Source organism: Coregonus lavaretus (assembly GCF_964263955.1).
Source record: "Coregonus lavaretus genome assembly, chromosome: 21".
Lineage (NCBI taxonomy): Eukaryota > Metazoa > Chordata > Actinopteri > Salmoniformes > Salmonidae > Coregonus > Coregonus lavaretus.
In genome coordinates, this window is record NC_140008.1 from 5,652,357 (window position 1) to 5,724,212 (window position 71,856).

At 44.7% G+C, this 71,856-nt stretch overlaps 3 protein-coding genes across 3 annotated transcripts; all 3 read left to right on the top strand.

Annotated features, from left to right (window-relative positions):
- The first annotated feature begins 3,486 nt into the window (after positions 1 to 3,486).
- Positions 3,487 to 14,893, top strand: LOC311149192 (tripartite motif-containing protein 16-like). The gene is made up of 6 exons (XM_084186276.1): positions 3,487 to 4,200; positions 4,624 to 4,719; positions 13,239 to 13,472; positions 13,643 to 13,802; positions 13,928 to 13,987; positions 14,224 to 14,893. Exons 1-6 carry the CDS (start codon positions 3,619 to 3,621, stop codon positions 14,730 to 14,732), a joined length of 1,641 nt encoding a protein of 546 aa, XP_084042402.1. The 5' UTR covers positions 3,487 to 3,618; the 3' UTR covers positions 14,733 to 14,893.
- Positions 14,894 to 24,001: 9,108 nt separating this feature from the next.
- Positions 24,002 to 33,559, top strand: LOC311149190 (tripartite motif-containing protein 16-like). Its single transcript, XM_084186274.1, has 6 exons — positions 24,002 to 24,593; positions 25,017 to 25,112; positions 31,678 to 31,911; positions 32,032 to 32,191; positions 32,316 to 32,375; positions 32,612 to 33,559. Exons 1-6 carry the CDS (start codon positions 24,012 to 24,014, stop codon positions 33,124 to 33,126), a joined length of 1,647 nt encoding a protein of 548 aa, XP_084042400.1. The 5' UTR covers positions 24,002 to 24,011; the 3' UTR covers positions 33,127 to 33,559.
- A 7,282-nt stretch (positions 33,560 to 40,841) lies between these two features.
- Positions 40,842 to 53,576, top strand: LOC311149204 (tripartite motif-containing protein 16-like). Its single transcript, XM_084186289.1, has 6 exons — positions 40,842 to 41,460; positions 41,884 to 41,979; positions 51,637 to 51,870; positions 51,967 to 52,126; positions 52,252 to 52,311; positions 52,548 to 53,576. The coding sequence occupies exons 1-6, from the start codon at positions 40,879 to 40,881 to the stop codon at positions 53,072 to 53,074; spliced, it is 1,659 nt and encodes a 552-aa protein (XP_084042415.1). The 5' UTR covers positions 40,842 to 40,878; the 3' UTR covers positions 53,075 to 53,576.
- The last annotated feature ends 18,280 nt before the right edge of the window (positions 53,577 to 71,856 follow it).

A 71,856-nucleotide genomic window follows, 5' to 3' on the forward strand; every position in this document is an offset into this window, starting at 1 on the left:
GACGAGCAGCCGCACACAAGCCTAAGATCACCATGCGCAATGCCAAGCTTCGGCTGGTAGTGTAAAGCTCGCCGCTATTGGTCTCTGGAGCAGTGGAAACGTGTGATGAATCACACTTCACCATCTGGCAGGCCGACTGACGAATCTGGATTTGGCGGATGCAAGGAAAACCTACTTGCCCCAATGCAAAGTGCTAACTATTACGTTTTGTGGAGGAGGAATAATGGTCTGGGGCTATTTTTCATGGTTTGGGCTAGACTCCTTAGTTCCAGTGAAGGGAAATCTTAACGCTACAGCATACAATGACATTCTAGATGATTCTGTGCTTCCTACTTTGTGGCAACAGTTTGGGGAAGGCCTTATTTGTTTCAACATGACAATGCCCCCATGCACAAAGCGAGGTCCATAGAGAAATGGTTTGCCGAGATCGGTGTGGAAGAACTTGACTGGCCTGCACAGAGCCCTGACCTCAACCCCATCGAACACCTTTGTGATGAATAAGAACGCCAACTGTGAGCCAGGCCTAATCGCCCTACATCAGTGCCCGACCTCACTAATGCTCTTGTGGCTGAATGGAAGCAAGTCCCCGTAGCAATGTTCCAACATCTAGTGGAAAGCCTTCCTAGAAGAGTGGAGGGTGTTATAGCAGCAAAGGGGGGACAAACTCCATATTAATGCCCATGATTTTGGAATGAGATGTTCGATGATTAGGTGTCCACATGTATTTGTCCAGCGCTACAGGGGACTAAGGTAGTGTAGAGGTCACAACACTGTTTCTATGGAGACTGTTGTGGAGGAGCGTTCCATGGTGTCGTAGAATCACAGGCAGGTCTTGTACTGCAGGAGTTTCTCTGCCAGAAGGCTGCTTCCTACTCCTCTACTCTGCACCACACTCAGGTCTAGGTTCCTGGGACACAGGGGAGGAGAGACTGCTAGGGTGGATCTGTCTCAATACTGTCACCTGCATCAATACTGTCACCTGTCTCAATACTGTCACCTGTCTCAAAACTGTCACCTGTCTCAATACTGTCAGCTGTCTCAAATACTGTCACCTGTCTCAATACTGTCACCTGCCTCAATACTGTCACCTCTCTCAATACTGTCACCTGTCTCAAAACTGTCACCTGTCTCAATACTGTCAGCTGTCTCAAATACTGTCACCTGTCTCAATACTGTCACCTGTCTCAATACTGTCACCTGTCTCAATACTGTCACCTGTCTCAAAACTGTCACCTGTCTCAGTACTGTCACCTGTCTCAGTACTGTCAACTGTCTCAATACTGTCACCTGTCTCAATACTGTCACCTGTCTCAATACTGTCACCTGTCTCAGTACTGTCACCTGTCTCCACACTGTCACCTGTCTCAATACTGTCACCTGTCTCAATACTGTCACCTGTCTCATCTGCACAGACTATATTAATACTTTGTTCAGGTCACCTCAAGGGGTCAAGGAAATTCTAAAATTTGTATCACTGAAAATCCTCATGTCCTTTGCCTCATCTACAGTGACTATATTGATACATGAGAGGTTCTCATACTGTACCTGGAAGATATCCACCAGAACACCAGAGTGTTTATGGTCATCAACATGGCTAAGAAGAAGAAGAAATGCTCCAGATTCCCTTCATGCAGTGTGTTTGGGTAGAAGTTACCTGTAGTTGGACAGGAGAACAGTACTATCAGTGGCCATAGGACTGAATCACCATAATGCAGACAGAACCCCATCAACCATTCCAACATGAATGTATGTTCCTCTTCAGTTTCTATGGTTACGATGATGCATCTGTTAGTGAAGCCTTTACCTCCAGAGAGTAGGTAGACCAGCTGGATGATGAGGGCTCCCAGGAAACAGCCCCCTCCGTAGGACAGGGGGAGGAAGTGCAGGGAGATGCCTCTGATATGACTGGGTGTCAGGTGGAAGGAGATCACAGAGCCTGGAACAGAGAAGAGAGGAAGGCTGGGAAGAGAAAGAAGCATTCATTTGGTTCAAACGTCTCTTGTCTGTCTCTAATACACCAGTAGGGGGCATCCTAACCCTAGCTTCCAGAGTTCAGAATACTATCCTACATGTTGGCAGTTGATTCCAACACTCCACATTCTAACTTCATCTCAACTACATATGGTGTCCATTGACATTGTAAATCTCCAACCCAGTTTGTCTCTGTGTACGAACAGTGTAGCAGCAATAGGTGTGTCAGAAATACACGTTGGCTCTCTGTCACTCACAGTCTGTCTCTCTGTGTGTGTGTGTGTGTGTGTGTGTGTGTCTTTCTCTGTGTGTGTTTGTGTGTGTATCTGTGCCGTGTGTGTGTGTGTGTGCTTATTGATGACTCTGGCGTGGGAGAAGGGTGTTTTCTCCATGGACAGGTAGCAGGAGGTGACACACTCCATGAGAGGGGCCAGCAGCAGCAGAGGTAGGATGCTGATGACGTTCATGGCACCGATGGGCAGGAGGAAGCTGTTCAGGTGCAGGTTAGAGTTCATGGTCTGAATGTAGTAACCTGATGGAATCTGTGGGAGAGGTCAGGGTGACAACAGATTCTAGGACAACTTTATTGAGCATAAATAAACATTATAGATTTGCCAGTTTTACCCCCAACATCTGAAAAATAATGTATTTGGACTTTCCACTGAAAACTAACAATGACCTGAAAATGTTCTAAAAATCAATGAATGAATGGAACCATTTATTTGTCTCTACAGTTTGAAGGAAGTTTCTAACTAGCATTAGCGCTATGAAGTCTATAGTAACTGCTAGCATGCCATAGACTTCCAGTCATTGCACTAACGCTAGTTGGCATTGGCTCCCAAAACGACCTCTAACTTCCTTCATACAGGATGCAGAGACATTAAATTGGTATCCATGAGCTCATCTGACTCTGGGGAAGTAAATAAAGGACTTAATTGCCTAAATCCCGAAGAATCCCTTTAAATTGACTTTTCAGTGATTGCAATTATTAATTTTTGAAATTAGATTTACATTGTAATCATTTAGCAGACACTCTTATCCAGAGCGACTTTCAATTAATGCAAAATGTGAATCACAATAAAAAAAAAATTGTATAGAAAAGTATTTCGGGGCTCAGGGCTCGGGGCTCGGGGCTCGGGGCTCGGGGCTCGGGGCGGCAGGTAGCTTAGTGCTTAAGAGCGTAGTGCCAGTAACCGAAAGGTCGCTGGTTCTAATCCCTGAGCCGACTAGGTGAAAAATCTGTCGATGTGCCCTTGAGCAAGGCACTTAACCCTAATTGCCTCTGTAAGTCGCTCTGGATAAGAGCGTCTGCTAAATGACTAAAATGTAATGTAAATGTATTTAGTATTTTGAAAAGTTTAGTTCAGCCCAGTGTGATTAAAATGACAAAATACTCAGAAGTCATTAAAATACGTATTTCAAATAGATGTAAGAGAAATACTGAACATCTCTGGCTACTACCCAACACTGTCACACTTCCTTATCAAAGAAAACACACACCCTCTACATACAGAGTACACAGTCAAGTAGGAAGCCCCTCCCTGTCCTCTGGTGTAGAGTTCCATGAAACACAAAGTCATCTTTGACACTGAACAGAAAGTAATCTTTGACACTGCCATTGCTTAACCTACGGGAGAGAGCACCAAAATGGCAGAGAATCAGGAACTGTTCTGTTGCTCCATCTGTCTGGATCTATTAAAGAATCCGGTGACTACTGCCTGTGGACACAGCTACTGTATGGGCTGTATTAAAGAAAGCTGGGATCAGGATGTTCTGAAAGGTGTCTATAGCTGTCCTCAGTGCAGAGAGACCTTCACTCCAAGGCCTAATCTGAGGAAAAATAACATGTTGGCTGAAGTGGTGGAGAAACTGAAGAAGACAGGACTCCAGGCTGCTCCCCCTCCTGCTCAGTGCTATGCTGGACCTGGAGATGTGGCGTGTGATTTCTGCACTGGGACCAGAAAGCAGAAAGCCCTCATGTCCTGTCTGGTGTGTCTGGCCTCTTACTGTGAGACTCACCTCCAACCTCACTATGAATCTCCTGCTTTCAAGAAGCACACGCTGGTCAAAGCCACCACACAACTACAGGAGAAGATCTGTTCTCATCATGACAAACTGCTGGAGGTTTACTGTCGTATCGATCAGCAGTGTATCTGTATGCTGTGTACAATGGATGAACATAAAGGCCATGATACAGTGTCAGCTGCAGCAGAGAGGACTGAGAAACAGGTAAGACCAGAACAACTTGTTGATGACTGTCTGATAAACAAATAATTAAACATACAGTAGGAACTAAGTCTGTTTGAATATGAGATCATTCAAATGAGTTCGATCCTCAGCAGAACAAATATGAACACAAACCTTGAGTATATTGAGTTTGTTCCAAATGTTTCAGCATTTTCTAAAGTAAAACACTATTATCATTCCGAATGCCCTTTTATGAGTTCAAAGTTCAGCCTCAACCCCTTGATACTTGTATGCCTACCATAAAAACTATAATCATTCACATAACAACATAATAAAATAATTTCACACAGACAGTTCCTCAACATTTTAATCCCTAACTTCTATGGGCCCTATGTCACATTACTATACTATTGATCTACTGGACAAATAAAGCTTGATAGCTCATTGAAGAGTGATTCTCCACAGAGGCAGCTGGGGATGAGTCAGCAGAAGGTCCAGCAGAGATTCCAGGAGAGAGAGAAGGAGCTGAAGGACCTCCAACAAGCTGTGGAGTCTCTCAAGGTGAGTATTGTTGACCAGAGGAGACACACCATTTCACTTCTCTCCTCCAGTCAGAGAGAGGGAGAGAGACAGGCCTCTATCTAATCCCACTGACCCCACTGTTGGAAACAGGACCCCTTTCAGAGAACACACGGCTTAATGTAAATGACAGGATATGAATCCGGGTCTACTGCGGGAGAAACCAACATCTTGGGGGTTCGATCCCCATGACCACCCCTACGTAAAAATGTGTGCACACATGACTGTAAGTCGCTTTGGATAAAAGCGTCTGCTAAATGGCATATTATATATTATTATGTTACACCAAGAGGAGATTCCCTACTGGGCCGACACTGATTTTAAAGTCACAAGTGGGGCTACCTCATCACATAACCATGAGTAACCATGAGTGACTCATGTCCGCTATACATTAACAGGGAGCTCTCTCTCTCTCACTCTCTCTCAATTCAATTAAATGGGCTTTATTGACATAGGAAACATGATACATTACCAAAGCAGGTTAAATAGATAATAAACGAAAGTGAAATCAATGATCAGAAATGAACAGTAAACGTTACACTCACAAACGTTTCAAAGTAATAGAGACATTTCAAATGTTATAATTCAAGTGAAAACAGAGAGAGCCGTGCGCCAGACCGAGTTCTGGAGGTGAAATGGAAATGAATGAGGGAGAGTTAAGTGAGGTAGAAGGTGTGGTGATGAGCTCAGAACCAGAGCCTGGCATCAATGCACATGATAAAGAAGAATTTGGTGCAGTAGGAGTTACATTGTTGTAGAAAGTGGATCCATACCTTTTGGCAGATCCATTTGTGGTTTCAGGGTGGGTGGGAAAAGAGTTGGGTGCAGTTGAATCAGTGAAGGTAACCTGTAGTGGACTTGTGATATTTGTTTGTGTTTCTTCTGACCAGAGGGAGTGGGCGCTCCGTGTCACGCAACTTGGGTCAAGATCTGTTTCTTGCTTTGCTCTTAGGAACAGGGCACCATTGAAAGGAGTGATTTCTGGGGTAGCATTAAGTGTGGAGGTGGAGCAATTAAGGTTGAAGACTGCTGGTGTTTGTGATTCCCGCCGTTTGGTGCAACACAGACCCGGTGGTGAGCGTGGTGAAACAGAGGAGTCACTGTCAGTCCTTTTGAGTTTTGAGTCTTTACCCAACAGTCATGGTAGGATATATCAGTTATCCTGTTAGAGCTTTTGTGGCGAATCCACTGCACTGATTCAGGTGCAACGTTTATGGTCATGTTGCAGCAGTTTGTAGGAGGGAAATTCCAAGATGTGGGAAGTGTGCAGGAGGGCATGGGATAGAGGATTGTTAAGTTTCGGTGGATAAAGTTGTGTGTGTCAACTGTTGGGATGCCCATGTTGCTGGGGATCTGAAGTGTCCGGTGCGAGAGAGGCAGGTTGAGGTGGCTAGAGTCAGAGTAGTGCAGAAGGTGTCGTATGCTGAGACAGTGAAGAAAGTAGAGGAGGATGGGTCAAGGGTGACAGATCCTGAGAGGATCCCTGTGAGTAGTATATCTGTGCCAGCACAGAGGGATAGGCCAACGAGTGATATATGCTTTAGTAAATATAGCTTCTTAGCATTCATAGCAATGTTTATTAACTGCACCGCAGAAATGGAACGTAAATCACAGAAAATAGATGTTGTGGTGGCAGCTGCAGAGAAATATTTGGGCATACAAGATTTGACTTCAGAAGAGTTACAGGGTGTGTTGAGTGGTGGTGTCCCGTCCTCCCAGGCCGTTGGCATGGTGCAGGAGCAGATAGGGTCAAAGTAGTGGAATGGGGTAGTGGGTGTTTAATGAGTGTAGGGTTAGTTGGAAGGGTGTTTTTCTGTATTATTATAATTTCCCCTTTTCCCATTTTGTGTCACAAAGTATAATGGATTGATATTATAGTCCAGTTGGGGGCGGTAATGCAAAATATTGGATGCCAACCGCCGTTAAACTCCAAAGAAGAAGAACCGTTATATTATGGCTATGTACAGTGTTGTAACGATGTCTCTGTCTCTCTCATTCCATCACTTTTTCGGTAGTTGGTTGTGTGGGTCTCTGGTTATGAATGGGTTGCTGACAGACAATCATTGATGGATATTTATAGAGCTCTGATCAGGACGACAATTGATTATGAGTGTATATTTTATGGAACAGCGGCAAAGACATAATCCAGTATATAGCTTTAAGGATATGTATTGGTGCATTTAAATCAACATCTGTATGTGCCTTACTGGTGGAGGCAGATGAGATGCCTTTGTATGTACGGCGTAAAAAATTGTCATTATCTTATTGGGTTGAAAGGCTGTGAGGTTGAGCATCCCACTGCTACTGTTCTAGATGACTGTTGGGAATATACTAGTAGACAAGGCAGTGGTTTTGGTTGGACAGTTGGAAAGCTTGCTGATGAGAGTGGTTTGAGGGAGTTGGAGGTTGGCCCTTCTGTGGTGATAGGGGATGTTCCTCCATGGTTACTCCCAGACCCTGTTGTTGATCTAACCTTGGTAGAGAAAAGGAAAGATTGGTCAGAAGACAGTGATATAGTGAAACTGGTTGACAATTACATTGGTAGAAGTTTTTATGCTTTTTTATTTCACAGATGGATCCAAGGACCCAGATAGTGGGCTCACTGGAGCAGGCGTTTACGTTCCTGAATTTGATGTGCAGATATGTAGAAGACTAACAGATGAACTGTCAGTATACTCAGTTGAACTGAAGGTATTGATGTTATTATGGAGAATTGAGAGAATGGGTTTAGTAGTGAGATTCTGCTGGGTCCCAGCACATTCGGGTGTGGAAAGGAATGAAATTGTAGACCAGTTAGCTAAAAGAGCTTTGAAACTAGATATAATTTATATTAATGTTCCACTGGGTAGAGGTGAGGCCAAATGTAAGATCAGAGCCATTTTGATAGATGTGTGGCAGAAGAGATGGTACTCTGAGCACAAGGGCCGGCATTTATATGAATAGTTGACAGTTTTACAGAAAGGTCGATGGACCAAGATTCAAAAGTCAGATTAGGAAGGAAGAGGTGGTGTTTACTCGATTGTGCTTAGGACATTGTACATTGATCTCGTCATTACATCTGGTTGGCAAGCATGGGAATGATTTGTGTCCGGAGGGTACGTCGATGAAACGGTGGAGCATGTGTTGTTATATTGTTGTAAGTATGTTGAAGAGAGGGAAAGATGTGTAGGGTCATTGAGGTTGGATGGGGTTGGGGGGGGGTTGGAAGGGATTTTGGGGATGGGGGAGGGTCTATTAGAAGTTAGTAGGGCTCTTCTTTATTTTCTCAGAAGTACTGAGTTAGGTAGGAGGATTTAGAAACTTTGGAAACCGTGATTGACCACACACTCCAGCACAGTAGGTGGCGGCATGCACCTTTAACGTTGGTTTGTGGACCGCCATTATATCATAGAAGAAGAAGTTGGTTGTGTGAGAGATTTGTGGTTCGTGAGGAGGGCTACTATTCTTTTTTCTTTTGGTTCTTGCGTATTTTCTGAATTTATTTTCTGATGGTGGAGGGTTTGTTTATTAGTTTCCACTGTTTATCGTTTAGAGTTGAGGGGGGAGTAGGGGTAGTTTGTTAGGGCGGCGTGATGGCCTCAAGGTTACACAGGGGAGTGGTGGAACACAGGGTTTGCTAGCACAGATAGTTTTCGGTGTTTCTAGTGTGGGGATCATCAGTTACAGGCTACAAGCAGCAATATGATTGATAGGTAGGGACAGGTATTGAACCCCGGCCAAATAATCCCTACTCTGATGCGCTAACCTCAACCCTAGTAAACATGCATTATAAAAACCTTATATATAAAATTATCTCATATTGGGAGTAAATAGTCTCTGAATAGAAAAGAAAAAACACTGCATCTTCCAGCCCACCAATAAATTACATAATGCAACCGTCGCGGTTAGCATATTTACCTCAACATGCCCCTCGCTTGCATGAGAAGGCATAGTGCTCGATGCTGGTTGATGAATTTTACAATTAATGTACTAGGAAAATACGTTTTTGTCGACCAGAGGTGACTGAATTAATGTTTAGGCTTATTGATAATCATTATAGTAATGAAGTATAATTTCAAAACATGACCATAAAAACAGGTAATAATAAACATGAATCATCATTATATTAATTCACAGTAATGTGTTAAATGCTTTTTCAAATCAAATCAAATCAAATCAAATCAAATCAAATTTTATTGGTCACATGCGCCGAATACAACAGGTGCAGACATTACAGTGAAATGTTTACTTACAGCCCTTAACCAACAGTGCATTTATTTTAAACAAAAAAGTAAGAATAAAACAACAACAAAAAAGTGTTGAGAAAAAAAGAGCAGAAGTAAAAAATAAAGTGACAGTAGGGAGGCTATATATACAATAGAATAAAGTGACAGTAGGGAGGCTATATATACAGGGGGGTACCGTTGCATAGTCAATGTGCGGGGGCACCGGCTAGTTGAGGTAGTTGAGGTAATATGTACATGTGGGTAGAGTTAAAGTGACAATGCATAAATACTTAACAGAGTAGCAGCAGCGTAAAAAGGATGGGGTGGGGGGGCAGTGCAAATAGTCCGGGTAGCCATGATTAGCTGTTCAGGAGTCTTATGGCTTGGGGGTAGAAGCTGTTGAGAAGTCTTTTGGACCTAGACTTGGCACTCCGGTACCGCTTGCCGTGCGGTAGCAGAGAGAACAGTCTATGACTAGGGTGACTGGAGTCTTTGACAATTTTGAGGGCCTTCCTCTGACACCGCCTGGTATAGAGGTCCTGGATGGCAGGGAGCTTTGCCCCAGTGATGTACTGGGCCGTACGCACTACCCTCTGTAGTGCCTTGCGGTCAGAGGCCAAGCAGTTGCCATACCAGGCGGTGATGCAACCAGTCAGGATGCTCTCGATGGTGCAGCTGTAGAATTTTTTGAGGATCTGAGGACCCATGCCAAATATTTTTAGTCTCCTGAGGGGGAATAGGCTTTGTCGTGCCCTCTTCACGACTGTCTTGGTGTGTTTGGACCATGATAGTTCGTTGGTGATGTGGACACCAAGGAACTTGAAGCTCTCAGTGTTTTTCAGTCCTTCCTCTTGCGTTAGCAGTGTGGAAAGGGACAGTAAAAAGCTCAGGCAGGAGTTTTCCTGTGAAACGAACCCACAACCCTGGCGTTGCAAGCGCCATGCTCTACCAACTGAGCTACACGGTAGTAGTGCATGGCCAAGTGGTGGTGCGCAGGCCGTGGAGAAAGCAGTGGTGGGGAGGGTTGCAGCTGGGCTACATGAGCTGAGGCAGGTTTCTGTAGTAACTGAGACTCCGGTGGGCGAAGGCTTGGTGGGCTCATCCCAGGAAATATTGCCTGTCATTGGGGAAGAGGCACTGATCAGGGGGGAAGTGCAGGGGGGCAGAGACTGGGGAGGAGGAGGACGGTACCGTGCCAATGGACGAGGAGGAAGAGGGGGGAGGTGAGTCTGCGGGAGCGGAGGACAAGGCGTCTCGTTTTCAGACGGCTCATTGGATCCAGAGCTGACAGCCAGTCAGGCTGAGGGCCCAGTATATACGGTGAGAGAACTTTCTAGGTTCCTGATGGAGACTAAAGGGGAAAAAGAAGGTTCTGCTGGAGTCTTATTTGATTGATCCTGGAAGGTTTGTAAGGTCAGTACAACACGTGATGAAGAATGAGGGGTTTAGTGTCCTCTCACCCAGGAAGCGGTATAGGCTGAGAAAATGGGTCATGGGTTCTTAAGGGCATGTCTTCAGAATCTGCTTAAATTGATGTTTTTTTCTGGCATGGCGGCTTTATGGGCTTCTCTACTGGTTTCTGATTCTGGTGATTTCCCTCCCACCTCTTATGGAGATTTCACGATTAGACTTCCTTAACATGAACGGCGGCAAAGACTGGGGGAATATGTCAACCAAAAACATTTAAATGCCATGGCAGAAATCTTTGTGCAGGGGTGGCAAAAGAGGTGTGTAAGGGTAGGTTGTTAGTATTTAGAGCCCAAATAATGACCTTGTCTTCGCTTTCATAAATGTATCTGCACCTGGTCCTCTGTAGCTCAGCTGGTAGAGCACGGCGCTTGTAACGCCACGGTAGTGGGTTCGATCCCCGGGACCACCCATACACAACAAAAAAAAAATATATATATATATGCACGCATGACTGTAAGTCGCTTTGGATAAAAGTGTCTGCAAAATGGCACATTATATTATATTATGGTACAGGGCTCAGTTATCTGTTTCACCAGAGGGGTTGGAAAAACAGAGTGGGGAAACCAAGAAAATCCCTTGTTTTACGTTTGTCTGATGGGCGGGTAACTTCTGTTGTTGGGAGATGAGGGAGCCTGATGGGTGGGTAACTTCTGTTGTGGGGAGATGAGGGAGCCTGATGGGTGGGTAACTTCTGTTGTGGGGAGATGAGGGAGCCTGATGGGTGGGTAACTTCTGTTGTGAGGAGATGAGGCTGTGGAGTTGTACTCTGATTTATAGAGGGCAGAACTCTGTGGTCCTCTGTAGCTCAATTGGTAGAGCATGGCGCTTGTAATGCCAGGGTAGTGGGTTCGGTCCCCGGGACCACCCATATGTAAAAATTTATGTACATGACTGTAAGTCGCTTTGGATAAAAGCGTCTGCTAAATGGCATATTATTATTATTATTATTATCCTGGGTTTTCTCAGGTTCTGCTCACAGACCTTTCCAAACTCTCTGTCACAGATAAATCATATAGACATTTCCCTGGCCTTTCACAAACTCTCAGCTGCTGTCTCTCAGACGGTCTGCCTGTGGATTTTTATAAAAAGTTCTGGGGAATTATTGGACAGAACGTGTGTTGCGTGAGTGCGTTGGGGTGGGGGAGCTGCTGCTAAGCTGTAGACGGGAGGCTTTGACTCTCCTGCCCAAAATAGGGATTTGAGCGACATAAAGAACTGGAGGCCTGTGGCATTGCTCTGTGTGGAATATAAGGTCTTTACCAAAGTCCTCGTTAACAGACTGAAGTCCCACCTGGACTCTATTGTACACAAAGACCAAACGTACTGTGGACCAGGACGCTCAAACACAGACAATCTGTTCATAATCAGGAGAAAGCCTTTGATAGGGTGGACCATGAATATCTGTTCAATGTGTAGTTTTGGTTGTGGGGAGAATATTGTGGCCTGTGTTCAAATGTTGTACGCTTGGGGCTTCATGTATGGTCAAGGTGTGGGGAGGGCTCAGTAGGCCAGTCTGGGTAGGGAGGGGCATTCACCAGGGACAGTTCCATCGTTCTGACTCAAAGCGGTGCAGAGGCAACTGTACCGTACGGAGGTGGGCTGGAGGGAACCAGCATGTGCTCTGTTGAGGAGGGCTGGTGGTTTGGGGCTGGATCAGCAGCTCTTCATTAACATTTAACATTTAAGTCATTTAGCAGACGCTCTTATCCAGAGCGACTTACAAATTGGTGCATTCAACTTAGGATAGCCAGTGGGACCAGAGAATGACAGGGTGTTGTCCAGGGTCACGCCAAGGTTCTTTGCACTCTGGGAGGAGGACACAATGGAGTTGTCAACCATGATGGCGAGATCATGGAGCGGGCAGTCCTTCCCTGGGAGGAAGAGCAGCTCCGTCTTGCCGAGGTTCAGCTTGAGGTGGTGATCCGACATCCACACTGATATGTCTGCCAGACATGCAGAGATGCGATTCGCCACCTGGTTATCAGAAAAGGGGAAAAGAGAAAATTAATTGTGTGTCGTCTGCGTAGCAATGATAGGAGAGACCATGCGGCCGGAGAGACTCAATACAGCAGGGGTCTCTGATTTCTATGCTGCAGTACTGAGGGCTGGAGCAGCCTGAGGAGGGGCCACCCCCGTTTCCACCACTGCAAGTGACAGCAGAGACTGGGGACTGGCAGGAGAGTCTGGATGACTTACTGACTTTTAACACTCTGAGCTTAGTGGGAGTGAAGGGGCATCAGTGGCAGGGGGTTGTGGGGGCTGAGAGCATGGCAGGGTATAGGTGGAGGGTGCTCTATAAGCTCCCAGTGCTGGAAAGGTCAGGGGTCGTCCAGTGGATGGTATTACATGGAGCCCTGGACACCAATAGCTGGTTGGCTCGTGTTGACCTGGGAGTTGGGGAGGGGTGTCCGTTTTCTGCAATGACAGACTGTTCATCATGTTTTTTCTGTGTTGCCAGGGTAATGCCATTACTGTTGACGCCTTAGGGTTGAGTTTGAGTTGTACAAAATGATCAACAGTGTGGAGATGTTTCAGGAGATATGGGGGCTCAGGGGGGCTGTCTGTACGGCTGGAGAGGAGGGGTTGGATGGACGGTTGGAATGTGGTGCTGGTTGGTGTATTGTATTGTGGTGTTGGGTACTGGATAATGTGATTGTGTGGAGGTTGTGGTGGCACGCAATGTGTTTTTAGGAGGGGGGGGGTGTTAGTGTAATGAGGATGGCTCATTAAAGTAAGACAAGTCAGTCTCTCTCTCTCTCTCTCTCTCTCTCTCTCTCTCTCTCTCTCTCTCTCTCTCTCTCTCTCTCTCTCTCTCTCTCTCAACAGCGCTCTGCACAGGCAGCAGTGGAGGACAGTGATAAGATCTTTACTGAGCTGATCCGCTCCATTGAGAGAAGGCGCTCTGAGGTGAAGGAGCTGATCAGAGCCCAAGAGAAGGCTCAAGTGAGTCAAGCTGAAGGACTCCTGGAGCAACTGGAGCAGGAGATAGCTGAGCTGAGGAAGAGAAGCACTGAGCTGGAGCAGCTCTCACACACAGAGGATCACATCCATTTCCTCCAGGTAAATAAACTGCCTTGATACATGTGATATGAAACTAAAACTCTCAATAATTTGGTTCTGCTCCCTCTCTCTCTCTCTCTCTCTCTCTATCTCTCTCTCTCTCTCTCTCTCTCTCTCTCTCTCTCTCTCTCTCTCTCTATCTCTCTCTCTCTCTCTCTCTCTCCCTCCAGAGTTATCAGTCTCTCTCCAGTACCAGTGTATCTTCAGACTTACCCAGCATCGTTGTCCGTCCTCTTCAGTACTTTGGAGATGTGAGTAAGACTGTGTCTGAACTGAGAGAGAAACTAGAAGACGTCCTTAAAGGAGAATGGACCAAGATCTCCACTACAGGTGTGTTGAAAATAATAAGAACATCAACTTTAGACCATTGAAAGTTCCCTACTAGTCATATACATGTGGAATATGGTATGATGATAACATTACCTCTCTCTGTGAATGTGTTTGTGTGTCTGTAGTGAATATAGTGGATGTTGTACTGCCTCCAGAGCCCAAGACCAGAGAACAGTTCTTACAATGTGAGTCTCTTTATTCTGAAGTAACTAACAGTCTCTTTTTACTGACACTCATAACAATCCCTCTAGAAATATATAGCAATAGTAGATCTAATCAAAGACTGGGTATCTATCTGACTCCTCATATTTCTCTGATTTGATCTCTGCTGTGCTCTAATCAAAGACAGGGTAGATACAGTATCTGACTTCACGTATTGTTCTAACTCCCCTCATTGGTCTCTGCTCTGCTCTTCTCCCAGATTCCTGTCAGCTCACACTGGACCCAAACACAGCAGGCACACTCCTCTCTCTGTCTGAAGGGAACAGAAAGGTGACCTATACAGACCACGTCCAACCATATCCTGATCATCCAGACAGATTCACCAAATACAGTATGGTTCTGTGTAGAGAGGGTCTGTCTGGACGCTGTTACTGGGAGGTGGAGTGGAGTGGGTGGTGTGTTACAGCAGTCTCATATAAAGACATCAGCAGAACAGGGACAGATGGTAGATTTGGACACAATGACAAGTCCTGGAGTTTACAGTACTATAGAGGTGGTTATTGGTTCAGACACAATCGTGTTGTGACTAAAGTATCAGGCCCTCTGTCCTCCAGAGTAGGAGTGGACCTGGATCACAAGGCAGGTACTCTGTCCTTCTACAGTGTCTCTGACACAATGACCCTCGTCCACAGAGTCCAGACCACATTCACTCAGCCCCTCTATCCTGGGTTTAATCTCTATCGTACTGCTGAGCTGGTTAAACTGTAGTAGGGTCCACATAGATATTTGTCATGCTGGTGTAGTCTATAGCTGAGCTGGTTAAACTGTAGTAGGGTCTACATAGATACTAGTCATGCTGGTGTAGTCTATAGCTGAGCTGGTTAAACTGTAGTAGGGTCCACATAGATACTAGTCATGCTGGTGTAGTCTATAGCTGAGCTGGTTAAACTGTAGTAGTGCACTACATAGGGAATAGGGTGGAGATTGGAGATTTGCTCACTGGCATTAGAATATTAGACTATCAAACTGTAATGTTAGATGTTGCCTCATTCCAATATTAGAATATCATACTGTAATGTTATTGGTTGCCTCGTTAGAATATCATACTGTAATGTTAGTGGTTGCCTCATTAGAATATCATACTGTAATGTTAGTGGTTGCCTCATTTGAATATCATACTGTAATGTTAGTGGTTAGCTCGTTAGAATATCATACTGTAATGTTACAGTGAGGGAAAAAAGTATTTGATCCCCTGCTGATTTTGTACGTTTGCAAACTGACAAAGAAATAATCAGTCTATAATTTTAATGGTAGGTTTATTTGAACAGTGAGAGACAGAATAACCCAAAAAAAATTCCAGAAAACCGCATTTCAAAAATTTTATAAATTGATTTGCATTTTAATGAGGGAAATAAGTATTTGACCCCTCTGCAAAACACGACTTAGTACTTGGTGGCAAAACCCTTGTTGGCAATCAGAGGTCAGACGTTTCTTGTAGTTGGCCACCATGTTTGCACACATCTCAGGAGGGATTTTGTCCCACTTCTCTTTGCAGATCTTCTCCAAGTCATTAAGGTTTCGAGGCTGACGTTTGGCAACTCGAATCTTCAGCTCCCTCCACAGATTTTCTATGGGATTAAGGTCTGCAGACTGGGTAGGCCACTCCAGGACCTTAATGTGGTTCTTCTTCAGCCACTCCTTTGTTGCCTTGGCCGTGTATTTTGGGTCATCGTCATGCTGGAATACCCATCCACGACCCATTTTCAATGCCCTGGCTGAGGGAAGGAGGTTCTCACCCAAGATTTGACGGTACATGGCCCCGTCCTTCGTCCCTTTGATGCGGTGAAGTTGTCCTGTCCCCTTAGCAGAAAAACAACCCCAAACCATAATGTTTCCACCTCCATGTTTGACGGTGGGGATGGTGTTCTTGGGGTCATAGGCAGCATTCCTCCTCCAAACACGGCGAGTTGAGTTGATGCCAAAGAGCTCCATTTAGGTCTCATATGACCACAACACTTTCACCCAGTTCTCCTCTGAATCATTCAGATGTTCATTGGCAAACTTCAGACGGGCATGTATATGTGCTTTCTTGAGCAGGGGGACCTTGCAGACGCTGCAGGATTTCAATCCTTCATGGCGTAGTGTGTTACCAATAGTTTTCTTGGTGACTATGGTCCCAGCTGCCTTGAGATCATTGACAAGATCCTCCCGTGTAGTTCTGGGCTGATTCCTCACCGTTCTCATGATCATTGCAACTCCACGAGGTGAGATCTTGCATGGAGCCCCAGGCCGAGGGAGATTGACAGTTCTTTTGTGTTTCTTCCATTTGCGAATATTCGCACCAACTGTTGTCACCTTCTCACCAAGCTGCTTGGCGATGGTCTTGTAGCCCATTCCAGCCTTGTGTAGGTCTACAATCTTGTCCCTGACATCCTTGGAGAGCTCTTTGGTCTTGGCCATGGTGGAGAGTTTGGAATCTGATTGATTGTTTGCTTCTGTGGACAGGTGTCTTTTATAGAGGTAAAAAGCTGAGATTAGGAGCACTCCTTTTAAGGGTGTGCTCCTAATCTCAGCTCGTTACCTGTATAAAAGACACCTGGGAGCCAGAAATCCTTCTGATTTGAGAGGGGGTCAAATACTTTTTTCCCTCACTGTAGTGGTTGCGTCCCCCCTTTTTCTTCTGTTGTGTTTTCCCTCAGTGTTCCTTATTGAAAATCAATTAACAATTCATCCCCGCCCAAAAAATCCTATTATGGTTTTGTTTTAATCACTTTGGTACTATTTTCACAAGCAGGTGGTACATTTTCACAACTCTTAGTATAAAACTCCAAGCTGGTCACGCTTGTAAGGCAGCCAGTCTTTCATTCAAAACCTGTCATTGTGCATTCATTTGGATTGGAAACATCTCTCACCACACAACCATTGATTCAAAATATAAATGTAATGAGAGCATTGGTTTAATCACCAAAACAACTTAAAACTACTCAATTGAAAATATATCATTAACTACCAGTTAATCCAATAGCAATCACTGCAAGATAATTGTTTCAAATAACCCTTAGAAGTGCTGAAAGTAATATGCTACAGTACTGTAAATTACAGATTACATTAGGCAATACACTTACATTACCCAACAACATCGACAATGTATCATTTCCATGATATCTATCCAATGTGTAATCAAAGGTGTGATCAATGATGACATCCTCTACAATCATTCATGGGGAATTTTTTTTATTTTTCTGATATAATTGCAACATACAGTACTGTCTGTAATTAGATGTAAGACATTAAATGAAACATTACATGAATGAAAATAAAATAATGTTTAGCACGCATTAATTAGCATCAATCCTATCTAGAGCATTTGGCCATAAATTCTCATCCACATCAGTAAATGTCCTCATTGTTCATGCACCGCTGGAGAAACCTTTCGGCATGTTGAATCAAAGCTTGACATTGGTCTGCATTGATGTCATCACATGCCTCTTCCATGGCCAGAAGGAGGGTGGCACGCTCATGGGGATGGCGATCGTACACCTTCCACCTCCATGATGAAAAAAATAATTTAATAAGGTTGAGGAAGGAGAGTACGGGGGCTGGTATAGGGTCACGAATCAGGGAGGGACCTGAAACCATGCCTGAACCACCTCTGAATGGTGTAACCTGACATTGTCCCACACAATGACATAGGTGACCCCTTCACCTTGACAGGCCTGCTCCATTTCATTGAGAAACCCAATGGGGTGTGCAGCGTGGTAGGATCCAAGTAATGGTCTACGTCCTACCACACCATCTTCAGAGATAGCTGCTGCTCTTGGAAATGTTTCCCCCGCGTTGTCCAGGCACTTGGACGGACGCCGTCGGCAAATAGGGTTCCGCCCACGCCGTTTCTCTCAGAAGGCACCAGGTAAATGTGTTTCATAGATACCTGGTGCCTCTTCAAAAGGCAGGTGATTGTTGGTAGGCTGATGGATGCCACATTGGCAAAGGTGTCATCATTTTCCTCAATGGCCTGCTTTATTTCAGACAGACGTATGTCATTCCTGGCCCTCACCATTTCCACCACTGCCCACTCCTGCTGGTCGGTTAGCACACGACCACCACCATGGGGTCTTCTGTCAATTCTGAGGGTAGAACAAGAGTATACTGTCAGTAGATCATACTGGAAGAATACTGGAAAAAGTTATGTGAATTTACATGCATTACAACATGTAATTTATTGTTTTATTGACAGTTGATATTTTCAGATTGGGGTGAACTAATCTGGCAGCCTCTGCCATGGTAAGGCCTCTGTTTAGCACATGGTCAACAACGATGGCCCAGACTTCATTAGACACAACAGTTCCTTGCCGTCTGCTGTTGTAGAAATATATATGACTCATGAAGTAGTCAACTCAAACATATCTCACAAGAAACTGGAGCCTGTGAATCCAAGAATTAGACTTTTATTATCTAATAACGAAAGCCGAGCAGTTCCATGAAACGGCTCTCTCTCTCTGGCTTAGACATCCCTTTTATAAAACAAATGCACAAACATGCATACATGGCATATACAATTAACCCCGGTTAAGTGATTAACCGTTAAGCGCAGTTAGACTAAGTGATGGTCAAATGTATTTAAACAAATGAGAAGAGAATCATATGAAAAGTATTGTGAGCATTGCATTGTGAAAGGTATTTCTAGATGAAACACTGATTTAGGTTTTGGTGAAAATGTTACTGTGTGGTTTTGTGTTTTGTGCTTAGTCAATTGAAAATGTGCTTCAAGTTTTGAAGAAAAAAGTAACAGCCTTTTTGACGATCTGTGATGAGTTTTGTTCTAAGAGTTGTGAAACTGTCACGTTCGTCTAATGAGGGAGTGGACCAAAGCGCAGCGCGTTGAGCGAACATGACTTTATTTAATTAAAGTGCAACACGAAAACCACAAAACAAATGACGATACGAGAAGTCCACAGTGACAATGACTGTACAGGAACAAAAACCCACAACCACAAGGTGAACACAGACAGTTTAAATATGGCTCCCAATCAGAGATAACGAGCCGACAGCTGACACTCGTTACCTCCGATTGGGAGTCACTTGACCAAACATAGAACTAGAACACCTAGACACTAAACACAGTACAAAACACACGGAAATCTACACACCCTGACTCAACATAAAAAGTCCCGGAGCCAGAGTGTGACAGTACCCCCCCCTAAAGGCGCGGACTCCGACCGCGCCTACACCCCAAATAGGGGAGGGCTGGGTGGGTGTTGCTCCTCGGAGGCGGCTCCGGCTCCGGGCTTGACCACCACCCAACTACAATCCCCCCGTAGTGCCCCCAGTCCGATCTGACCCAATTAGCTGGATAAGGACTGCCGACGCACACCCCTGGCTTGGCGCGTGAGGCAGGAATGGACCGGACCTGGCAGACGATACGCACCCTCGGCTTGATGCGTTGAGCCGGAACGGACCTCACCAGGCTGACGACTCGCATCCCTGGCTTGGTGCGAGTAGCAGGAGTGGGCTGGATCAGGCTGACGTCTCGCACCCTTGGCTTGGTGCGAGTAGCAGGGACGAGCTGAACCAGGCTGACGACTCGCACCCTTGGCTTGGTGCGAGTAGCAGGAACGGGCTGGACCAGGCCGACGACTCGTACCCCTGGCTTGGTGCGAGTAGCAGGAACGGGCTGAACCAGGCTGACGACTCGCACCCTTGGTTTGATGCGAGTAGCAGGAACGGGCTGGACCAGGCTGACGACTCGTACCCCTGGCTTGGTGCGAGTAGCAGGAACGGGCTGGACCAGGCTGGCGACACGCACCCCTGGTTTGGTGCGAGTGGCAGGAACAGGCCGGGCTGAGCTGGCGACGCACACCGTAGGCTTCGTGCGTTGAGCAGGAACAGGCCGGGCTGGGCTGGCGACGCGCACCATAGACTTGGTGCGGGTGGCAGGAACAGGCCGGACCGGGCTGGCGACGCGCACCGTAGGTTTGGTGCGAGTGGCAGGAACAGGCCGGGTCGGGCTGGCGACGCGCACCGTAGACTTGGTGCGGGTGGCAGGAACAGGCCGGGTTGGACTGACGACGCACACCGTAGGCTTCGTACGTGGAGCAGGAACAGGCCGGGCTGGACTGACGACGCACACCGTAGGCTTCGTACGTGGAGCAGGAACAGGCCGGGCTGGGCTGACGACGCACACCGTAGGCTTCGTACGTGGAGCAGGAACAGGCCGGGCTGGGCTAGCGACGCACACCGTAGGCTTCGTACGTGGAGCAGGAACAGGCCGGGCTGGGCTGGCGACGCACACCATAGGCTTTGTACGTGGAACAGGAACCGGCCGGGCTGGACTGGCGACGCACACCGTGGGCTTGATGCGTGGAGTAGGAACAGGCCGGTCCGTACTGGGAACACACACCACTGGCCTTAACCGGGGATCAGGAACGGGCCGGACCGGACTGGTAACACACATCAGTCTCTCACGCCGTACCACAACAACTTCCCTCCCTCTGCTCGCCAATGGCTCCCGTAATCCGATAGCCTTCTCTCCACATCTCCCTGTGGCAGCCTCCTGCTGCCCAGCCGCCCAAGCCATGTGCCCCCCCCCAAATTTTTTTTGGGGTTGCCTCTCGTCCTTCCGACGATGACCCTGCCGACACCGTTGCTCCTCTCTCCGTCGCCTCTCCACTGTTTCGCTCCATGGACGGCGATCCATCCCATCCAGGATTTCCTCCCAAGTCCAGGACCCTTTTCCGTCCAAAATCTCCTCCCATGTCCAGACCCTTTGCTCCTGGACCCGCTGCTTGGTCCTTTTGTGGTGGTTTTTTTTGTCACGTTCGTCTAATGAGGGAGTGGACCAAAGCGCAGCGCGTTGAGCGAACATGACTTTATTTAATTAAAGTGAAACACGAAAACCACAAAACAAATGACGATACGAGAAGTCCAAAGTGACAATGACTGTACAGGAACAAAAACCCACAACCACAAGGTGAACACAGACAGTTTAAATATGGCTCCCAATCAGAGATAACGAGCTGACAGCTGACACTCGTTACCTCCGATTGGGAGTCACTTGACCAAACATAGAACTAGAACACCTAGACACTAAACACAGTACAAAACACACGGAAATCTACACACCCTGACTCAACATAAAAAGTCCCGGAGCCAGAGTGTGACAGAAACTTTACCACACACTTGTGAAAATAGTACCAAGACAACACTGGGGAACAGGTTGTCTGGAATCCAGTAACAGTGGAAATTGACCCCCTCCTCTCTCTCTGTGAGTTATCAGTGCTCTGTACAGGCAGAAGTTAGTAAGTATGAGACAATCTTTACTGAGCTGATCCGCTCCATTGAGAGAATACTCACTGAGGTGAAGGAGCTGATCAGAGCCCAAGAGAAGGCTCAAGTGAGTCAAGCTGAAGGACTCCTGGAGCAACTGGAGCAGGAGATAGCTGAGCTGAGGAAGAGAAGCACTGAGCTGGAGCAGCTCTCACACACAGAGGATCACATCCATTTCCTCCAGGTAACTCAACTGCCTTGTTACATGTGATATGAAGTTGCATTTTTTAATAGTGACAGAATTCGAAATGTCTCCTTAGCTGAAGACCAAAGAAGAGTTGTCCCTCTGTCAATGATATTCAAACACCCTCTCAAAGACAACATACATGTTCTTTCTTTTACTTATTGGGTTTTGTTGTTCATCAGTCAGACGTCCTCCAGCTGACATTGGATCTGAATACAGCTCATCCAGAACTCAGCCTGTCTGACGGAAACTGGAAGGTGACAGCCACTGATAAAGCTCAGCCCTATTCTGACTACTGGAGACAGGTGCTGTGTAGAGAGGGCCTGTCTGGAGTCTGCTACTGGGAGGTAGAGTGGAGCGGTGGATGGGTTGAAATAGCAGTGTCATATAGAGGGATCATCAGGAAAGGAAAGGTCCCAGAGTCTACATTTCTAGGTAACAGTCAGTCCTGGACTTTGGAGTGCTATCCCCCCCATTGTAGGGTTTGGCCCAATGCTAATAAAACAGAAATATCTGTCCCCTGGTCCTCCAGAGTAGGAGTGGACCTGGACCACAGGGCAGGAACTCTGTCCTTCTACAGTGTCTCTGACACAATGACCCTCCTCCACAGAGTCTAGACCACATTCACTCAGCCCCTCTATCCTGGGTTTGGGATTGGTACAAAATCATATCTCAATAATTACCAGTAGGTACAGATGATTTCAACCATTTCAAACATGTTGATGCAGAGCTTCTGGGTTATTAACAGTCTTCCAGTCGGCCTATGATCTGGTTCAATTCCCCTTTTTTAAAGTTATTGTAAAAATAAAAATAAAAGCCTGGTCCCAGATCTGTTAGTGGTCTTGCTTAACAGATGGCATGATGGCACATACAGACTGACACTCAGGCTTCAGACTTTTACTGTCTACCTGATCACCTCTTGGCTGTTGCAATCCTCTGGAAATGGGTCTCTTTTTCTCTTGATGTAAACTGTAGTACTGGCAAACCAGTCAAATCAGAAACTGGGATCATTGTTGATCCATTTATGATCAGATGAGAATAGTTAAATCACCCATGTACATGTATGAATACAAACAATTCTTTATTCTGAATCAATGTGATCTTTCAAAATAAAACTCATCATCATGACATTGGAATTGCTCTGTTATTGAATTGATTGACACAATGAATCATCTATTTCCAGTCATCTACGTAGCAGTATATCCACAGAGGGAGGAAGTGCAGGGAGATGCCTCTGATATGACTGGGTGTCAGGTGGAAGGAGATCACAGAGCCTGGAACAGAGAAGAGAGGAAGACTGGGAAGAGAAAGAAGCATTCATTTGGTTCAAACGTCTCTTGTCTGTCTCTAATACACCAGTAGGGGGCAGGTACACCAGTAGGGTGTGTGTGTGTGTGTGTGTCTGTGTGTGTGTGTGTGTGTGTGTGTGTGTGTGTGTGTGTGTGTGTGTCTTTCTCTGTGTGTGTTTGTGTGTGTGTGTGTGCTTACTGATGACTCTGGCGGGGGAGAAGGGTGTTTTCTCCATGGACAGGTAGCAGGAGGTGACACACTCCATGAGAGGGGCCAGCAGCAGCAGAGGTAGGATGACGTTCATGGCACCGATGGGCAGGAGGAAGCTGTTCAGGTGCAGGTTAGAGGTCATGGTCTGAATGTAGTAACCTGATGGAATCTGTGGGAGAGGTCAGGGTAACAACAGATTCTAGGACAACTTTATGGAGCATAAATAAACATTATAGATTTGCCAGTTTTACCCCCAACATCTGAAAAATAATGTATTTGGACTCTCCACTGAATACAAACAATGAACTGAAAATGTTCTAAAAATCAATGAATGCATGGAACCATTTATTTGTCTCTACAGTTTGAAGGAAGTTTCTAACTAGCATTAGTGCTATGAAGTCTATAGTAACTGCTAGCATGCATAGACTTCCAGTCATTGCGCTAACGCTAGTTGGCATTGGCTCCCAAAACTACTGCAAACTTCCTTCATACAGGATGCAGAGACATTAAAATGGTATCCATGAGCTCATCTGACTCTGGGGAAATAGATAAAGGGCTTAATTGCCTAAATCCCGAAGAATCCCTTTAAATTGAGTTTTTCAGTGATTGCAAATGTTAATTTTTTGCATTTACATTTACATTGTAATCATTTAGCAGACACTATTATCCAGAGTGACTTTCAATTAATGCAAAATGTGAATCACAATAAAAAAAATGGTATAGAAAAGTATTTAGTATTTTGAAAAGTTTAGTTCAGCCCAGTGTGATTCAAATGACTAAATACTCAGAAGTCATTAAAATACGTATTTCAAATAGATGTAAGAGAAATACTGAACATCTCTGGCTACTACCCAACACTCTGTCACACTTCCTTATCAAAGAAAACACACCCCCTCTACAAACAGAGTACACAGTCAAGTAGGAAGCCCCTCCCTGTCCTCTGGTGTAGTTCCATGAAACACAAAGTCATCTTTGACACTGAACAGAAAGTAATCTTTGACACTGCCATTGCTTAACCTATGGGAGAGAGCACCAAAATGGCAGAGAATCAGGAACTGTTCTGTTGCTCCATCTGTCTGGATCTACTGAAGGATCCGGTGACTACTGCCTGTGGACACAGCTACTGTATGGGCTGTATTAAAGAAAGCTGGGATCAGGATGATCTGAAAGGTGTCTACAGCTGTCCACAGTGCAGACAGACCTTTACCCCAAGGCCTGTTCTGAACAGGAGCACTGTGTTGGCTGAAGTGGTGGAGAAACTGAAGAAGACAGGACTCCAGGCTGCTCCCCCTCCTGCTCTGTGCTATGCTGGACCTGGAGATGTGGCGTGTGATTTCTGCACTGGGACCAGAAAGCAGAAAGCCCTTATGTCCTGTCTGGTGTGTCTGGCCTCTTACTGTGAGACTCACCTCCATTCTCACTATGAATCTCCTGCTTTGAAGAAGCACAAGCTGGTCAAAGCCACCGCACAACTACAGGAGAAGATCTGCTCTGATCATGACAAACTACTGGAGGTTTTCTGTCGTACCGATCAGCAGTGTATCTGTTATCTGTGTACAATGGATGAACATAAAGGCCATGATACAGTGTCAGCTGCAGCAGAGAGGACTGAGAAACAGGTAAGACCAGAACTACTTGTTGGTGACTGTCTGATAAACAAAGAATTAAAGATACAGTAGGAACTAAGGCTGTTTGAATATGAGATCATTCAAATGAAATCAATCCTCAGCAGAACAAATATGAACACAAACCTTGAGTATATTGGGTTTGCTCCAAATGTATCACAATTTTCTAAAGTCAAACAACATTATCATTCTGAATGACCTTTTATGAGTCCAAAGTTCAGCCTCAACCCCTTGATACATGCACGCCTACCATAAAAACTATAATCCTTCACATCGCAACATGATAAAATAATTTCAAACAGACAGTTCCACAACATTTTAATCCCTAACTTCTATGGGCCCTATGTCACATTACTATACTATTGATCTACTGGACAAATAAAGCTTGATAGCTCATTGAAGAGTGATTCTCCACAGAGGCAGCTGGGGATGAGTCAGCAGAAGGTCCAGCAGAGATTCCAGGAGAGAAAGAAGGAGCTGAAGGAGCTCCAACAGGCTGTGGAGTCTCTCAAGGTGAGTATTGTTGACCAGAGGAGACACACCATTTCACTTCTCTCTTCAAGTCAGAGAGAGAGAGATGCCCCTATCCAATCCCATTGGCCCCACTGTTGGGAACAGGCTGTCTTAAAGTCACAAGTGGGGCTACCTCATCACATAACCATGAGTAACCATGAGTGACTCATGTCCGCTATACATTAACAGTGCTCTCTCTCTCTCACTCTCTCTCAATTCAATTAAATGGGCTTTATTGACATGGGAAACATGTTACATTACCAAAGCAGGTTAAATAAATAATATCAATGATCAGAAATTAACAGTAAACGTTACACTCACAAACGTTTCAAAGTAATGGAGACATTTCAAATGTTATAATTCAAGTGCAAACAGAGTGAGTCAAACCGAGTTCAGGAGGTGAAATGGAAATGAATGAGGGAGAGTTAAGTGAGGTAGAAGGTGTGGTGATGAGCTCAGAACCAGAGCCTGGCATCAATGGACATGATAAAGAAGAATTTGGTGCAGTAGGAGTTACATTTTTGGAGAAAGTGGATCCATACCTTTTGGCAGATTCATTTGTGGTTTCAGGGTGGGTGGGAAAGGAGTTGGGTGCAGTTGAATCAGTGAAGGTAACCTGTAGTGGACTTGTGATATTTGTTTGTGTTTCTTCTGACCAGAGGGAGTGGGCGCTCCGTGTCACGCAACTTGGGTCAAGATCTGTTTCTTGCTTTGCTCTTAGGAACAGGACACCATTGAAAGGAGTGATTTCTGGGGTAGCGTTAAGTGTAGAAGTGGAGCAATTAAGGTTGAAGACTGCTGGTGTTTGTGATTCCCGCCGTTTTACGTTAGTAAATACCATTATAGTACTAAATAGCATTTATTGCTATTTTTTAAATATATATAAATATATAAACTTTTTGCTTTATATTAGTCATTTTATTACAGGTATTATTGCAAGGCAGAACACTTGATAAACAACACATTTGTTTATCAAGTGTTTATCAAGTGTGAAAGTCCAGCAATTGGCATGTCATAGGTGGGGCAGGTTTGAGACTGATCTCCAGAATTAATAAGAAAAATACACTTTATTTCTCAGCCTCCTCACCAATGTCTTTACGTGAATGACTAACTTATAATTGCTAAATATTTCCAATAGATTGCAGCATAAGACCATGAAGCATCAGTTATAGGCTACAAGCAGCAATATGATTGACCATAAAATAGCATGCAACCAAACACTATGTCCCATGATTTTCTAAAATTGTCACTCATTACTTTACAGTTTGCTATATATCTCGTATTAGGCCTGTGTTGCTTTTGGGAGAGCAACAAAATATTAACTCTAGCAGGTATTGAACACCGGCCAAATAATCACAAGTCAGATGCGCTAACCTCAACCCTAGTAAACATGCATGATAAAAACCTTCTTAATATTTCATATTTGGAGTAAACAGCCTCGGAATAGAAAAGACGAGTGCATCTTCCAGCCCGCCAATAAATTACATCATGCAACTCTCACGGTTAGAAAATTAACCTCATCATGCAACTCACTTGCGCAGGAGTTTTCCTGTGAGTATCCAGGGAGAGAACTAAACTAAGCTTCTGAAATGTCATTCGTGGTCTTATGCTGCCATCTATTGGAATTATTAAGCAATTGCAGTAGTACTGAATAAAGTGTATATACTTACTAAAGTAGTAATTACTCGGAATTGCGAAATATAAGATGTTCTAGTTCATTTTATCACTTACAACCATAAAATAACAATTTATAGCATAACAAAGAATGAAACTGACATTAACCAAAAACACCATACGTTTAGTTAATTATATATTCAATATATATATATATATATATATATATATATATATATATATATATATATATATATATATAGATGGTTGTCATTATCACCCCCTTAACATAAACACAGACACTGGATACAGACACTGAAAATGAGCTTTCGATATAAAACTGGTAGCTCTCAAAAGAGCCTTTGCTTTGCTGAGCAGTTAGTTTTCAGGAATGTGCTGCCTGCCTGCCTTCAGAGGAGTCTGTCTGTTAATAATGAAAAGTTAATAAGTTATTGCCACGCTTTCACAGAGGCCTAGTTTACATTTACATGTGAGTCATTTAGCTGATGCTCTTATCCAGAGAGACTAGGGTTAAGTCCCTAAATATGTCGATGTACAATGGTACATCCATAGATTTTTCACCTAGTCGGCTCGGGAATTCGAACCAGCCACCTTTCGGTTACTTCCCAACGCTCTTAACCGCTAGATTACAAATCACAAAATGTTAAACACAAAAAGGCAAATGGTCGTAGATAAATGGCAAGCTGGTTAAATAAAAGACTGATCTTAGAACTTTCAGACTGCCATTGTTTTGGGGAAATAGGGACATGTCTGTTTATTTCACCAATTATTTCAAATATATGTATTTATTTTAATGGTTTTAAGTTCTACACCATTTGAATCAAATATATATATAGGTATGTCTCTTTATTTCACAAAATATCTCACAATGGTATATTTCAAGTCAGACTCCATTTTAATCAGGATAACCTCCTCTTTCTAATGACATCGGGTTGGGCAGTGTACTCTGCTGTCATCGATCGCTAGACCAGAAATAGTCAGAAGTTTAAAAAAATTCCTACTTCCTGGTAATGCAGATATAAGCACACTTGGCACCATCGAGGTGTGGATGTTTACTTTCTACACCAGTTGTTATTTATTACTTATGTTTTTCTGTTTCGTCCTAAGAACAGATTGTAGTGGTGAAATAAAAAGGTAGACATTTTTTGGTGCCATTTAGGGAAAATTTAATTCTAAGGATCATTCCAGTCAGAAGAGGCTCAGTGATGGTTCGCTTCAATTCATTTGCTTTGGCCTCAGGCTAGTGTTCCAGCTCAGCCAATGTTCTTTGGCCGTTTTACAACCTTCAGTGAATTTTGACTTGTTCTGTTGTCCAGCCTACTAGGACTCAGGTGGCAGAGGCTGGGAGGAGAGTAGAGCAGGGTCAAGTGGTGGTGGTACCAGGAAGGAGGAGAGTAGAGCAGGGTCAAGTGGTGGTCGTACCAGGAAGGAGGAGAGTAGAGCAGGGTCAAGTGGTGGTGGTACCAGGAAGGAGGAGAGTAGAGCAGGGTCAAGTGGTGGTGGTACCAGGAAGGAGGAGAGCAGAGCAGGGTCAAGTGGTGGTGGTACCAGGAGAGAGGAGAGTAGAGCAGGGTCGAGTGGTGGTGGTACCAGGAGGGAGGAGAGTAGAGCAGGGTCAAGTGGTGGTGGTACCAGGAAGGAGGAGAGTAGAGCAGGGTCAAGTGGTGGTGGTACCAGGAAGGAGGAGAGTAGAGCAGGGTCAAGTGGTGGTGGTACCAGGAAGGAGGAGAGTAGAGCAGGGTCAAGTGGTGGTGGTACCAGGAAGGAGGAGAGTAGAGCAGGGTCAAGTGGTGGTGGTACCAGGAAGGAGGAGAGTAGAGCAGGGTCAAGTGGTGGTGGTACCAGGAAGGAGGAGAGTAGAGCAGGGCCAAGTGGTGGTGGTACCAGGAAGGAGGAGAGTAGTGCATGGCCAAGTGGTGGTGGTACCAGGAAGGAGGAGAGTAGTGCATGGCCAAGTGGTGGTGCGCAGGCCGTGGAGAAAGCGGTGGTGGGGAGGGTTGGAGCTGGGCTACATGAGCAGAGGCATGTTTCTGTAGTAACAGAGACTCCGGTGGGCAAAGGCTTGTTGGGCTCATCCCAAGAAATATTGCCTGTCATTGGGGAAGAGGCACTGATCATGGGGGAAGTGCAGGGGGGCAAAGACTGGGGAGGAGGAGGACGGTACCATGCCAATGGAGGAGGAGGAAGAGGGGGGAGGTGAGTCTGCGGGAGCGGAGGACAAGATGGTCTCGTTTTCAGACGGCTCATTGGATCCAGAGCTGACAGCCAGTCAGGCTGAGGGCCCAGTATATACGGTGAGAGAACTTTCTAGGTTCCTGATGGAGACTAAAGGGGAAAAAGAAGGTTCTGCTGGAGTCTTATTTGATTGATCCTGGAAGGTTTGTAAGGTCAGTACAACACGTGTTGAAGAATGAGGGGTTTAGTGTCCTCTCACCCAGGAAGCGGTATAGGCTGAGAAAATGGGTCATGGGTTCTTAAGGGCATGTCTTCAGAATCTGCTTAAATGGATGGTTTTTTCTGGCATGGCGGCTTTATGGGCTTCTCTACTGGTTTCTGATTGTGGTGATTTTCGGCAGAGACTGGGGGAATATGTAAACCAAAAACATTTAAACGTGATTTTTTTTGCAAGAGAGACACAGTGATGTGATTAATGAAGTGTATTGGGGGTCTGGTGGACAGGGGGCGCAGGTGCTGAGCCATGGCAGAAATCTTAGTGCAGGGGTAACAAAAGAGGTGTGTAAGGGTAGGTTGTTAGTGGTTAGAGCCAAAATCAATGACCTTGTCTTTGCTTTCCAAAATGTGTCTGCACCTAGTACAGGGCTCAGGTCTCTGTTTCACCAGGGCCCAGGCAGGTGTCCTATTGGAAATTCCATGTAAAGCTCTTACAAGATGTCACTTTTTGCTCAAGCTTCCAAGGCTTTTGGGAGAGGTGGGGACAGCAGAAGCGGGAGTAACTTCTGTTGTGGGGGAGAGGAGGGAGCCTGATGGGTGGGCAACTTCTGTTGTGGGGAGATGAGGGAGCCTGATGGGTGGGTAACTTCTGTTGTGGGGAGATGAGGGAGCCTGATGGGTGGGTAACTTCTGTTGTGGGGGAGATGAGGGAGCCTGGTGCGTGGGTAACATCTGTTGTGGGGGAGATGAGGGAGCCTGATGGGTGGGTAACTTCTGTTGTGGAGGAGATGAGGGAACCTGATGGGTGGGTAACTTCTGTTGTGGGGAGATGAGGGAGCCTGATGGGTGGGTAACTTCTGTTGTGGGGAGATGAGGCAGCAGGCTGTGGAGTTGTACTCTGATTTATAGAGGGCAGAACTCTGTGATCCTGGGTGTTCTCAGGTTCTGCTCACAGACCTTTCCAAACTCTCTCTGTCACAGAGAATTGACATTTCGCTAAGCTGTAGACGGGAGGCTTTGACTCTCCTGCCCAAAAAAGGGGATTTGAGCGACTTAAAGAACTGGAGGCCTGTGGCATTGCTCTGTGTGGACTATAAGATGGGCGGGTAACTGTGTACCAGGACGCTCAATCACAGACAATCTGTTCATAATCAGGAGAAAGCCTTTGATAGGGTGGACCATGAATATCTGTTCAATGTGTAGTTTTGGTTGTGGGGAGAATTTTGTGGCCTGTGTTCAAATGTTGTACGCTGGGGCTTCATGTATGGACAAGGTGTGGGGATGGCTCAGTAGGCCAGTCTGGGTAGGGAGGGACATTCACCAGGGACAGTTCCATCGTTCTGACTCAAAGCGGTGCAGAGGCTACTGTACCGTACGGAGGTGGGCTGGAGGGAACCAGCATGTGCTCTGTTGAGGAGGGCTGGTGGTTTGGGGCTGGATCAGCAGCTCTTCATTAACATTTAACATTTAAGTCATTTAGCAGACGCTCTTATCCTGAGCGACTTACAAATTGGTGCATTCAACTTAGGATAGCCAGTGGGACAACTACATCTCGATCACAATAAGTACATTTCTTTAAACAAGTCAGTGGTAGCAGGTGAAATAAGTCAGGTGTTAGTTTAGACAAAAGACAGTGGTAGTAAAGGCGGGGTAGAAGGATAACTATTATACTATTGCAGGTATTCCTTAAAGAGGTGGGGTTTCAAGTGTCTCCGGAAGGTGGTCAGTGACTCCGCTGTCCTGGCGTCGTGGGGGAGCTTGTTCCACCATTGGGGTGCCAGAGCAGCGAATAGCTTTGACTGGGCTGAGCGGTAACTGTGCTTCCGTAGAGGTAGGGGGGCTATCAGACCAGAGGTGGATGAACGTAGTGCCCTCGTTTGGGTGTAGGGTCTGATCAGAGCCTGAAGGTAAGGAGGTGCCGTTCCCCTCACAGCTCTGTTGGCAAGCACCATGGTCTTGTAGTAGATGCAAGCTTCAACTGGAAGCCTGTGGAGTGTGCGGAGGAGCGGGGTGACATGAGAGAACTTGGGAGGTTTGAACACCAGACGGGCTGCAGCATTCTGGATAACTTGCAGGGGTTTAATGGCACAGGCAGGGAGCCCAGCCAACAGCGAGTTGCAGTAATCCAGACGGGAGATGACAAGTGCCTGGATTAGGACCTGTGCTGCTTTCTGTGTAAGGTAGGGTCGTACTCTGCAAATGTTGTAGAGCATGAACCTGCAGGATCGGGTCACCGCTTTGATGTTAGCATAGAATGACTGGGTGTTGTCCAGGGTCACGCCAAGGTTCTTTGCACTCTGGGAGGAGGACACAATTGAGTTGTCAACCGTGATGGCGAGATCATGTTGCAGGCAGTCTTTCCCCGGGAGGATGAGCAGCTCCGTCTTGCGGAGGTTCAGCTTGAGGTGGGGATCCGACATCCACACTGATTGTGTGGAGGTTGTGGTGGCACACAATGTGTTTTTAGGAGGGGGGTGTTAGTGTAATGAGGATGGCTCATTAAAGTAAGACAAGTCAGTCTCTCTCTCTCTCTTAACAGCGCTCTGCACAGGCAGCAGTGGAGGACAGTGATAAGATCTTTACTGAGCTGATCCGCTCCATTGAGAGAAGGCGCTCTGAGGTGAAGGAGCTGATCAGAGCCCAAGAGAAGGCTCAAGTGAGTCAAGCTGAAGGACTCCTCGAGCAACTGGAGCAGGAGATAGCTGAGCTGAGGAAGATAAGCACTGAGCTGGAGCAGCTCTCACACACAGAGGATCACATCCATTTCCTCAAGGTAACTAAACTGCCTTGTTACATGTGATATGAAACTAAAACTCAATGTGAAACTCTCAATCATTTGATTCTGTTCTCTCTCTCTCGCTCTCTCTCACTCTCTCTCTCTCTCTCTCTCCAGAGTTATCAGTCTCTCTCCGGTATCAGTGTATCTTCAGACTTACCCAGCATCGTTGTCCGTCCTCTTCAGTACTTTGGAGATGTGAGTAAGACTGTGTCTGAACTGAGAGAGAAACTAGAAGATTTCCTTAAAGGAGAATGGACCAAGATCTCCACTACAGGTGTGTTGAAAATAATAAGAAAATCAACTTAGACCATTGAAAGTTCCCTACTAGTCATATACATGTGGAATATGGTGTGATGATAACATTCCCTCTCTCTGTGAATGTGTTTGTGTGTCTGTAGTGAATATAGTGGATGTTTTACTGCCTCCAGAGCCCAAGACCAGAGAACAGTTCTTACAATGTGAGTCTCTTTATTCTGAAGTAACTAACAGTCTCTTTTTACTGACACTCCTAACAATCCCTCTAGAAATATATAGCAATAGTAGATCTAATCAAAGACTGGGTATCTATCTGACTCCTCATATTTCTCTGATTTGATCTCTGCTGTGCTCTAATCAAAGACAGGGTAGATACAGTATCTGACTTAACTTATTGTTCTAACTCCCCTCATTGGTCTCTGCTCTGCTCTTCTCCCAGATTCCTGTCAGCTCACACTGGACCCAAACACAGCACACACACGCCTCTCTCTGTCTGAAGGAAACAGAAAGGTGACTAATACAGGCCAATACCAACTATATCCTGACCATCCAGACAGATTCACCAACCAGTTGCAGGTTCTGTGTAGAGAGGGTCTGTCTGGACGCTGTTACTGGGAGGTGGCGTGGAGTGGTGTGCGTGTTTATACAGCAGTCTCATATAAAGACATCAGCAGAACAGGGAGAGGTAATACATTTGGACACAATGACAAGTCCTGGAGTTTAGTGTGCTCTAGTAGTGGTTATTTTTTCAGACACAATAATGTTGGGACTAAAATATCAGGCCCTCAGTCCTCCAGAGTAGGAGTGGACCTGGATCACAAGGCAGGTACTCTGTCCTTCTACAGTGTCTCTGACACAATGACCCTCCTCCACAGAGTCCAGACCACATTCACTCAGCCCCTCTATCCTGGGTTTTGGCTCTATGATAGAACTGCTGAGCTGGTTAAACTGTAGTAGGGTCCACATAGATACTAGTCATGCTGGTGTAGTCAATAGCTGAGCTGGTTAAACTGTAGTAGGGTCCACATAGATACTAGTCATTCTGGTGTAGTCTATAGCTGAGCTGGTTAAACTGTAGTAGGGTCCACATAGATACTAGTCATGCTGGTGTAGTCTATAGCTGAGCTGGTTAAACTGTAGTAGAGTCCACATAGATACTAGTCATGCTGGTGTAGTCTATAGCTGATCTGGTTAAACTGTAGTAGGGTCCACATAGATACTAGTCATGCTGGTGTAGTCTATAGCTGAGCTGGTTAAACTGTAGTAGGGTCCACATAGATACTAGTCATGCTGGTGTAGTCTATAGCTTATCTGGTTAAACTGTAGTAGGGTCCACATAGATACTAGTCATGCTGGTGTAGTCTATAGCTGAGCTGGTTAAACTGTAGTAGAGTCCACATAGATACTAGTCATGCTGGTGTAGTCTAATGTTAGTGGTTGCTGCATTAGAATATCATAATGTAATGTTAGTGGTTGACTCATTAAAATATTAGAAAATCATACTGTAATGTTAGTGGTTGCCTCATTAGAATATTAGAATATCATACTGTAATGTTATTGGTTGCCTCATTAGAATATCATAATGTAATGTTAGTGGTTGCCTCATTAGAATATTAGAATATCATACTGTAATGTTTGTGGTTGCCTCATTAGAATATCATAATGTAATGTTAGTGGTTGCCTCATTAGAATATCATACTGTAATGTTAGTGGTTGCCTCATTAGAATATTAAAATATCATACTGTAATGTTAGTGGTTGCCTCATTAGAATATCATAATGTAATGTTAGTGGTTGCCTCGTTAGAATATTAGAAAATCATACTGTAATGTTAGTGGTTGCCGCATTAGAATATCATAATGTAATGTTAGTGGTTGCCTCATTAGAATATTAGAAAATCATACTGTAATGTTAGTGGTTAGCTCATTAGAATATTAGAATATCATACTGTAATGTTATTGGTTGCCTCATTAGAATATCATAATGTAATGTTAGTGTTTGCCTCGTTAGAATATTATACTGTAATGTTAGTGGTTGCCTCATTAGAAAATCATACTGTAATGTTAGTGGTTACATCATTAGAATATCATACTGTAATGTTAGTGGTTGCCTCATTAGAAAATCATACTGTAATGTTAGTGGTTACATCATTATAATATCATACTGTAATGTTAGTGGTTGCCTCATTAGAAAATCATACTGTAATGTTAGTGGTTACATCATTAGAATATCATACTGTAACGTTAGTGGTTGCCTCATTAGAATATCATACTGTAATTTTAGTGGTTGCCTCATTAGAATATCATACTGTAATGTTAGTGGTTACATCATTAGAATATCATACTGTAACGTTAGTGGTTGCCTCATTAGAATATCATACTGTAATTTTAGTGGTTGCCTCATTAGGATATCATACTGTAATGTTAGATGTTGCCTAATTAGAATATCATACTGTAATGTTAGTGGTTGCCTAATTAGAATATCATACTGTAATGTTACAGTGAGGGAAAAAAGTATTTGATCCCCTGCTGATTTTGTACGTTTGCAAACTGACAAAGAACTAATCAGTCTATAATTTTAATGGTAGGTTTATTTGAACAGTGAGAGACAGAATAACCAAAAAATATTCCAGAAAACCGCATTTCAAAAATTTTATAAATTGATTTGCATTTTAATGAGATTTGCATTTAATGAGTATTTGACCCCTCTGCAAAACATGACTTAGTACTTGGTGGCAAAACCCTTGTTGGCAATCACAGAGGTCAGACGTTTCTTGTAGTTGGCCTCCAGGTTTGCACACATCTCAGGAGGGATTTTGTCCCACTCCTCTTTACAGATCTTCTCCAAGTCATTAAGGTTTCGAGGCTGACGTTTGGCAACTCGAACCTTCAGCTCCCTCCACAGATTTTCTATGGGATTAAGGTCTGGAGACTGGCTAGGCCACTCCAGGACCTTAATGTGGTTCTTCTTGAGCCACTCCTTTGTTGCCTTGGCCGTGTGTTTTGGGTCATTGTCATGCTGGAATACCCATCCACGACCCATTTTGAGGGAAGGAGGTTCTCACCCAAGATTTGATGGTACATGGCCCTGTCCATCATCCCTTTGATGCGGTGAAGTTGTCCTGTCCCCTTAGCAGAAAAACACACCCAAAGCATAATGTTTCCACCTCCGGCAGGTAGCTTAGTGGGTAAGAGCGTTGTGCCAGTAACCGAAAGGTCGCTGGTTCTAACCCCCGAGCCGACTAGGTGAAAAATCTGTCGATGTGCCCTTGAGCAAGGCACTTAACCCTAATTGCTCCTGTAAGTCTCTCTGGATAAGAGCGTCTGCTAAATAAAAAAATTATTATTATTATTATGTTTGACGGTGGGGATGGTGTTCTTGGGGTCATAGGCAGCATTCCTCCTCCAAACACGGCGAGTTGAGTTGATGCCAAAGAGCTCCATTTAGGTCTCATATGACCACAACACTTTCACCCAGTTCTCCTCTGAATCATTCAGATGTTCATTGGCAAACTTCAGACGGGCATGTATATGTGCTTTCTTGAGCAGGGGGACCTTGCAGGCGCTGCAGGATTTCAATCCTTCACGGCGTAGTGTGTTACCAATAGTTTTCTTGGTGACTATGGTCCCAGCTGCCTTGAGATCATTGACAAGATCCTCCCGTGTAGTTCTGGGCTGATTCCTCACCGTTCTCATGATAATTGCAACTCCACGAGGTGAGATCTTGCATGGAGCCCCAGGCCGAGGGAGATTGACAGTTCTTTTGTGTTTCTTCCATTTGCGAATATTCGCACCAACTGTTGTCACCTTCTCACCAAGCTGCTTGGCGATGGTCTTGTAGCCCATTCCAGCCTTGTGTAGGTCTACAATCTTGTCCCTGACATCCTTGGAGAGCTCTTTGGTCTTGGCCATGGTGGAGAGTTTGGAATCTGATTGATTGTTTGCTTCTGTGGACAGGTGTCTTTTATACAGGTAAAAAGATGAGATTAGGAGCACTCCCTTTGAGAGTGTGCTCCTAATCTCAGATCGTTACCTGTATAAAATAAACCTGGGAGCCAGAATTCCTTCTGATTTGAGAGGGGATCAAATACTTTTTTCCCTCACTGTAGTGGTTGCGTCACCCCTTTTTCTTCTGTTGTGTTTTCCCTCAGTGTTCCTTATTGAAAATCAATTAACAATTCATCCCCGCCCAAAAAATCCTATTACGTTTTTGTTTTAATCACTTTGGTACTATTTTCACAAGCAGGTGGTACATTTTCACAACTCTTAGTACAAAACTCCAAGCTGGTCACGCTTGTAAGGCAGCCAGTCTTTCATTCAAAACCTGTCATTGTGCATTCATTTGGATTGGAAACATCTCTCACCACACAACCATTGATTCAAAATATAAATGTAATGAGAGCATTGGTTTAATCACCAAAACAACTTAAAACTACTCAATTGAAAATATATCATTAACTACCAGTTAATCCAATAGCAATCACTGCAAGATAATTGTTTCAAATAACCCTTTGAAGTGCTGAAAGTAATATGCTACAGTACTGTAAATTACACTTCACTTTAGGCAATACACTTACATTACCCAACATAATTGACAATCTATCATTTCCATGATATCTATCCAATGTGTAATCAAAGGTGTGATCAATGATGACATCCTCTACAATCATTCATGGGGATTTATTTTTATTTTTCTGATGTAATTGCAACATACAGTACTGTCTGTAATTAGATGTGAGACATTAAATGAAACATTAAATCAATGAAAATAAAATAATGTTTAGCACGCATTAATTAGCATCAAGCCTATCTTGAGCATTTGGCCATAAATTCTCATCCACATCACTAAATGTCCTCATTGTTCATGCACCGCTGGAGAAACCTTTCGGTATGTTGAATCAAAGCTTGACATTGGTCTGCATTGATGTCATCACATGCCTCTTCCATGGCCAGAAGGAGGGTGGCACGCTCATGGGGATGGCGATCGTACACCTTCCACCTCCATGATGAAAAAAATAATTTAATAAGGTTGAGGAAGGAGAGTATCGGGGCTGGTATAGGGTCACGAATCAGGGAGCGACCTGAAACCATGCCTGGACCACCTCTGAATGGTGGAACCTGACATTGTCCCACACAATGACATAGGTGACCCCTTCACCTTGACAGGCCTGCTCAATATCATTGAGAAACACAATGAGGTGTGCAGCGTGGTAGGATCCAAGTAATGGTCTACGTCCTACCACACCATCTTCAGAGATAGCTGCTGCTCTTGGAAATGTTTCCCCCACGTTGTCCAGGCACTTGGACGGACGCCCGTTGGCAGATGAAGTTCCGCCCACGGCGCCAAGTTTTGGCCAGGTTGAAGCCCGCTTCATCAACAAAGATATACTAGTGATGGTTCACAGCAGCATCAAGCACCATCACCCTCTAAAAATATATTTTGGTAAGTTCTTTTTACAGTATAGTTCCAATATGATATTGTGAAGTAGCATGTGCATTAATAGTAACAGTAATACAGTATATAGTGCTGTACCTGAACATACTCGGCCCACAGTTGGTTCTCTCAGAAGGCACCAGGTAAATGTGTTTCATAGATACCTGGTGCCTCTTCAAAAGGCAGGTGATTGTTGGTAGGCTGATGGATGCCACATTGGCAAAGGTGTCATCATTCTCCTCAATGGCCTGCTTTATTTCAGACAGACGTATGTCATTCCTGGCCCTCACCATTTCCACCACTGCCCACTCCTGCTGGTCGGTCAGCACACGACCACCACCATGGGGTCTTCTGTCTATTCTGAGGGTAGAACAAGAGTATACTGTCAGTAGATCATACTGTAAGAATACTGGAACATGTTTTGTGAATTTACTAAGAGTTGTGAAACTTTACCACACACTTGTGAAAATAGTACCAAGACAACACTGGGGAACAGGTTGTCTGGAATCCAGTAACAGTGGAAATTGACCCCCTCCTCTCTCTCTATGAGTTATCAGTGCTCTGTACAGGCAGAAGTTAGTAAGTATGAGACAATCTTTACTGAACTGATCGGGTCCATTGAGAGAATACTCACTGAGGTGAAAAGGTTGATTAGAGGCCAGGAGAAGACTGCAGTGAGACGGGTTAAAGGACTCCTGGAGCAACTGGAGCAGGAGATAGCTGAGCTGAGGAAGAGAAGCACTGAGCTGGAGCAGCTCTCACACACAGAGGATCACATCCCTTTCCTCCGGGTAACTAAACTGCCTTGATGCATGTGATATGAAGTTGCATTTTTTAATAGTGACAGAATTCGAAATGTCTCCTCAGCTGAAGACCAAAGAAGAGTTGTCCCTCTGTAAGTGATATTCAAACACCCTCTCAAAGACAACATACATGTTCTTTCTTTTACTTATTGGGTTTTGTTGTTCATCAGTCAGACGTCCTCTAGCTGACATTGGATCTGAATACAGCTCATCCAGAACTCAGCCGGCCTGAGGGGAACTGGAAGGTGACAGCCACTGATAAAGCTCAGCCCTATCCTGACTACTGGAGACAGGTGCTGTGTAGAGAGGGCCTGTCTGGAGTCTGCTACTGGGAGGTAGAGTGGAGCGGTGGATGGGTTGAAATAGTAGTTTCATATAAAGGGATCATCAGGAAAGGAAAGGTCCCAGAGACTACATTTCTAGGTAACAGTCAGTCCTGGACTTTGGAGTGCTATCCCCCCATTGTAGGTTTTGGCCCAATGCTAATAAAACAGAAATATCTGTCTCCTGCTCCTCCAGAGTAGGAGTGAACCAGGACCACAGGGCAGGAACTCTGTCCTTCTACAGCGTCTCTGACACAATGACCCTCCTCCACAGAGTCCAGACCACATTCACTCAGCCCCTCTATCCTGGGTTTGGGATTGGTACAAAATCATATCTCAATAATTACCAGTAGATACAGATGATTTCAACAATTTCAGACATATTGATGGAGATCTTTAGACATAGCACATTCTTTGTAGCCTGGTCCCAGATCTGTTAGTGGTCTTGCTAAACAGATGGCATGATGGCACATACAGACTGACACTCAGGCTTCAGACTTTTACTGTCTACCTGATCACCTCTTGGCTGTTGCAATCCTCTGTAAATGTGTCTCTTTTTCTCTTGATGTAAACTGTAGTACTGGCAAACCAGTCGAATCAGAAACTGGGATCATTGTTGATCCATTTATGATCAGATGAGAATATTTAAATCACCCATGTCCATGTATGAATCCAAACAATTCTGTATTCTGAATCAATTACTGAATCAATGTGATCTTTCAATATAAAAGTCAAAATCAAGACATTGGAATTGCTCTGTTATTGAATTGATTGACACAATGAATGAGCTATTTCCAGTAATCTATGTAGCAGTATATCCACAGGGGGAGGGAGTGCAGGGAGATGCCTCTGATATGACTGGGTGTCAGGTGGAAGGAGATCACAGAGCCTGGAACAGAGAAGAGAGGAAGACTGGGAAGAGAAAGACGCATTCATTTGGTTCAAACGTTTCTTGTCTGTCTCTAATACACCAGTAGGGGGCAGGTACACCAGTAGGGTGTGTGTGTGTGTGTGTGTGTGTGTGTGTGTGTGTGTGTGTGTGTGTGTGTCTTTCTCTGTGTGTGTTTGTGTGTGTATCTGTGCCGTGTGTGTGTGTGTGCTTACTGATGACTCTGGCGTGGGAGAAGGGTGTTTTCTCCATGGACAGGTAGCAGGAGGTGACATACTCCATGAGAGGGGCCAGCAGCAGCAGACGTAGGATGCTGATGACGTTCATGGCACCGATGGGCAGGAGGAAGCTGTTCAGGTGCAGGTTAGAGTTCATGGTCTGAATGTAGTAACCTGATGGAATCTGTGGGAGAGGTCAGGGTAACAACAGATTCTAGGACAACTTTATGGAGCATAAATAAACATTATAGATTTGCCAGTTTTACCCCCAACATCTGAACAATAATGTATTTGGACTTTCCACTGAAAACAAACAATGACCTGAAAATGTTCTAAAAATCAGTGAATGAATGGAACCATTTATTTGTCTCTACAGTTTGAAGGAAGTTTCTAACTAGCATTAGCGCTATGAAGTCTATAGTAACTGCTAGCATGCCATAGACTTCCAGTCATTGCGCTAACGCTAGTTGGCATTGGCTCCCAAAACTACTACAAACTTCCTTCATACAGGATGCAGAGACATTAAAATGGTGTCCATGAGCTCATCTGACTCTGGGGAAGTAGATAAAGGGCTTCACTGCCTAAATCCCGAAGAATCCCTTTAAATTGAGCAATTATAAATTTTTGCATTTACATTTACATTGTAATCATTTAGCAGACACTCTTATCCAGAGCGACTTTCAATTATTGCAAAATGTGAATCACAAAAAAAAAAAATGGTATAAAAAAGTATTTAGTATTTTGAAATGTTTAGTTCAGCCCAGTGTGATTCAAATGACAAAATACTCAGAAGTAATTAAAATACGTATTTCAAATAGATGTAAGAGAAATACTGAACATCTCTGGCTACTACCCAACACTCTGTCACACTTCCTTATCAAAGAAAACACACACCCTCTACATACAGAGTACACAGTCAAGTAGGAAGCCCCTCCCTGTCCTCTGGTGTAGAGTTCCACGAAACACGAAGTCATCTTTGACACTGAACAGAAAGTTATCTTTGACACTGCCATTGCTTAACCTACGGGAGAGAGCACCAAAATGGCAGAGAATCAGGAACTGTTCTGTTGCTCCATCTGTCTGGATCTACTGAAGGATCCGGTGACTACTGTCTGTGGACACAGCTACTGTATGGGCTGTATTAAAGAAAGCTGGGATCAGGATGATCTGAAAGGTGTGTACAGCTGTCCCCAGTGCAGACAGACCTTTACCCCAAGGCCTGTTCTGAACAGAAGCACTGTGTTGGCTGAAGTGGTGGAGAAACTGAAGAAGACAGGACTCCAGGCTGCTCCCCCTCCTGCTCTGTGCTATGCTGGACCTGGAGATGTGGCGTGTGATTTCTGCACTGGGACCAGAAAATTGAAAGCCCTCATGTCCTGTCTGGCTTGTCTGGCCTCTTACTGTGAGACACACCTCCAATCTCACTATGAATCTCCTGCTTTCAAAAAGCACAAGCTGGTCAAAGCCACCGCACAACTACAGGAGAAGATCTGCTCTCATCATGACAAACTGCTGGAGGTTTACTGTCGTACCGATCAACAGTGTATCTGTTATCTGTGTACAGTGGATGAACATAAAGGCCATGATACAGTGTCAGCTGCAGCAGAGAGGACTGAGAAACTGGTAAGACCAGAACAACTTGTTGGTGAATGTCTGATAAACAAAGAATTAAACATACAGTAGGAACAAAGGCTGTTTGAATATTAGATCATTCAAATGAAATCGATCCTCAGCAGAACAAATATGAACACAAACCTTGAGTATATTGAGTTTGTTCCAAATGTTTCACCATTTTCTAAAGTCAAACACTATTATCATTCTGAATGCCCTTTTATGATTCCAAAGTTCAGCCTCAACCCCTTGATACATGTACACCTACCATAAAAACTATAATCATTCACATAGCAACATAATTAAATAATTTCACACAGACTCTTCCTCAACATTTTAATCCCTAACTTCTATGGGCCCTATGTCACATTACTATACTATTGATCTACTGGACAAATAAAGCTTGGTAGCTCCTTGAAGAGTGATTCTCCACAGAGGCAGCTGGGGATGAGTCAGCAGAAGGTCCAGCAGAGATTCCAGGAGAGAGAGAAGGAGCTGAAGGAGCTCCAACAGGCTGTGGAGTCTCTCAAGGTGAGTATTGTTGACCAGAGGAGACACACCATTTCACTTCTCTCCTCCAGTCAGAGAGAGGGAGAGAGACAGGCCTCTATCTAATCCCACTGACCCCACTGTTGGAAACAGGATTCCTTTCAGAGAACACACGGCTTAATGTAACTGACGGGATATGAACCCGGGTCTACTGTGGGAGAAACCAACATCTTGGGGGTTCAATCCCCAGGACCACCCATACGTAAAAATGTGTTCACACATGACTGTAAATCGCTTTGGATAAAAGCGTCTGCTAAATGGCATGTTATATATTATTATGTTACACCAAGAGGAGATTCCCTACTGGGCCGACACTGATTTTAAAGTCACAAGTGGGGCTACCTCATCACATAACCATGAGTAACCATGAGTGACTCATGTCCGCTATACATTAACAGAGCTCTCTCTCTCTCACTCACTCTCAATTCAATTAAATGGGCTTTATTGACATGGGAAACATGTTACATTACCAAAGCAGGTTAAATAAATAATAAACGAAAGTGAAATCGATGATCAGAAATTAACAGTAAACGTTACACTCACAAACGTTTCGAAATAATAGAGACATTTCAAATGTTATAATTCAAGTGAAAAAAGAGAGTGAGCCATTCGCCAGACTGAGTTCTGGAGGTGAAATGGAAATGAATGAGGGAGAGTTAAGTGAGGTAGAAGGTGTGGTGATGAGCTCAGAACCAGTGCCTGGCATTAATGGACATGATAAAGAAGAATCTGGTGCAGTAGGAGTTACATTGTAGGAGAAAGTGGATCCATACCTATTGGCAGATCCATTTGTGGTTTCATGTTGGGTGGGAAAAGAGTTGGGTGCAGTTGAATCAGGGAAGATAACCTGTAGTGGACTTGTGATATTTGTTTGTGTTTCTTCTGACCAGAGGGAGTGAGCGCTCCGTGTCACACAACTTGGGTCAAGATCTGTTTCTTGCTTTGCTCCTAGGAACAGGGCACCATTGAAAGGAGTGATTTCTGGGGTAGCGTTAAGTGTGGGGGTGGAGTAATTAAGGTTGAAGACTGCTGGTGTTTGTGATTCCCGCCGTTTGGTGCAACGCAGACACGGTGGTGAGCGTGGTGAAACAGAGGAGTCACTGTCAGCCCTTTTGAGTTTTGAGTCTTTACCCGATAAAGTCATGGTAGGATATCAGTTATCCTGTTAGATCTTTTGTGCCGAATCCACTGCACTGATTCAGGTGCAACGTTTATGATCATGTTGCAGCAGTTTGTAGGAGGGAGATTCTAAGATGTGGGAAGTGTGCAGGAGGGCATGGGATAGAGGATTGTGTAGTTTCGGTGGATAAAGTTGTGTGTCAACTGATGGGATGCCCATGTTGCTGGGGATCAAAAGTGTCCGGTGCGAGAGAGGCAGGTTGAGGTGGCTAGAGTCAGAGTAGTACAGAAGGTGTCATATGCTGAGACAGTGAAGAAAGTAGAGGAGGATGGGTCAAGGGTGAGAGATCCTGAGAGGATCCCTGTGAGTAGTAGATCTGTGCCAGCACAGAGGGATAGGCCAACGAGTGATATATGCTTTAGTAAAGTTAGCTTCTTAGCGTTCATAGCAATGGTTATCAACTGTACCTCACACATGGAACGTAAATCACAGAAAATGGATGTTGTGGTGGCAGCTGCAGAGAAGTATTTGGGCATACAAGATTAGACTTCAGAAGAGTTACAGGGTGTGTTGAGTGGTGGTGTCCCGTCCTCCCAGGCCGTTGGCATGGTGCAGGATCAGATAGGGTCAAATTAGTGGAATGGGGTACTGGGTATTTAATGTGTAGGGTTAGTTGGAAGGGTGTTTTTTAAAATTATTATAGTTTCCCCTTTTCCCATGTTGTATCACCAAGTAAAATGGATTTATATTATAGTCCAGTAGGGGCAGTAATGCAACATATTGGATACCAACCGCCGTTGAAACTCCAAAGAAGAAGAAATATTATATTACGCTATGTACAGTGTTGTAACGATGACTCTGTCTCTCTCATTCCATCACTTTTGCAGTAGTTGGTTGTGTGGGTCTCTGGTTATGAATGGGGTGCTGACAGACAATCGTTGATGGATATTTATAGAGCTCTGATCAGGACGGCAATTGATTATGAGTGTATATTTTATTGAACAGCGGCAAAGACATAATCCAGTATATATCTTTAAGGATATGTATTGGTGCATTTATATCAACATCTGTATGTGCCTTACTGGTGGAGGCAGGTGAGATGCCTTTGGATATACAGCGTAAAAAATGGTCATCATCTTATTGGGTTAGGTTGAGAGGCTGTGAGGTTGAGCATCCCACTGCTACTGTTCTATAAACTACTGTTCTTTATAGATCTGACACAGTTGCTACCTCAGATAATGAGCCTAGCAAGTGTCGTGAATGAGGTATGTAGTACCCACAGAAGGCCACAGGGAGGAGCAAGAGAGCTATAAACCTATTCATTTTTTTTGCTTTAAATACCCTAAACCTAACAATCAATCAATGAAATGTGTTTATAAAGTCCTTTTTACATCAGCAGATGTCACAAAGTGCTATACAGAAACTCTAACCCTACTTATAACCTATTTTAGCCTTAACTCTAACCCCTAACCCTAATTCTAGGGTAGGGTAGCCTAGAACACGTTTAGAAACTATTTTAGTAATAATTTTACGTTAGTAAATACCATTATAGTACTAAATAGCATTTATTGTTATTTTTTAAATAAAACCTATGTAATCTTTATTAGTCATTTTATTATATGTATTATTGCAAGGCAGAACACTTGATAAACAACACATTAGTTTAATTTTTTTTATGTGGTTTGAACTGGGTGTGACCTAGTAACCTCTATGTGAAAGTCCAGCAATTGGCATGTCATAGGTGGGGCAGGTTTGAGACTGATCTCCAGAATTAATAAGAAAAATACACTTTATTTCTCAGCTGCCTCACCAATGTCTTTACGTGAATTAATAACTTTTAATTGCTAAATATTTCCAATAGATGGCTGCATAAGACCACAAAGCATCAGTTATAGGCTACAAGCATAAAATAGCATGCAACCAAAGACTATGTGCTATGATTTTCTAAAAAGGTCACTCATTACTTTACAGTTAGCTATATATCTCGTATTAAGCCTGTGTTGCTTTTGGGAGAGCAACAAAATATTAACTCTAGCAGGTATTGAACACCGGCCAAATAATCACTAGTCAGATGTGCTAACCTCAACCCTAGTAAACATGCATTATGACATCATCTTAATATCTCATATATTCCAGCCCACCAATAAATCATGCAACCATCGCGGTTAGAAAATTTACCTCAACATGCCCCTCGCTTGTGCTAGAAGGCAGAGTGCTCGCTGCCGCTGACGGCACAAGCTTTTTGCGGGGCTTGTTGAGTTGGCTACTTGTTCGAGAAGGCAGAGTGTCTCTGTGCTGGTTGATGAATTTGACAATGAATGTACTAGAAAAATACATTTTTGTCGACCAGAGGTGACTGAATTAATGTTCACGCTTTTTGATAATCGTTATAGTAATGAGGTATAATTTTAAAACATGAGCATAAAAACAGGTAATAATAAACATGAATCATCATTATATTACTTCACAGTAATGTGTTTTCAGTCCTTCCTCTTGCCTTAGCAGTGTGGAAAGGGACAGTAAAAAGCTCAGGCAGGAGTTTTCCTGTGAGGTTCTTATGCTGTCATTCATGGTCTTATGCTGCCATCTATTGGAATTATTTAGCAACTGCAGTAGTACTGAATAAAGTGTATATCCTTACTAAGTGTATCCTTACTAAAGTAGTAATTACTCAAAATTGCTAAATATAAAATGTTCTAGTTCATTTGATCACTTACAACCATAAAATAACAATTCATAGCATAACAAACAATGAAACTGGCATAAACCAAAAACACCATACATTTAGTTAATTATATAAAAAATAATATATATATTTAGATGGGTGACATTATCTGCCAAAGTAACACCCCCTTAACATATAAACAGACACTGGACACACACTGAAAATGAGCTTTTTTTTATATAAATCTGGTAGCTCTCAAAAGAGCCTTTGCTTTGCTGAGCAGTTAGTTTTCAGGAGTGTGCTACCTGCCTGCCTTCAGAGGAGTCTGTCTGGGAATAATGTAAAGTTAATAAGTTATTGCCACGCTTTCACAGAGGCCTAGTTTACATTTACATGTGAGTCATTTAGCAGACGCTCTTATTCAGAACGACTAGGGTTAAGTGCCTAAATCTGTCGATGTACAAGGGTACAGATTTCTCACCTAGTCGGCTCTGGGATTTCGAACCAGCCACCTTTCGATTACTGCCCAACGCTCTTAACCGCTAGATTAAGAGCGTCTGCTAAATGACTCACATGTAAATGTAAACCAAATGTAAACAATCCACAAAAAGGCAAATGGTCGTAGATAAATGGTAAACTGGTTAAATAAAAGACTGCTCTTAGAACTTTCAGACTGCCATTGTTTTGGGGAAATAGGGACATGTCTGTCTATTTCACCAATTATGTCAAATATATGTATTTATTTTAATGGTTTAAAGTTCTACATCATTTTAATCAAGATAACCTATTATTTATAATGATGTAAGTTTGGGCAGCGTATTGCTGGTAGTTAAAACGTCAAAAAAACAACATGTACTCCTGGAACTCTGAGGTCGTCCCATTGTTTCCTTTAGGGGAAATATAGGTATGTCTCTTTATTTCACAAAATATCTCACAATGATATATTTCAAGTCTGACTCCATTTTAATCAGGATAATCTCCTCTTTCTAATGACATCGGGTTGGGCAGTGTACTCTGCTGTCATCGATCGCTAGACCAGAAATAGTCAGAAGATTAAAAAAAATCCTACTTCCTGGTAATACAGACATAAGCACACTTGGCACCATCGAGGTGTGGATGTTTACTTTCTACACCAGTTGTTATTTATTACTTATTTTTTTCTGTTTCGTCCTAAAAACAGATTGTAGTGGTGAAATAAAAAGGTAGACATTTTTTGGTGCCATTTAGGGAAAATTGAATTCTAAGGATCATTCCAGTCAGAAGAGGCTCAGTGATGGTTCGCTTCAATTCATTTGCTTTGGCCTCAGGCCAGTGTTCCAGCTCAGCCAATGTTCTTTGGCCGTTTTAAAGCCTTCAGTGAATTTTGACTTGTTCTATTGTCCAGCCAACTATGACTCAGGGGGCAGAGGCTGGGAGGAGAGTAGAGCAGGGTCAAGTGGTGGTGGTACCAGGAGGGAGGAGAGTAGAGCAGGGTCAAGTGGTGGTGGTACCAGGAAGGAGGAGAGTAGAGCAGGGTCAAGTGGTGGTGGTACCAGGAGGGAGGAGAGTAGAGCAGGGTCAAGTGGTGGTGGTACCAGGAAGGAGGAGAGTAGAGCAGGGTCAAGTGGTGGTGGTACCAGGAGGGAGGAGAGTAGAGCAGGGTCAAGTGGTGGTGGTACCAGGAAGGAGGAGAGTAGAGCAGGGTCAAGTGGTGGTGGTACCAGGAGGGAGGAGAGTAGAGCAGGGTCAAGTGGTGGTGGTACCAGGAAGGAGGAGAGTAGAGCAGGGTCAAGTGGTGGTGGTACCAGGAAGGAGGAGAGTAGAGCAGGGTCAAGTGGTGGTGCGCAGGCCGTGGAGAAAGCGGTGGTGGGGAGGTTGCAGCTGGGCTACATGAGCTGAGGCAGGTTTCTGTAGTAACAGAGACTCTGGTGGGCGAAGGCTTGGTGGGCTCATCCCAGAAAATATTGCCTGTCATTGGGGAAGAGGCACTGATCAGGGGAAAGTGCAGGGGGGCAGAGACTGGGGAGGAGGAGGACAGTACCTTGCCAATGGAGGAGGAGGAAGAGGGGGGAGGTGAGTCTGCGGGAGCGGAGGACAAGGCGGTCTCGTTTTCAGACGGCTCATTGGATCCAGAGCTGTCAGGCTGAGGGCCCAGTATATACGGTGAGAGAACTTTCTAGGTTCCTGATGGAGACTAAAGGGGAAAAATAAGGTTCTGCTGGAGTCTTATTTGATTGATCCTGGAAGGTTTGTAAGGTCAGTACAACACGTGATGAAGAATGAGGGGTTTAGTGTCCTCTCACCCAGGAAGTGGTATAGGCTGAGAAAATGGGTCATGGGTTCTTAAGGGCATGTCTTCAGAATCTGCTTAAATGGATGTTTTTTTCTGGCATGGCTGCTTTATGGGCTTCTCTACTGGTTTCTGATTGTGGTGATTCCCCTCCCACCTCTTATGGAGATTTCACGGTTAGACTTCCTTAACATGAACGGCGGCAGAGACTGGGGGAATAAGTCAAACAAAAAAATTTAAACGTGATTTTTTTGCAAGAGACACACAGTGATGTGATTAATGAAGTGTTTTGGGGGTCTGGTGGAAAGGGCCGCAGGTGCTGAGCCATGGCACAAATCTTAGTGCAGGGGTAGCAAAAGAGGTGTGTAAGGGTAGGTTGTTAGTGGTTAGAGCCAAAATCAATGACCTTGTCTTTGCTTTCCAAAATGTGGCTGCACCTACTACAGGGCTCAGTTCTCTGTTTCACCAGGGCCCAGGCAGGTGTCCTATTGGAAATTCAATGTAAAGCTCTTACAAGATGTCACTTTTTGCTCAAACTTCCAAGGCTTTTGGGAGAGGTGGGGACAGCAGAAGGGGGAGTTTGAGTTTCTCAGTCAGTGGTGGGACGTAGGGAAAGCACATATTCAGGTTTTCAGTCAGCAGTATACATATTTTTCCTCTTCAGAGGCCAGGAGAGTACTGGGGGAGCTTGAGCGGTTCATAAGTGAGGTGGAGGCTGAGCTGGTGGGGCAAGGTAGGGTGGGGCTACAAGATAATCTATCTGAACTACGCAGGGACCTAGTGGCATTTATTTAAGAGAAAGCAAAAGGATCACTTGTAAGAGCTAGTTTTTCCATGTTGAGGGAGATGGATGCTCCCAGCTCTTTTGGGTTGGAGAAACAGAGTGGGGAAACCAAGAAAATCCATTGTTTACGTTGGTCTGATGGGCGTGTATCTTCTGTTGTGGGGAGATGAGGGAGCCTGATGGGTGGGTAACTTCTGTTGTGGGGAGATGAGGGAGCCTGATGGGTGGGTAACTTCTGTTGTGGGGGAGATGAGGGAGCCTGATGGGTGGGTAACTTCTGTTGTGGGGAGATGAGGGAGCCTGATGGGTGGGTAACTTCTGTTGTGGGGAGATGAGGCTGTGGCTGTGGAGTTGTACTCTGATTTATAGAGGGCAGAACTCTGTGATCCTGGGTGTTCTCAGGTTCTGCTCACAGACCTTTCCAAACTCTCTCTGTCACAGAGTAATCAAATGGACATTTCCCTGGCCTTTCACAAACTCTCAGCTGCTGTCTCTCAGACGTGGATTTTTCTAAACAATTCTGGGGAATTATTGGACAGGACTTGTTTTGTGTGTACGACCCTGCCTTACACAGGAAGCGGCACAGGTCCTAATCCAGGCACTTGTCATCTCCCATCTGGATTACTGCAACTCGCTGTTGGCTGGGTTCCCTGCCTGTGCCATTAAACCCCTACATCTCATCCAGAATGCCGCAGCAAGTTCTCTCACGTCACCCCGCTCCTCCGCACACTCCACTGGCTTCCAGTTGAAGCTCGCATCTGCTACAAGACCATGGTGCTTGCCTACGGAGCTGTGAGGGGAACGGCACCTCCGTACCTTCAGGCTCTGATCAGTCCCTACACCCAAACGAGGGCACTGCGTTCATCCACCTCTGGCCTGCTGGCTCCCCTACCTCTGCGGAAGCATAGTTCCCGCTCAGCCCAGTCAAAACTGTTCGCTGCTCTGGCACCCCAATGGTGGAACAAGCTACCTCACGACGCCAGGACAGCGGAGTCACCCACCACCTTCCGGAGACATTTGAAACCCCACCTCTTTAAGGAATACCTGGGATAGGATAAAGTAATCCTTCTACCCCCCCCCCCCCAAAAAAAAAAAAAAAAAAAACATTGTAAAGTGGTTATCCCACTGGCTATAAGGTGAATGCACCTATTTGTAAGTCGCTCTGGATAAGAGCGTCTGCTAAATGACGTAAATGTAAAATGTAAATGTGTGTTGCGTGAGTGCGTCGGGGTGGGGGAGCTGTCGCTAAGCTGTAGACGGATAGCTTTTAGTCTCCAACCCAAACAAGTAGATTTGAGCGACTTAAAGAACTGGAGGCCTGTTGCATTGCTCTGTTTGGACTATAAGGTATTTACCAAGGTCCTCGCTAACAGACTCAAGTCCCACCTGGACTCTATTGTACAAAAGGACCAAACGTACTGTGTACCAGGACGCTCAATCACAGACAATCTGTTCATAATCAGGAGAAAGCCTTTGATAGGGTGGACCATGAATGTCTGTTTAATGTGTTGTTTTGGTTATGGGGAGAATTATGTGGCCTGTGTTCAAATGTTGTATGCTGGGGCTTCTGTATGGTCAAGGTGGGGGGAGGGCTCAGTAGGCCAGTCTGGGTAGGGAGGGGCATTCACCAGGGATGCCCTCTGTCAGGGCAGCTATACACTCTTGTTATTGAGCCCTTTCTGGGCCTGCTACGCAGGAGGCTACAGGGAGTGTGGGAGCCAGGCATAGGGTTGGGGACAGGCATAGCAGTGTCAGCATACGCTGATGACGTCTGTGTTGGTTAGGGATGAGCAGAACCTACAGGCCCTGGAGAATAGTTTGAGGGTGTACGAGGGGGCGTCTTCTGCTTAGGTAAACTGGGGCAAGAGTGAGGCTCTGTTATGTGGGGCATGGAGGGACAGGGCACCTCCGCAGCTTCCAGGGGGGTTGCAGTGGGGCTGTGAGTGGCTAAAGATGCTTGGGGTGTATCTGGGCTCGGAGGGTTGGGATAGGAAGAACTGGGAAGGAGTGTCACAAGCGGTGGTGTCGAGGCTGACGAAGTGGAGGTGGCTCATCTCCCAAGTGGCATACAGAGGGACGGTGCTGATCATCAACAACTTGCTGGCATCGTCTCTATGGCTTAAATTGGCCATTCTCAACGCCCCCGGTGGTCTGCTTGTGGACCTGCAGTGCAAATTAGTAAACATTTTATGGTCAGGGTGGCAGCGTTCTGACTCCCTCAGTGTCAAGGTTAGACACATCAGAAGCTTAGCGGGAGTGAAGGGGCATCAGTGGCAGGGGGTTGTGGGGGCTGAGAGCATGGCAGGGTATAGGTGGAGGGTGCTCTATAAGCTCCCAGTGCTGGAAAGGTCAGGGGTCCTCCAGTGGAGGGTATTACATGGAGCCCTGGACACCAATAGCTGGTTGGCTCGGGTTGACCTGGGAGTTGGGGAGGGGTGTCCGTTTTCTGCAATGACAGACTGTTCATCATATTTTTTCTGTGTTGCCAGGGTAATGCCATTACTGTTGACGCCTTAGGGTTGAGTTTGAGTTGTACAAAATGATCAACAGTGTGGAGATGTTTCAGGAGGTATGGGGGCTCAGGGGGGCTGTCTGTACGGTTGGAGAGGAGGGGTTGGATGGACGTTTGGAATGTGGTGCTGGATGGTGTATTGTACTGTGGTGTTGGGTACTGGATAATGTGATTGTGTGGAGGTTGTGGTGGCACGCAATGTGTTTTTAGGAGGGGGGGTGTTAGTGTAATGAGGATGGCTCATTAAAGTAAGACAAGTCAGTCTCTCTCTCTCTCTCTCTCTTAACAGCGCTCTGCACAAGCAGCAGTGGAGGACAGTGATAAGATCTTTACTGAGCTGATCCGCTCCATTGAGAGAAGGCGCTCTGAGGTGAAGGAGCTGATCAGAACCCAAGAGAAGGCTCAAGTGAGTCAAGCTGAAGGACTCCTGGAGCAACTGGAGCAGGAGATAGCTGAGCTGAGGAAGAGAAGCACTGAGCTGGAGCAGCTCTCACACACAGAGGATCACATCCATTTCCTCCTGGTAACTCAACTGCCTTGATACATGTGATATGAAATTAAAACTCTCAATCATTTGGTTCTGCTCTCTCTCTCTCTCTCTCTCTCTCTCTCCCCCCAGAGTTATCAGTCTCTCTCCAGTACCAGTGTATCTTCAGACTTACCCAGCATCGTTGTCCGTCCTCTTCAGTACTTTGGAGATGTGAGTAAGACTGTGTCTGAACTGAGAGAGAAACTAGAAGATGTCCTTAAAGGAGAATGGACCAAGATCTCCACTACAGGTGTGTTGAAAATAATAAGAACATCAACTTTAGACCATTGAAAGTTCCCTACTATTCATATACATGTGGAATATGGTATGATGATAACATTCCCTCTCTCTGTGAATGTGTTTGTGTGTCTGTAGTGAATATAGTGGATGTTGTACTGCCTCCAGAGCCCAAGACCAGAGAACAGTTCTTACAATGTGAGTCTCTTTATTCTGAAGTAACTAACAGTCTCTTTTTACTGACACTCCTAACAATCCCTCTAGAAATATATAGCAATAGTAGATCTAATCAAAGACTGGGTATCTATCTGACTCCTCATATTTCTCTGATTTGATCTCTGCTGTGCTCTAATCAAAGACAGGGTAGATACAGTATCTGACTTAACGTATTGTTCTAACTCCCCTCATTGGTCTCTGCTCTGCTCTTCTCCCATATTCCTGTCAGCTCACACTGGACCCAAACACAGCAGACACACACCTCTCTCTGTCTAAAGGGAACAGAAAGGTGACCGATACAGACCAAGTCCAACCATATCCTGATCATCCAGACAGATTCACAAACAACTGTCAGGTTCTGTGTAGAGAGGGTCTGTCTGGACGCTGTTACTGGGAGGTGGAGTGGAGTGGGGGGCGTGTTGATACTGCAGTCTCATATAAAGACATCAGCAGAACAGAGACAGATGATGGATTTGGAGAGAATGACAAGTCCTGGAGTTTAGCGTGTTATAGTGATAGCTCTATTGGTGGTTGTTGGTTCATACACAATAATGTTATGACTGAAGTATCAGGCCCTCAGTCCTCCAGAGTAGGAGTGTACCTGGATCACAAGGCAGGTACTCTGTCCTTCTACAGTGTCTCTGACACAATGACCCTCCTCCACAGAGTCCAGACCACATTCACTCAGCCCCTCTATCCTGGGTTTTGGCTCTATAATGGTACTGCTGAGCTGGTTAAACTGTAGTAGGGTCCACATAGATACTAGTCATGCTGGTGGTGATGGTCCCCAGATATAATACTCTGTTTTTCTGTACAATTATTTTTGTCTGACTGATTTAATCTTCAGAGTGTAATTAAAACGTAATAACGTATTTTTTATCAAATGCAATGTTTTAATTGGCTACATTTACATTAATCATGATGTTTGCTGTTAATGTATGTTGGTTGTCATTCAGAACCATTGAAATGTTTTCTCAATTGGTTCTCTGTCTCAATGTCATTTTCCTCAGTATCATGGAACAGGTAGTGTTACTTACTTGCTAATTGAACTATATGGGCCGGTTTCCCGGACACAGATGAAGCCTAGTCCTACACTAAAAAGCATGTTTAATGGAGATGTCCGGGAAACCAACCCTAAATTTGATATATTTTATTCTCCCATACTGCTCAGTCAAGCAACATTAAACCTGTCCAGCAGGTGGTGCTATTAACCAAACAATAAAAACATCAGCTATCTTGACTTGTCACTCAGTATATCAGTAATGTTCAGAATTGTACTTTAATATCATTGGAGATTGATAGTCTTTTTAATCCACTACCCAGAGTCAGGAACAGATGAAGTTAGGTCTGCTACTGTTCAGTTATTAAATATGATTCATGGTGATGGGAAATAAAAAAATCCATCTAGTAGTAGTTTTCCTTTGCTATTTATTCCAAGGTGTGTCTTTAACTTGTAAATGGATTGTGTTGAAGCTGGCATGTGGTGTGGATGATAGAATAGAGTGAATAGAGGAGAGAAGAGAGGAGGAGAGGAGAACATCATATAGAAGACAGATAAGATAGAGAGACAATTCATACCCAGGGGAGTTACTGACTATGGCCCAAATGACACCCTGTTCCCTACGTAGTGCACTAGGCTACTTCTGACCAGATCTAAAGTACTGCACTAAATAGGGAATAGGGTGGAGATTGGAGATTTGTTCACTGGCATTAGAATGAAGATTTCCATACAGGAGTTACTGTCTCTGTCCCAAATCTCTCCCTGTTCCCTACGTAGTGCACTAGGCTTCTTCTGACCTGATCTAAAGTAGTCTTCTAGATTTTACATGTTTTCTCCCTGTCGTTAGAAAATGACAATATGGTAATGACTTTAGTGGTTTCCTCCCCCTTTGTTTTTATTGGTTGTGTGTTATGTGTGTTGTTGTGTTAGGTTTTCCCCCTGTGTTCCTAATGGAAAGTCCATTAACATGAATCACAAACAAATTATATTCCAGTTGTGTTTAGACAACTTCATGGCTGACATCCCCCAGTTCTGTTAAGACCCATTGAACTGGGTCACATTCTAAATGGTCACTTGTATTGATAGTCCATACTGGGCCTAACTGTGGTTAACCATACTGGAGGGTTTCTTTCTGCACACATATTCCCTAATCTCCAGAACTTTACCTGATGTCCCGTCTCTCTCTCTCTCTCTCTCTCTCTCTCTCTCTCTCTCGCTCTGTCTCTGTCACTGTCACTGTCACTGTCTCTATCTCTGTCTCTGTCTCTCTCTCTCTGTCTCTCTCTCTCTCTCTCTCTCTCTCTCTCTCTCTCTCTCTCTCTCTCTCTCTCTCTCTCTCTCTCTCTCTCTCTCTCTCTCTCTCGCTCTGTCTCTGTCTCTGTCTCTGTCTCTTTCTCTCTCTCTCTCTCTGTCTCTCTCTCTGCCTCTCTCTCTCTCTGCCTCTCTCTCTCTCTCTCTCTCTCTCCTCAAACCGTATAGAAAGCAGACAACCTCAATATGGTTTCATTCCTGTAGTTATCAGGACACATGGGGTGTGGAACTATTATCTCCTTTCTAAGTGTGAACTTGTCCACTTCCCTTCATGGATTTAAAAGGAAATGACTGGTATATGTAAACTCCCTCTACCCCAATGCCAACACCAATCCAATGCTGTACAATTAATTCCATAGCTTAACATGGGAAATGCTCACTGCCTCCCATAAGAGTCATTGAAGCGTTGGATGAGATAGGACCCTGCCTTCACCAGGGGATATTTGTTGGACCCGTCACAACAGGTGAGGAGGGCCTCATCCTCCAGCTGCCCAAAGAAAGCCAGGGACTGCCTTGTGCTCCAGTCTCCAGCTGGGGGCAGCAAAACCCTATAGACCTGAAAGGGAAAGTGAGGAGTAAAAACCTAAGGTGAATTTACATTGATGTTTCCATAGAGACCTGAGTCGTATTCACTAGGCACCAAACTGAAGATAATTAGCTGAAACAGGGAGGGACTAACTGAACGAGAAAAGTTTTTGATGTTTGTACTTTTAGGACTTTTCTATTGGTTCCATTACAACAGGCAAACTCAATCAAGCACTGCTTATTAAGTATTCAACATTATTTTAAATAGTATTTGAACGCAGGTCTGTTTCCACAAGTAATAAGCCTGTAACATCTTGTATGATCTTATGAGGTAAAGGTGTGTCAAATGGAAGGGCAAGTCTCACCACTGAGAGGAAAACATCACTGGTCCACCTCTGCATCAGGTCAGCTATGTTGTCAGTACTGTGCCGTCATTCTGTTACCAAACTTTGCATCTGCGCTGTTCTTCAAGTCAATGTGTTTTTGTTATTTTTTGTGTATATATTGTTAAAAGTAGTCCTTGTGCATAAAGGTGTAAGGTTTGTTTAACTTTGCAATCATTAGTTTTTGTTTGATGTCCATTTTAAAGTGAAAGATCTGAGTGTCAGTGTCACTCTATTACCATGGAACTTCAGTTTTACATTCCTAGGACTGAGCAGCCCTTCACCCAGGTGTGATTGTACATAGATAACCCCCTGAGAGAGAGAGAGAGCGCTGTACTCACTCCCTATGTGTCTGTCTGCACTCAGGAAGACCTCAGCCTCCAGGCCCAGACTGTAGGCCATCACATGGAGGACCCGGAGACACAGGTCCTTACAGCGCAAGAAGAACGACGTCTGGATCTCACAGAATCCACTCACTTCTTCCCACAATGGCCATTTCTACAGACCAGGAAGAGTTGTGTTAGGACAGTGAAATCAGAGCCATATACAATACAGGATAAAGAAGATGACATGTTTTGACAACTTTAAATGTATTCTAATTTGTGGCCTAGTGAGTTCTGTTCCAAGATGGACGTATATCAGAGTGGTTGAACTCTGTATATGGGTCAGAGTGAGGTCAATCACTTTGTACCTTGACCTTAACACTGATAGCAACAACAACCACCACAGAGAAGTTGGCTGTGTCTACATCTGTCACAATAGAGAGACAGACAGATAAACAGACAGACAGGTTGTTTACTATGACTGGATGAAGGGATGCAGTGTTGAAGGCTTCCTTTTGGTCTCCTGGTCTCTTGGGATTTAATCTGTGAATACAGTGAGATAGTCCTAATCATTGAATCAATGTACAGAACAAACAGTCATCATTAACACTATACTGAGTGTAGCCTATGGATATAATATATTATCATATAATACAATGATCTTTGACGTCATTCAGTAATTGAGTCATGTAGGGGATGGATGATCTTGGACATCGTTCAGTAATTGAGTCATGTAGGGGATGGATGATCTTTGACATCGTTCAGTAATTGAGTCATGTAGGGGATGGATGATCTTTGACATCGTTCAGTAATTGAGTCATGTAGGGGATGGATGATCTTTGACATCGTTCAGTAATTGAGTCATGTAGGGGATGGATGATCTTTGACATCGTTCAGTTCTTGCTCTGACGGGTCTGAGTTTGTGTGAGGGGCGTGTTTTTCTTTCAGAGGTTGTGATGATTGGTTGTGGTAGGAAGTTCCTGTTGTCAGACTGGAGGAGATGATGGTCAAACTGGAGGCAGACTGTTGGGTTCTTCTCTCAATCAGGGGTCAGAGGTTGAGGGTTCAGTGTGCTGATGCATAGCTGCTGTATCATGGTTTCTGGCTAAAATGTCCTGGTGCTGGGTAAAGTTCATGATGCCGTTGAGCACATCTTTATCAAGGGTGCCAATAATTCTGGACCTGACTGTACGCTGTCATGGTGGGGCAGCATGCGTCTCGTGTCTCCATGACCCTGTGGGCTGAACCCTCAATGCTGTTGAGGCTCTATACTCCACTAGGAAGTTGTTGAGGCTCTATGCTCCACTAGGAGGCTGTTGAGGCTCTATAATCCACTAGGAGGCTGTTGAGGCTCTATACTCCACTAGGAGGCTGTTGAGGCTCTATACTCCACTAGGAGCCTGTTGAGGCTCTATGCTCCACTAGGAGGCTGTTGAGGCTCTATGCTCCACTAGGAGGTTGTTGAGGCTCTATACTCCACTAGGAGGCTGTTGAGGCTCTATGCTCCACTAGGAGGTTGTTGAGGCTCTATACTCCACTAGGAGGCTGTTGAGGCTCTATACTCCACTAGGAGGCTGTTGAGGCTCTATAATCCACTAGGAGGTTGTTGAGGCTCTATGCTCCACTAGGAGGCTGTTGAGGCTCTATGCTCCACTAGGAGGTTGTTGAGGCTCAATACTCCACTAGGAGGCTGTTGAGGCTCTATGCTCCACTAGGAGGCTGTTGAGGCTCTATACTCCACTAGGAGGCTGTTGAGGCTCTATACTCCTCCAGGTTGTTGTTGAGGCTCTATACTCCACTAGGAGGCTGTTGAGGCTCTATACTCCACTAGGAGGCTGTTGAGGCTCTATGCTCCACTAGGAGGTTGTTGAGGCTCTATACTCCACTAGGAGGCTGTTGAGGCTCTATACTCCACTAGGAGGCTGTTGAGGCTCTATACTCCACTAGGAGGCTGTTGAGGCTCTACACTCCACTAGGAGGCTGTTGAGGCTCTATACTCCACTAGGAGGCTGTTGAGGCTCTATACTCCACTAGGAGGCTGTTGAGGCTCTATACTCCACTAGGAGGCTGTTGAGGCTCTATACTCCACTAGGAGGTTGTTGAGGCTCTATGCTCCACTAGGAGGTTGTTGAGGCTCTATACTCCACTAGGAGGTTGTTGAGGCTCTATACTCCACTAGGAGGCTGTTGAGGCTCTATGCTCCACTAGGAGGCTGTTGAGGCTCTATACTCCACTAGGAGGCTGTTGAGGCTCTATACTCCACTAGGAGGCTGTTGAGGCTCTATACTCCACTAGGAGGTTGTTGAGGCTCTATACTCCACTAGGAGGCTGTTGAGGCTCTATACTCCACTAGGAGGCTGTTGAGGCTCTATGCTCCACTAGGAGGTTGTTGAGGCTCTATACTCCACTAGGAGGCTGTTGAGGCTCTATACTCCACTAGGAGGCTGTTGAGGCTCTATACTCCACTAGGAGGTTGTTGAGGCTCTATACTCCACTAGGAGGCTGTTGAGGCTCTATACTCCACTAGGAGGCTGTTGACGCTCTATACTCCACTAGGAGGCTGTTGAGGCTCTATACTCCACTAGGAGGCTGTTGAGGCTCTATACTCCACTAGGAGGCTGTTGAGGCTCTATGCTCCACTAGGAGGTTGTTGAGGCTCTATACTCCACTAGGAGGCTGTTGAGGCTCTATACTCCACTAGGAGGCAGTTGAGGCTCTATACTCCACTAGGAGGCTGTTGAGGCTCTATACTCCACTAGGAGGTTGTTGAGGCTCTATAATCCACTAGGAGGCTGTTGAGGCTCTATAATCCACTAGGAGGCTGTTGAGGCTCTATACTCCAATAGGAGGTTGTTGAGGCTCTATACTCCACTAGGAGGCTGTTGAGGCTCTATACTCCACTAGGAGGCTGTTGAGGCTCTATACTCCACTAGGAGGTTGTTGAGGCTCTATACTCCACTAGGAGGCTGTTGAGGCTCTATACTCCACTAGGAGGTTGTTGAGGCTCTATACTCCACTAGGAGGCTGTTGAGGCTCTATACTCCACTAGGAGGCTGTTGAGGCTCTATGCTCCACTAGGAGGCTGTTGAGGCTCTATACTCCACTAGGAGGTTGTTGAGGCTCTATACTCCACTAGGAGGCTGTTGAGGCTCTATACTCCACTAGGAGGCTGTTGAGGCTCTATAATCCACTAGGAGGCTGTTGAGGCTCTATACTCCACTAGGAGGTTGTTGAGGCTCTATACACCACTAGGAGGCTGTTGAGGCTCTATACTCCACTAGGAGGTTGTTGAGGCTCTATGCTCCACTAGGAGGTTGTTGAGGCTCTATGCTCCACTAGGAGGTTGTTGAGGCTCTATACTCCACTAGGAGGCTGTTGAGGCTCTATACTCCACCAGGAGGTTGTTGAGGCTCTATACTCAACTAGGAGGTTGTTGAGGCTCTATACTCCACTAGGAGGCTGTTGAGGCTCTATGCTCCACTAGGAGGTTGTTGAGGCTCTATACTCCACTAGGAGGCTGTTGAGGCTCTATACTCCACTAGGAGGCTGTTGAGGCTCTATACTCCACTAGGAGGCTGTTGAGGCTCTATACTCCACAAGGAGGTTGTTGAGGCTCTATACTCCACTAGGAGGCTGTTGAGGCTCTATACTCCACTAGGAGGCTGTTGAGGCTCTATACCCCACTAGGAGGCTGTTGAGGCTCTATGCTCCACTAGGAGGCTGTTGAGGCTCTATGCTCCACTAGGAGGCTGTTGAGGCTCTATACTCCACTAGGAGGTTGTTGAGGCTCTATACTCCACTAGGAGGTTGTTGAGGCTCTATACTCCACTAGGAGGCTGTTGAGGCTCTATACTCCACTAGGAGGTTGTTGAGGCTCTATACTCCACTAGGAGGTTGTTGAGGCTCTATGCTCCACTAGGAGGTTGTTGAGGCTCTATGCTCCACTAGGAGGCTGTTGAGGCTCTATACTCCAATAGGAGGCTGTTGATGCTCTATAATCCACTAGGAGGCTGTTGAGGCTCTATGCTCCACTAGGAGGCTGTTGAGGCTCTATACTCCACTAGGAGGCTGTTGAGGCTCTATACTCCACTAGGAGGCTGTTGAGGCTCTATACTCCACTAGGAGGCTGTTGAGGCTCTATACTCCACTAGGAGGCTGTTGAGGCTCTATACTCCACTAGGAGGCTGTTGAGGCTCTATGCTCCACTAGGAGGCTGTTGAGGCTCTATGCTCCACTAGGAGGCTGTTGAGGCTCTATAATCCACTAGGAGGCTGTTGAGGCTCTATGCTCCACTAGGAGGTTGTTGAGGCTCTATGCTCCACTAGGAGGCTGTTGAGGCCCTATTCTCCACTAGGAGGTTGTTGAGGCTCTATGCTCCACTAGGAGGTTGTTGAGGCTCTATACTCCACTAGGAGGCTGTTGAGGCTCTATACTCCACTAGGAGGCTGTTGAGGCTCTATACTCCACTAGGAGGTTGTTGAGGCTCTATATTCCACTAGGAGGCTGTTGAGGCTCTATACTCCACTAGGAGGCTGTTGAGACTCTATACTCCACTAGGAGGCTGTTGAGGCTCTATACTCCACTAGGAGGCTGTTGAGGCTCTATACTCCACTAGGAAGCTGTTGAGGCTCTATACTCCACTAGGAGGCTGTTGAGGTCCTATACTCCACTAGGAGGTTGTTGAGGCTCTATACTCCACTAGGAGGCTGTTGAGGCTCTATACTCCACTAGGAGGCTGTTGAGGCTCTATACTCCACTAGGAGGTTGTTGAGGCTCTATACTCCACTAGGAGGTTGTTGAGGCTCTATACTCCACTAGGAGGTTGTTGAGGCTCTATACTCCACTAGGAGGCTGTTGAGGCTCTATACTCCACTAGGAGGCTGTTGAGGCTCTATGCTCCACTAGGAGGCTGTTGAGGCTCTATACTCCACTAGGAGGTTGTTGAGGCTCTATACTCCACTAGGAGTCTGTTGAGGCTCTATACTCCACTAGGAGGTTGTTGAGGCTCTATGCTCCACTAGAAGCTCAAAGAGAAGTAAGTCTTATGTCACCACCAACCAATATATGACTTTATAAATCTCCAACTTATTGAAATTCCAGCCTGTATACTCAGTGTCATTTTCCCCTTAATGGCCCCATACAGACTCAGGTTGTACCACTGATATACAAAGCATTTGACACAACGGTTGGGTCAATATTTTGTTCCAAACAACTGTTGTGTTAAATGCGTTGTACAACCTGAGAGGGTATGTGGACAATATGTGTTTGTTTTCAGGTTGAAGTTGCCCTCCATCCAGCCCTCCTCAAGAGTAGGAGTGAGGAGAATTCTATCAACTCATGTGTTTACAGACATGTTACTTCAGTATGATCCTATGAACCAATCGGAAGTCAGATGTGTCTTCTACATAAAACATTACATGTCATTGATAGGACCATGGGAAAGGTGTGTCCCCATAAACCATGTTATAAACTGATTGTCCTCATAAACCATATTAACAAGTATCTGTGTGTCTGTGTGTGTGTGTGTGAGAACAGTTAATGTACTATATGAAAAAGTACCTGATTAAATAAAAACACATTTTTATGAAACCCTTGACTAAGACTGTTGAATCCCTCCCTGATAGTCAAAATATCATGAGAGAAACATATTGTTCCTTCATAGACCGACTGCTTTGTGAGGTTCAACCAACCTTTTGTTGGTGTCTTCATATTCTCAGAAAGGGGGACATTGGTGAATCTGAATAGATAAGGCCTAAAAAAATACTAACTCTATATGCTGTGGTCTACATCCTGGGGTTTACCCAGGACATCCTCCAGTATTACTACCATCACCACAGCAGCTAGATAACTGTGGTCTACATCCTGGGGTTTACCCAGGACATCCTCCAGTATTACTACCATCACCACAGCAGCTAGATAACTGTAGTCTACATCCTGGGGTTTACCCAGGACATCCTCCAGTATTACTACCATCACCACAGCAGCTAGATAACTGTGGTCTACATCCTGGTGTTTACCCAGGACATCCTCCAGTATTACTACCATCACCACAGCAGCCAGATAACTGTGGTCTACATCCTGGGGTTTACCCAGGACATCCTCCAGTATTACTACCATCACCACAGCAGCTAGATAACTGTGGTCTACATCCTGGGGTTTACCCAGGACATCCTCCAGTATTACCACCATCACCACAGCAGCTAGATAACTGTGGTCTACATCCTGGGGTTTACCCAGGACATCCTCCAGTATTACCACCATCACCACAGCAGCTAGATAACTGTGGTCTACATCCTGGGGTTTACCCAGGACATCCTCCAGTATTACCACCATCACCACAGCAGCTAGATAACTGTGGTCTACATCCTGGGGTTTACCCAGGACATCCTCCAGTATTACTACCATCACCACAGCAGCTAGATAACTGTGGTCTACATCCTGGGGTTTACCCAGGACATCCTCCAGTATTACTACCATCACCACAGCAGCTAGATAACTGTGGTCTACATCCTGGGGTTTACCCAGGACATCCTCCAGTATTACTACCATCACCACAGCAGCTAGATAACTGTGGTCTACATCCTGGGGTTTACCCAGGACATCCTCCAGTATTACTACCATCACCACAGCAGCTAGATAACTGTGGTCTACATCCTGGGGTTTACCCAGGACATCCTCCAGTATTACTACCATCACCACAGCAGCTAGATAACTGTGGTCTACATCCTGGGGTTTACCCAGGACATCCTCCAGTATTACTACCATCACCACAGCAGCTTGATAACTGTGGTCTACATCCTGGGGTTTACCCAGGACATCCTCCAGTATTACTACCATCACCACAGCAGCTAGATAACTGTGGTCTACATCCTGGGGTTTACCCAGGACATCCTCCAGTATTACTACCATCACCACAGCAGCCAGATAACTGTGGTCTACATCCTGGGGTTTACCCAGGACATCCTCCAGTATTACTACCATCACCACAGCAGCTAGATAACTGTGGTCTACATCCTGGGGTTTACCCAGGACATCCTCCAGTATTACTACCATCACCACAGCAGCCAGATAACTGTGGTCTACATCCTGGGGTTTACCCAGGACATCCTCCAGTATTACTACCATCACCACAGCAGCTAGATAACTGTGGTCTACATCCTGGGGTTTACCCAGGACATCCTCCAGTATTACTACCATCACCACAGCAGCCAGATAACTGTGGTCTACATCCTGGGGTTTACCCAGGACATCCTCCAGTATTACTACCATCACCACAGCAGCTAGATAACTGTGGTCTACATCCTGGGGTTTACCCAGGACATCCTCCAGTATTACTACCATCACCACAGCAGCTAGATAACTGTGGTCTACATCCTGGGGTTTACCCAGGACATCCTCCAGTATTACTACCATCACCACAGCAGCTAGATAACTGTGGTCTACATCCTGGGGTTTACCCAGGACATCCTCCAGTATTACTACCATCACCACAGCAGCCAGATAACTGTGGTCTACATCCTGGGGTTTACCCAGGACATCCTCCAGTATTACTACCATCACCACAGCAGCTAGATAACTGTGGTCTACATCCTGGGGTTTACCCAGTACATCCTCCAGTATTACTACCATCACCACAGCAGCTAGATAACTGTGGTCTACATCCTGGGGTTTACCCAGGACATCCTCCAGTATTACTACCATCACCACAGCAGCTAGATAACTGTGGTCTACATCCTGGGGTTTACCCAGGACATCCTCCAGTATTACTATCATCACCACAGCAGCTAGATAACTGTGTATTACTGTATTACTGTCCAGTATTACTGATGATCCAGATACTTTCTTTAGTCTCACTGCCTCCTTCTCACAAATGATCCCAAAAATATACAAATTAAATAAAGTTGGTTAAACACAGTGGCGGGTCATTTTGACCCTAGGACAACGGGAGGGTTAAGTGATACTGATATACTTTTTTATAAATCACAGTTTTCCTTAACCAATTATGTTCTTTAATGCAAGGCCGACAGACAAGTTCCTTACTTTCTCCCCCTTCCACTTTCCTCTTCCACTTTTGCGGTAAGGCTGCAATTATTTGGTTGTAATTTTGGGTAGAGCAGACATTTCCATATGTTTTTGTTAGCTGCATGTCCGACATAACTTCACCAGTCCTACCGATGATATCATTTACGAAGATTAAAACTTTTTTAAACATTCTGTCAAAAATAAAGGTTTTTTGTCAATTAGTATATTTGAATTTAACCACAATAATTGTTGCATTATTTGTTCTGTCGTTTCTGGAGGATTAAATTGAAATTGCAACCAACTTTATATGGCTTGTTTTAGAAATAGTGATATTTGGGAGATTATTTCCTTTTCAAATAACTGCAAATGAGTTGTTGTAATCTGAATAAAGGGAAAAAGGCCTTTCTTGAACATTGGGTGAGACAATCTTACTAATTTGCTTGAGAACCAATTCGGATTTAAGTATAACTTTTGTATGACTGAAGCTTTTAGTGATAGGTCTAATGCTTTAATATTTAATAATTTCTGTCCTCCAAATTCATATTCATTATATAAATATGCCCTTTTAATTTTGTCTGGCTTGCCGTTCCAAATAAAATTGAATATTTTTTTCTCATATAATTTAAAAAACTGTTCGCTAGGCGTAGGCAAGACCATAAGCAAATAGGTAAACTGGGATAATACTAAAGAGTTAATCAGAGTGATCTATCCACAAATTGACAGGTATTTTCCTTTCCATGGTAGTAAGATCTTATCTATTTTTGCTAACTTTCTATTAAATTTTTTTGAAGTGAGATCATTTATTTCCTTTGGGATATGTATTCCGAGTATATCCACATCACCATCAGACCATTTTATTGGTAAACTACATGGTAATGTAAAAATTGTATTTTTTAGTGATCCAATACGTAATATAGTACATTTGTCATAATTTGGTTGTAATCCAGAGAGGTTAGAAAATGTAGATCTAGATCCTATATGAGGCTGTGGAGGGATTCTAGTTGTGGATTTAAAAGAAAACATGAATCATCAGCATACAATGACACCTTTGTTTTTAAGCCCTGGATTTCTAATCCTCTGATATTATTATTGGATCTGATTTTAATAGCTAACATCTCGATGGCCACAATAAATAGATATGCCGATAGTGGACAACCTTGTTTCATTCCTCTTGACAGTTTAAAACTTTCTGAGAAATAGCCATTATTTACTATTTTACACCTAGGGTTACTATACATGATTTTGACCCATTTTATAAGAGATTCTCCAAAATTGAAATGCTCCAGGCATTTATATATAAACCCCAGTCGAACTTTATCAAATGCCTTTTCGAAGTCTGCTATGAATAGCAGGCCTGGTTCCCCATATTTTCCATTGTGTTCTATTGTTTCCAATACTTGCCTTATATTATCTCCAATGTATCTTCCATGTAAAAAACCTGTCTGATTAGAACTAATAATATCCGACAATACCTTTTTATTCTATGCGCTATACATTTTGCTAGAATTTTTGCATCACAACACTGAAGTGTAAGGGGCCTTCAATTTTGTAAATGGACTGGATCTTTATATTTTCCACTTGTATCCTGTTTCAGTAATAATGAGATCAGACCTTCTTCTTGAGTGTCAGATAATCTACCATTTACATAGGAGTGGTTAAAACATGCTAATAACGGTCCTCTTAGTATATCAAAAAAGGTTTGGTATACCTCGACTGGTATGCCATCCAACCCTGGAGTTTTCCCAGACTTAAAGTCTTTAATTGCATCCAGAAGTTCCTCCTCTGTAATTTCACCTTCACATTAGTCTTTCTGTGTGGCTGTTAATTTGACATTATCAATAGAAAAAAAATCTCTACAATTAGCTTCAGTTAGAGGAGATGGAGGCGACTGAAAAGAAAACATATGCTTAAAGTACTTTGTTTCTTCCTTCAAAATATCATTTGGTGAATTATGGGTGACTCCGTCAATTGTAACCAGTTTCATTAAGTTATTTTTGGTAGCATTCCTATGTTGAAGATTAAAAAATAATTTTGTGCATTTTTCCCCATATTCCATCCAGTTTGCTTTATTTTTGTAATATATTACACTTGATCTTTCTTGAATAAGTTTCTCCATTTCTTTTTGATTTTCCTCTAATTTATTCGGAGCCTCTATGTTACAGTTTTTATTGCCATCTATCTGTTCTGTTAGACTTTCTATTTCCTTTGTTAGTATAAACTATTTTGACCTAAATTGCTTTTGTTTTCGAGATGAGTATTGAATTGCATGGCCTCTAAAGGCACATTTAAAGGTGTCCCATACAATAAGGGGATTCACTGTACCTATGTTATGTTGGAAAAAATCAGTTATAAATTCCTTTGTTCTAATTATAAATAAATTATCATCCAATAGGCTTCGATTACATTTCCAATATCCTCGCCCACGTGGAAATTCAGTAAGAGTAATGTATATGCCTATTATATGACGGTCCGACCGCATTCTGTCCCCTATCAACACTTTTTTTTACTTTTGGTGCCAACGAGAATGACATAAGAAAGAAGTCAAGACGACTAGCTTGATTGAGTCTCCGCAATGTATATCTCACTAGATCAGTATATTTAAGCCTCCATATATCTACTAGTTCTAATGTATCCATGACGTTCACGATTTCCTTAAGAGCATGTGGGTGATTGTTTGTCGTGTGATTTCCTTCAAGGTCCATTGAGCTATTTAAAACAGAATTATAATCACCCACCATAATAATATTGTCTTGAATTGCTTGCAGGGTTGATCATTTATTATATATATTGTCAAAGAATTGTGGATCATCATTATTTGGTCCGTAAAGGTTAATGAGCCATATCTGTTTATGGTCCAACAACATATTTAAAATAATCCATCTACCTTGCCATACAAGACCACTGATAATCTCCCTCGATCTGGGGCTCCACGCAAGATCTCACCCCGTGCGGTCAAAATGATCACAAGAACGGTGAGCAAAAATCCCAGAACCACACGGGGGGACCTAGTGAATGACCTGCAGAGAGCTGGGACCAAAGTAACAAAGCCTACCATCAGTAACACACTACGCCGCCAGGGACTCAAATCCTGCAGTGCAAGACGTGTCCCCCTGCTTAAGCCAGTACATGTCCAGGCCCGTCTGAAGTTTGCTAAAGTGCATTTGGATGATCCAGAAGAGGATTGGGAGAATGTCATATGGTCAGATGAAACCAAAATATAACTTTTTGGTAAAAACTCAACTCGTTGTGTTTGGAGGACAAAGAATGCTGAGTTGCATCCAAAGAACACCATACCTACTGTGAAGCATGGGGGTGGAAACATCATGCTTTGGGGCTGTTTTTCTGCAAAGGGACCAGGACGACTGATCTGTGTAAAGGAAAGAATGAATGGGGCCATGTATCGTGAGATTTTGAGTGAAAACCTCCTTCCATCAGCAAGGTCATTGAAGATGAAACGTGGCTGGGTCTTTCAGCATGACAATGATCCCAAACACACCGCCCGGGCAACGAAGGAGTGGCTTCGTAAGAAGCATTTCAAGGTCCTGGAGTGGCCTAGCCAGTCTCCAGATCTCAACCCCATAGAAAATCTTTGGAGGGAGTTGAAAGTCCGTGTTGCCCAGCGACAGCCCCAAAACATCACTGCTCTAGAGGAGATCTGCATGGAGGAATGGGCCAAAATACCAGCAACAGTGTGTGAAAACCTTGTGAAGACTTACAGAAAACGTTTGACCTGTGTCATTGCCAACAAAGGGTATATAACAAAGTATTGGGAAACTTTTGTTATTGACCAAATACTTATTTTCCACCATAATTTGCAAATAAATTCATAAAAAATCCTACAATGTGATTTTCTGGATTTTTTCTCTCATTTTGTCTGTCATAGTTGACGTGTACCTATGATGAAAATTACAGGCCTCTCTCATCTTTTTAAGTGGGAGAACTTGCACAATTGGTGGCTGACTAAATACTTTTTTTCCCCCATTGTATATATATAACTATTTTTAAAATATTATGCATATCCTATTTGCCATCATATCAATTAATATGCGTAATAATGTCGGCAGTTCACGCGTAGGATTTTAACATATAACCCGGATTGCCATTGTATTACATTTAATTTATTGACAAGCAATTATTATCCTAGCAAATAATTCCACCCTCTTCACCTGAGACACAAACACTCTGATCCCCTGTCGTAACCATTTTCCCAAACATCTCCGTGCGGTCAGACCTTTGATTCTTTTGTGCCACCTGGGCCACAATGATAAACCCCCTCTCTGAGTCCGATTTTCTTTCTAGTTCCGAGTTAACAGATGTTTTGAGCTTGGCACAAATAATGCTTCATTGACAGCATGGCCAATGTTGAATGTTTATCATTTTAAACTAGGAAAAGAGACCCTTAATCTAAGACTTGGGACCACACAGCCACCACTGAATATCAGGCTAATGATTGATTTGCAATGGTTGCAGTTAGCCACCGATTCCTTCTAAACCACTCATTGTTGAATTTGCGATTTAAAACTTTTTGTGTAATGTTTATGTCCAATGGCTGATGAGCACCGATAGGTTTTATCTATAATTTCTCTTCATTATTTCTCTTCATATGACAAGGATTAAAAAGGATTTGCCAGTAGATTGTCGACTTGATTCATGATGATGACTGCTAGCTAAGATTTTGAAAGTATGATGTTGACATGATCAGTCCAATCAAAGCTACTGTAGATATAACGTGATTTGATGTAGTTTTATCTGTGGCCAATGACCTTGAGCCTTCTTGGATGGGCATTTCATATGTAACTCTATGGCAGCACCCAAGGGGCTTGAATTTTCTAGTTCTACCCTTAGACTTGGCGGTGACTAGTCTCCCCATGAGTGACAGAACACTGAGCCAATCACGGTGCAACGCTCCGTATTTTCTGCTGGCTTGTCCCACCACCACAGAAAGCACTGAGCTAGGCTGAAACACCTGCATTTTGGAGCTGCCTTACTCAAGAAAACAAAAAAGAGACCATGTTTGTATGCAGCTTTATTAATTCAATGACATATTATTATTACTTTTTTTTACATTGTTTGCAAACTGATATGTGACACATATTATTGCCAAAATAACATGCAAAACTGGCAAGCCCCCCCAAAAACAAAAAACATGTTTATTTTATCATTAGCTAAATATGTGGGTCTCAAAACAGAATGACGGGTCGTCACTGGACACCTGTCCTTGTTCTCATCACATAAAGGGCTGTGAAAACAATGAACACAATATATTTTGGGATGTAAACCAGAAATATGAATCACTGATGATCCATACTGTTCTGATCTAATGAGATGGATGTAGGGTCTTCTGGGCCTTTCCCAGTCATGTAGGATAGAAACATGCAGCTGTGCACCTCACTGAAGACCACTACTGAATTGGGGGTAGGGAGGATATTGTGTCAGTAAATACATTTATGACAGGTTAGGGTTAGGCAGGATATTCCATGTCAGTGTCACGATCGTCAGGGAGAGACCAATGCGCAGCGTTGAAGGTGAACATATTTATTTAATAAATGATCACACGATCAAAAGAACAGACGATAACGTGATGTCTACGGTTTAACACAAACCAAATAAGAACAAGAAACCACAAACACAAAGTGAAAGACAGACAGTTAAATATGGCTCCCAATCAGAGACAACCAGCTGACACTCTTTGCCTCTGATTGGGAGTCACTCAGGCCAACAAAGAAATACAAACATATAATTACACACCCTGGCTCAACATAACAGTGTCCCCAGAGCCAGGGCGTGACAGTACCCCCCCCTAAAGGCGCGGACTCCGACCGCGCCAACTAAATACCACAGGGGAGGGACCGGGTGGGCACTCTGCCTTGGCGGCGGATCCGGCTCCGGGCCTGATCCCCACTCCCTCTCCAACCCCCCAAAGTACCCCTGGTCCGGTCTGGCCCCGCTGGCCGGAGCTGGACTGCACACTGATGGAGCGGATTGCTCTAGCTCCGGCGTAACGTATCTGACCGGTGCCGGACCAGGCACCAGTGGAACAGGCACGGGCCGTGCCGGACCGACGACGCACACCACTGGCTTGGTGTGGGGAACAGGCACGGGCCGTGCTGGACTGACGACGCACACCACTGGCTTGGTGTGGGGAGCAGGAGCGGGCCGGACAGGGCTGACGAAACGCACCACAGACTTGGTGCGGGGAGCAGGAATGGGCTGGACTGGGCTGGCGACGCGCACCACTGACTTGGTGCGGGGAGCAGGAACGGGCCGAGCCGGGCTGACGAAACGCACCACAGACTTGGTGCGGGGAGCAGGAATGGGCCGGACTGGGCTGGCGACGCGCACCACTGACTTGGTGCGGGGAGCAGGAGCGGGCCGGACCGGGCTGACGAAGCGCACCACTGACTTGGGGCGGGGAGCAGGAGCGGGCCGGACCGGGCTGACGAAGCGCACCACTGACTTGGGGCGGGGAGCAGGAGCGGGCCGGACCGGGCTGACGAAGCGCACCACAGACTTGGTGCGGGGAGCAGGAATGGGCCAGACTGGGCTGGCGACGCGCACCACAGACTTGGTGCGGAGAGCAGGAACGGGCCGGACAGGGCTGACGAAACGCACCACAGACTTGGTGCGGGGAGCAGGAATGGGCCGGACTGGGCTGGCGACGCGCACCACAGACTTGGTGCGGAGAGCAGGAACGGGCCGGACAGGGCTGACGAAACGCACCACAGACTTGGTGCGGGAAGCAGGAATGGACCGGACCGTACTGGGGACACACACCACTGGCCCTACACCGGGATCTGGAACGGGCCGGACCGGACTGGCAGCACACGCCAGTACCTCTCGCCGTGCCTCTACATCCTCCATCCCCTCTTCGACCAGTGGCCCCCGTAACCTGGCGGCCTCCTCTGGCAACCCGCTGGACCGCTCTATCGCGGCCTCCTGCTGGTCCGACGTCGTGAGCCCCCCCCTAAAAATTTTCTGGGAGTCTCTCTTCCCCGTGGGCCAGGCCTCGATAATTCTCGCCCAACTCTCGCTCTTCTGCTTCCAATCTCCACCATTCAGCTCCTCATTCGGCTTGACCCAGTTGAAGCTCTGCCTCCACTGTTGCCAAGTCCACCCACTCTGCTCCTCACTAGGCTGCTTGGTCCAGTTCTGGTGGTTTCTTCTGTCACGATCGTCAGGGAGAGACCAATGCGCAGCGTTGAAGGTGAACATATTTATTTAATTAATGATCACACGATCAAAAGAACAGACGATAACGTGATGTCTACGGTTTAACACAAACCAAATAAGAACAAGAAACCACAAACACAAAGTGAAAGAAAGACAGTTAAATATGGCTCCCAATCAGAGACAACCAGCTGACACTCGTTGCCTCTGATTGGGAGTCACTCAGGCCAACAAAGAAATACAAACATAGAATTACACACCCTGGCTCAACATAACAGTGTCCCCAGAGCCAGGGCGTGACAGTCAGACTCTTTAATGCCACTTTTATCAACATCATAGACCCCAAAGGATGTTAATTAACCCTTTTTAAGCTCATATGACTTGTAATATTTTGATAGAGGGCTGAAAACCTCAGCCGAATGGGTTACAATTGACAATTTCTCTCTAGATATCGCCTCTTCCACAGATCGCAGGTTAGGGTATATATTCTGTCAGACTTTTCAATACCACTTCTATCAACATATTAACACCCCAAAGGATGCCAGGTCAAGCTGTTTCTCGTAAGAAAAAACCAACATGTACAGAAATACAGTGATGAAAAAAAGCAGAAGTCCATTTTATAAAAAAGCATGAGTAAAAACACTGTCTAAGCTCTGTCCCACTCCCAAAATAATATGACCCAGGAATACACTGGGTATGTACCACACCGCTCATTCAGCTCTCCTCTCCTTCTTTCCTCTCCTTCTCCTCTCCTCTCTCAGCTCATCCTCCACTCTCACCCCAATCTACGTCAAGT

Coding starts and splice junctions, on each gene's coding strand:
- LOC311149192 (XM_084186276.1), top strand. CDS start 3,619: ATGGCAGAGAATCAGGAACTGTTCTGTTGCTCCATCTGTCTGGATCTA. Junction 4,720..13,238: donor AAGCTGTGGAGTCTCTCAAG/GTGAGTATTGTT, acceptor CTCTCTCAACAG/CGCTCTGCACAGGCAGCAGT. Junction 13,473..13,642: donor ATCACATCCATTTCCTCCAG/GTAAATAAACTG, acceptor CTCTCCCTCCAG/AGTTATCAGTCTCTCTCCAG.
- LOC311149190 (XM_084186274.1), top strand. CDS start 24,012: ATGGCAGAGAATCAGGAACTGTTCTGTTGCTCCATCTGTCTGGATCTA. Junction 24,594..25,016: donor CAGAGAGGACTGAGAAACAG/GTAAGACCAGAA, acceptor GATTCTCCACAG/AGGCAGCTGGGGATGAGTCA. Junction 32,376..32,611: donor CAGAGAACAGTTCTTACAAT/GTGAGTCTCTTT, acceptor CTCTTCTCCCAG/ATTCCTGTCAGCTCACACTG.
- LOC311149204 (XM_084186289.1), top strand. CDS start 40,879: ATGGCAGAGAATCAGGAACTGTTCTGTTGCTCCATCTGTCTGGATCTA. Junction 41,461..41,883: donor CAGAGAGGACTGAGAAACTG/GTAAGACCAGAA, acceptor GATTCTCCACAG/AGGCAGCTGGGGATGAGTCA. Junction 41,980..51,636: donor AGGCTGTGGAGTCTCTCAAG/GTGAGTATTGTT, acceptor CTCTCTTAACAG/CGCTCTGCACAAGCAGCAGT.